This window comes from Lygodium microphyllum, chromosome 4, assembly GCF_053477565.2.
Source record: "Lygodium microphyllum isolate KBCC chromosome 4, Lygodium_microphyllum_v1.1.10, whole genome shotgun sequence".
NCBI classification, from domain to species: Eukaryota; Viridiplantae; Streptophyta; class Polypodiopsida; order Schizaeales; family Lygodiaceae; genus Lygodium; species Lygodium microphyllum.
The window spans coordinates 122,130,626-122,202,714 of record NC_141138.1 but is presented as its reverse complement, the minus strand read 5'-3'; the positions used below and the strand labels follow the sequence as shown (position 1 = coordinate 122,202,714).

General features: G+C 41.1%; 2 protein-coding genes across 2 annotated transcripts; one reads left to right on the top strand and one right to left on the bottom strand.

Moving 5' to 3' along the window:
- The first annotated feature begins 1,464 nt into the window (after nt 1-1,464).
- LOC148037558 (uncharacterized) lies at nt 1,465-2,169 on the top strand. Its single transcript, XM_087677119.1, has one exon. The coding sequence runs from the start codon at nt 1,465-1,467 to the stop codon at nt 2,167-2,169; it is 705 nt and encodes a 234-aa protein (XP_087533245.1).
- Nucleotides 2,170-23,984: 21,815 nt separating this feature from the next.
- On the bottom strand, nt 23,985-71,182 carry RPH1 (resistance to phytophthora 1). Its single transcript, XM_087676504.1, has 4 exons — nt 70,783-71,182; nt 69,967-70,177; nt 24,383-24,552; nt 23,985-24,250 (listed from the first exon to the last, which is right to left on the bottom strand). The coding sequence occupies exons 1-4, from the start codon at nt 71,119-71,121 to the stop codon at nt 24,212-24,214; spliced, it is 759 nt and encodes a 252-aa protein (XP_087532630.1). The 5' UTR covers nt 71,122-71,182; the 3' UTR covers nt 23,985-24,211.
- Nucleotides 71,183-72,089: the final 907 nt, after the last annotated feature.

Sequence of the window (72,089 nt, the reverse complement as noted above, 5' to 3'; positions counted from 1 at the left end):
AGTTCTTCTTCTACTCGTAGACACTGAAGAGAAAGTATTGGTGCACAAGTGTCAGCACCTTCTAGAACCGACACTGAACCACAGGATGAGAAGCAAGAACAGGAGGACTTGTTTATGGCACAACTCCTCAGTATGGTTGGCTCTTTCGAACAACTTGTAAAGAATCCTCGGATGCAAAAAAAATTGAAGTCACATAATGAGGATTCTCAAGCTGAGTTGTCACATCATACCATGGAGCACTCAAAAAGGAAAACTTCTAATGTGTGTGAGCATGTGGAAAAGACACCAAACATGGAGACAGGTCCAGTGCAACAAGAAGCACAAGCGCAGGACCAGGGAGTGAATGGCCAAGGCAGTAATGCACAAGTGGCACAGCAGACTATTCCTTCTCAATTTGCTACCTACCCTGGTTACTTTGATTGTGGGTCTATTTCTCAAGCAATGGCTGAATTACCCACAGGTTATCAGGGATACTTGACTAAAGGGCCACTAGGAATGATGCCTATTGAGGTAGTGAACCCACTTTATGCTAATATTGGTCTACATTGCGATTATCACACTCTACAGAGTCCTTATTTGATGTCTGGAGTACAAAATACAGCCGTTGGTTTTTTTCAGCCTAGTGGACATATGGCAGGTAAGACAAGTGAAATGAATGTTGATAATGCGCATAAGGGACTCCCCTTTTTATAGCCACCTGTCTATGACAACCTGATACCAAAAAGTACAAAGCCTAAAGACTATAAAGAGAGTGATCAAGCAATAAAGTTTGAAATCTACAGTGGTATGCAAGACAAGTTGAAAGCTTTGACATTTATACATCAGCTTGATGCAACTTACACAGAACCGAATTTTACTGAGACTTCTAAGGTGCGGAAGGTTGCAACTTTTTTGAAAGGTAATGCTTTGCAGTGGTGGAACATATTGTTGATGCAAGGATATGCACATGCCACTTGGGTCCATTTTAAACAGTTGTTTGCAACCTCATGGTTAACTAACACGTTTGAAGTAGATGTCATGACTGCATGGCATAAATTGGACGCGGCGAATTGTACGGATTTAGAATAGTACAATTTAAAAATTTTGGGAAGCACTCTTGCCCGTGAGTTCTTACAGGACAGTGCTCCTGTCAGAACAAATTGAAAAGTATTGTTGCGGCTTTGCCCGAAGCCATCAGGGATTATTGTACCAAGACTAGGGTTACAAATATGGTACACTTAATTGAAAATGCTGCTGTGGCAAATGCATTATTGAAAGGAAAAGCTGACAACTTTAAAGGCACTGAAAAGAAGGATTCTTAATTTAAGCAAGATCTTGGCAAGAAGAAGAAGCAATTTCCAGAAAAGACTAGCAGAGCTTGCCGAAAGATCAGAGATTCCACAATGCTTATTTTCTAACCCTAGAGCTCGTACAAACTTTATCCCATCGGCATTGGCAACTAAGCTGGGTATACGTCCCCAGGAAATGGGACCAATTGGACAGGCTGATTTGGCATGCCCAAGATATATTGAACCTGTCACCCCCATTCTTGGCAAACTTTGTATGCATATTCAGAGCTATGTGGACATAGACAAGTTCCATATTATGCCTTTAGAGGGCTGTGACATTTTGTTGGGTATCCCATGGTGCCACAGGAAGCACACCATCTTGGATACTTACAATGGAACGACTACTCTTGTACATAGGGGCAAGACTCATGTGTTAGATGCTTACAATGGAATGACTACTCTTGTACATAGGGGCAAGACTCATGTGTTAGATGCAAAGCTTAAAGGAGAGTCTGTCCCAGTTTTTTCTGCTTCTGCAATTACTTCAGTAATGAAAAATCATATTTTTGCGTACTTGGTTTTTGCAAACCAAGTTAATGAAGTTGACAGTAATGTGTCTATGCTAGATGAAAGTAGAAGGGCTTTCTTGGATAAATTCAGCGACTGTTTCTCAGATTCATTACCAAGAGAGTTACCCCCTGAGAGGCCTGAAGATCATACCATAGATCTTATTCTAGGGACTAGTCTGGCCAATAGGCCACCGTATAGGGTCAGTGCGGCGCAGCAGAAAGAGATTATGACACAGGTTAATGAGCTTTTAGAGAAGGGACTAATTCAGCCCACTAGTTCTCCGTTTTGTTCACCTGTGTTGTTAGTTCAGAAAAAGGACGGCTCTTGGTAAATGTGTATTGACTACAGAGGCTTGAATAAGAACACGATCAAGAATAGGTTTTTGATTTTGAGGATAGATGACATTCTTGATCGATTACAGGAAGCAAGAATGTTTAGCAGGATAGATTTGAAAAGTGGGTACCATCACATCAGAATCAAGCCAGAGGATATCCATAAGACTGCTTTTAGAACGACATTTGGTCTCTATGAATTTTTAGTCATGGCGTTTGGATTAATTTGGTTAATATAGGGAAATGGGTAGTAGTCTTTAACAGTTTGTTAATTTAGTTCTCTAAAGTCTACACAAAGATGGATTTGATTATTATTCTTCTTTATAATCACAACTGGAAAACACCATTCAGTATGCTAAATTGGGAAGATCAAACCCACTTTTTGCAACTCCTAAAGCTCTTCAAACAGCCCGTCCCTTAGTTCAAAAGGCATACGCCTTACTTTTCGACAACCACCAATTCTCCTGCTACGTTTAACAAGATGACGGATAGAATTTTCCACCCTTATCAAAGTTTTGTTGGCACATGTTGGGGGTAAAGGCGCCTCCACCTAGCCACCCGTGTATTACTACACTGATAGTACCCGCTACTGCACACTACATGTGGCGGGTGCCCGTCACAGTCACTTATTGTTTATTCTTTTAGTGACAATTTGAATAAAGGAAGGCCCGGTCACACATTGTGGTTATTGGAGTTCCCACTTTGAGTTTCTCTCTCTCTCTTGCTCTTGCTCTCCATCCGCCATAGCTCTCACCGCCAAGCTTCTTCCTCCTGGGTTCTACTTCCCTTTCAACTGGTATTAGAGCAAAGGCATTAGAGCTTTCCCAGCATTCTCTTCAGCCCGGATTTGAAGAGCTTCAACTCGAGCTTTAATGGCAGCCATGGCACCTTCATTTGCAGGTATGTTTTGATCTCCCACCTCCTCCTCGATCTTCCTGGCCTTCATTTGGCACGTTGAAGGGCTGTATTAGAGCCCCCTGATCATTGCCAAGTGCTCAGTAGCACTGTTGAAGACTCCGCAACCCCCACAAGCAGTAAACGCAGACTACGGCGCATTTTTAGGGGGCTGGGATGATCCACTTCTGGCATTTCCAACTCCTTCCCCGACTTCCCAACATTGTTTGCAAGCTTCCCGATCATCTTTGGACTCCCTGGCATTGGTTCTTGGCTCCTGGTGATCGATACGAGTGCTTCTATCTTCAGCCATTGCTATATACTCAGTCCCAAGACTGTCAAAAACAAGGTAGCACTTGACATTTGATGTTTGATGCTTCTTGGGATTGCCCGTTTGATTCCTATTGATGCCCGGTGATACCAAGATGTTATGGGATGCTATATCTATGCTATAAGACTAATTTGGAGCAGATTTGGGCACCGATTGAGCTTCATTTGATAGTGAATATGTTGTTGTAATACAGTGGGCTAAAGCTCATTTACTTGGTGTATACATTGGTTCTTGGATACGGGGTGCTTACCCGTGATTTGAATTATCATACCGATGTATTTGGAGATTGTCAAATGCTTTTTTTTTTGTTCCGGAATGCTTTTGAGCTTGGATTAGGCTTTGTCTTAGTCGTCATTCACTGGCATTTGGATTGAGTTGCCATGCTTTGAACCAGCTTATGCCATGCTTTGGATTGAGTTGCCATGCTTTGAACCAGCTTATGTCTATTGTCATTGCTTGACATTTAGACCTCTTCCATTTATGCTTTGGTCAGATATGGCTGCCACTTGGTTTGCCCATGAATGATAGCCACTTGAAGCTTCGTTTTTGGATGTATTTGAGCATTTTGGACCTACTGGGCATTACTTTTGGTTGTCAATTAAATGCTACTTGAATGCTTTCAAGCTTATGCTTTACGAGTCTGAGATAGCTTGGGATTTATACTTCCGATGTACCCTACTGGGATTTGGAATGTCTAATGCTATGTACTAGATGTATTTGAGCGTGCTTGCTCTATTTGCATCTAACTTTACTTCCAGTGGGAGCCTCTTGGCATATTCGGATGTACACAGAGTTTTACATACACTTGAGCTTGAGCTTGTGGGACAGTTACATGCATTTTCTCTCTTGAGAGCTTTATGTCTGCAATTAGTCTGTAGTGGGCTGATTTGATACGCCTATTGGGGCAGGCATTTACCATAGGTTTGTCAGTTTTATATGCATCTTGGATGGTTATGCATTGAGCTTCTTACTCTATCAGTTGTGCTTGTGCTTGGTCTCTTCTCTTACCTCGAGACCCATTACATGTATGGCTTCTAGACCTATGAGATATATCTTGCCTGACAGGTTATTGGTTTGATAGTTCTCTTACCCCGAGACCCATTACATGTATGGCTTCTAGACCTATGAGATGTATCTTGCCTGACAGGTTATTGGTTTGATAGTTCTTGGTACCGTCTTCCCCCTTGACACTCACTGTTGGATGTATCTTGGTACCTTGCAGTTGCAGTGACATATGTATCAGTGATTGCTTCACTTTGGGACAGTTTTACATACTGCTGTAATTTATTCCAGCAAGCTAAAATCTACAGATTTCGAGCACTTGTATGAGGGTACTGCTTACTGTTTGATGTTATCTTGGTCATATTTGGTGGACAGGTGGTTCTCTTGGTGATATCCACTCTTTCAACCAGTTTTAGCAATGGTTTTAGTGCATTTTCTACTAATTACAACAACCTGCAATTTTACATTTTTTGCTTTGATTTGGGACAGTATGGCTGGTCATCTAAAAGACACACCTCTCTTTAACATTGAGAAGTTGGATGGTACCAACTATGGGTATTGAAAGTCCCACATATGGCAGGTTTTGGTGTAGAAGTTGCAGATTAAACCATTGTGTTTCAAGGGTGCTAAACCCGAGGATATGGATGCTGATGTTTGGATGGAAGTTGATGAGCTCTGTAAGTCTATCATTATCTTGACACTCTCAGAAGAGGTCCATCATAATGTTGTTGAAGATGAGAATCAGAGTGCATGGGACTTAAGGGAGAAGATTCAGGAGCTTTATACGTAGAAGAGTCCTAGATCGCAGATGTATTGGCTGAAGCAGTTAATGGACCTTCACATGAAGGAGGGGACGTCCCTATCGTCTCATTTCACCCAGTTTTATGCTATCATGAAGAATATGTTATCACAAGGTATTGAGTTCAAAGACAACTTGCACTCGTTTCTGCTTGGCACCTTGCCTGAATCATGGGATGTCTTCCGTACTGCCATATGCACGAACAAGCTTGATGGGCTAAAAATCAAAGACATTGAGAGTGCTTTATTGACTGAGAAAATCAACAGGAAAAACAATGATGCTTCCCGCTCTTCACATGCATTGACCGTTAGAGATGGCAGACATAGCAAGCATGATAATGATCATAAGGGCAAGGACTCTCAGAAGTCTAGTTCAAAGTCATGTGGCCGCAGTAAGTCCTGTGAATGGAAGTCTGATTTTACATGTTATTATTGTGGGAAAGCATGACATATTAGGCCACAGTGCCATAAGATGCGCGATGATAAGCTTAAGAAAAAGGAAAAAGAGAAAGTGCAGGAAAAGTCTTCTGAGCGCAGTATTGTACCTGCAAAGTCCAATGTGAAGATAGAAGAGGTTAATGTCATGCACGCCACTGATTCAGATGAGGATTACACTTATGATGAGGCTATGCATAGGGGTTATTGTCACTCTTGGGAGAGGGCTATGCAGCTTGAGCTTGACTCATTGCATAAGAATCAGACTTGGGATTTGGTTTCCTTGTCTCAGGTAAGAAGGCTTTGCCATGCAAGTGGGTATACAAGCTGAAAAATACCCCTGGACATCCCAAGCCGGCATACAAGGCTCGATTGGTTGCTAAGGGCTTTAAGCAAGAGCATGGTGTTGACTTTGATGAAGTCTTTTCTCATGTGCTCAAGATAACCACCCTACACTTAGTCTTGGCTTTGGTTCCACAGCTTTACTTGGACTTAAACTAGATGGATGTCAAGACAGCTTTTTTACATGGAGACTTGCATGATGAGATTTACATGGAGCAGCCTACGGGCTTTGCAGACCCTGGCAGGGAACACCTAGTGTGCAAGCTAAAGAAGATTCTATATAGCTTAAAGTAGGCACCTAGGGAATGGTACCATAAGTTTAATGCATTCATGCAGTCACAGGGCTATAGCTACAGTGCTATGGATCCTTGCTTGTACACGAAGAAAGTCTGTAACCATTCTTTACTAATTTTGGTACTCTATGTGGATGACATGCTTTTAGCAGGGACAGCTCATAAGGAGCTAGATGCTCTTAAGGCTCAGCTCAAGAAGAGCTTTGAGATGAAAGATCTAGGACAGGTCTCTCATTATGCGCCACAAATCTCAAGGACTACTCTATCTGTCACGGAGGGAGTACATTCATAAAGTCCTTGAGCACTTCCGTATGTAGGATGTTAAGCCTATTGGTTGTCTAATATCTTCTCATGTGAAGGTTTCACAAACTGATTGTCCGCAGACAGATGAGCAAAGGGCCGAGGTGGCCAAGATTCCTTATGCAACAGACGTGGGCAGTCTTATGTATGCCATGATAGCCACCCGTCCAGATATTTCTTTTGAAGTTGGGATTGTGGCATGTGATATGGCTACACCTGGCAAGAAACATTGGGATGTCGTGAAGGGTATCATGAGGTACCTGAAGGGCACAGCAGATATGTATATTTAGTATGGCAGCCAGGATACAGGAGTCGTGGGGTACACTGACTCTGATTATGTAGGGCATGCACATAGTAGGAAGTCCACTTCTGGTTATGTGTTCACTTATGTTGGAGGGGCTATCTTTTGGATGTCGAGGGCGCAGAAGTGTATGGCTCTTTCTAGTACAGAGGCCGAGTATATTGCAACCACAAAGGCTTGCAAGGAGGCTATCTGGTTAGGCCGTTTAATTGCAGACCTTGGTATGACAGATGCTATGCCTACATTGCATTCGAATTCTATGAGTGTCATTCAATTGGCCAAGAATCCGGTTTCCATGCGAAGACAAAACATATTGCGGTGAGGTATCACTTCATTCGCGAGGTCGTTGAGGACAGGTCTGTTGACCTTGTCAAGATTTTGACTAAGCAGAATCCTGTAGACTTGCTCACAAAGAGCCTCACTACAAAGCGCTTTGCCTTCCTCAGAAGATTGATGGGCGTTGGATGAGATGATGTCTTTTTCCTCATCCTATTGAACATGTGTACACATTTTATTGTCTTTTCTTTCCTTTTCTCTCTCACTGGGGTAGATTCGCCTTTAAGTGGGAGATTGTGGGGGTAAAGGTGCCTCCGCCTAGACGCCCGTGTATTACTACACTTTACTACACTGACAGTACCCGCCACTGCACACTGTAGGTGGCGGGCGCCCGTCACACTCATTCATTTTTTATTTTTTGAGTGACAGTTTGAATAATGAAAGGCCCGGCCACACATTGTGGTTGTTGGAGTTCCCACTTTGAGTTTCTCTCTCTCTCTTGCTCTTGCTCTCCATCCGCCATATCTCTCACCACCAAGCTTCTTTCTCCTGGATTCTACTTTCCTTTCAGCACATTCTTTGATTATATGATTATCTTTTCAAAGAATGAAGAGAAGCATAGAAAAGACCTAATTGCAGTCTTTAATGAGCTCAAGCGTAACAGATTGCTCATTAATGGTAAGAAGAGTGAATTCTTTTTGGAAGAGATTCACTTCCTTGGGCACATTAGTTTCTAAAGATGGTGTGAAGATGGATCCTGCAAAGATAGAAGCAATTGTCTCTTGGCCAGACTTGAAAACCATTCATGATGTCTACAATTTTCTTGGCCTATGCTCTTACTGTAGAAGATTTGTAAGACACTTTGTAGAGATTGCTTCTCCTTTATATACACTTGAAGAGAAGTATATCAAATGGCAATGGATTAACAAAGAGAAATCAACATTTAGATGTTTGAAGGGAAAAATGACTACATATCCAATACTTATTTTGCCAGATCTGTCTAAGACATTCGTAGTGCAGTGCGATGCATGTGGAAACAACATTGATGTTGTATTAATGCAGAATGGCCGAGTTGTGGCATACGAGAGTAGAGTACTTTTGTCATTGAAAGAACTTACCAAATTTATGAGAAAGAATTATTGGCTGTAATCCATGCACTCTCTAGTTGGAAGCACTGTTTGCTTGGTGTTGATTTTGTAGTGCAAACATATCATCAAACACTTAGATACTTTCTCACATAGGCTAAATTGTCAGAGCAACACATGCATTGGGAAAATTTCCTATCTATGTTTCATTTTCAAGTAATGCATGTGGAAGATGAGAAGAATGTAGTTACATATGCTTTATCTCACAAACCACAAGTGTCACATGTTTCAATTCCTTATCACCATGAATTGGATGATATGAAAGAGCAGTATTTTGATGACGAAGATTTCTCCGAAATCTATGAACAGTTGATCAGTAGCCAACATCATGATCATTATGTGTTCAAAGAAGGCTTTGTCATGATGCATGGAAGACTATGCGTTACAAAACAATTAAGGCCAAAAGTTTTATTGGAAATTCATGCTCCATCGTATGCAAGGCATCATGGTATTGATACTACAGTCAAAGTGGTAGAGACTTTCTTCTATTGGCCAGCCTTGAGATATAATGTTGATGCATATGTCAGATCTTGCCTTGTATGCCAAAAGGTCAAATTTGATAGACAAAAGGCACCGAGGTTATTGCAACCATTGCCTGTTCCAAAAAGGCCATGGGAAAGTATTGCCATGAATTTCATTTTTGATCTTCCAAGAACTTCGGGGAATGATGGAATCTCGACTATCATTTGCAGATTCAACAAACATGCACATTTCATTCCTGTAAGGAAAAAGATTAAGTCTGAACACATGGTAAATATATTTATGTAAAATATCTTCAAGTACCATGGAATGCCACGATCAATTGTGAGTGATAGAGACCCAAGAATGACTAGCTTGTTTTGGAAAGCATTGTTTGAAAACATGGGCACTACGCTGAAATTTCCATCTTCTTTCCATCCAACAAATTGATGGACAGTCTAAAGAAGCAAAATTGACTATTTTAGATCTACTAAAGTATTATGTTTCAGATCATAAGACTTCTTCAGAACACTACTTGCCATTGGTTGAGTATGCATACAATAATATAGTGCACTCATCTACTGGCAAAGCACCTTTTGAGATTGTGGAAGGTGAAAAGAAATAGCCTCCCATTTTGCAGACAAAAGATAACATTTTTGAAGCAGATCATTATGTAAGAGATTGGGAAGAAGCATATAAAAGGTCAAGTATGCCTTAGAAAAGTCACAAGCTAAACAGAAAAGAGCTGCTGATAGTCATCGTTGGAAGCTCTTGTTGAAAAATGATGATTGGGTCTTATTGTGTTTTGAAAATGCACATTTGAGAAAACAAAAGGGCAAGAAACGTTTGTTTCCAAAGCTGAGTATGCGTTACTATGGCCCTTTTCAAGTTTGAGAAGATCAATGACATAGCATATATGCTCAAATTGCTAGAGAATTGAAAAATTCATAATGCATTCCATGTGAGCCTATTGAGGGCTGTTATTGGTGAAGTTCCAAAAGATATGGTTCAAGAGGAATAGCCTGAAGTAGAGAAATTAGATGAGATTCTAGTTCTTGAGCAGATCCTAGCACATAAGGATAGGAAAGTGAAAGGTAGAGTTATAAGAAGATTTTTGGTGAAGTTCAAGAACTATTCACCAATGGATGCCAAATGGATGGAAGAGGTTGAATTGGCAAATTCGCCTCAGTTATTGCAACCTTACCGAGAAGCTTTCTTACTGAAATCTACAGTGACTTAGAATGATTTTTGAAGCAATGTACATTCTCTATTGTACAGTTGAATACTGCATCTCATTGAATAATGCACAATGTATGGTTTACATTTAGCATTAACATGTGTATCATTGAATGAAATCTCGGTGCTTTGAAGTTGCATTTGTTACACTTCAGTTGAATGAATATAAATGTTGTGACACTAATAGTTCGCGCATACATGTTATCGCCTGTGTTGCATCCGAAAACATGTATATTAGAAAGGCTCCTAGTAATCATAGTTGGATACATGATGTAATCCTCCACCTATGTGAGACTTGAACTTGCAAACACACAAATGGTAGTGGGGAAACTCCTACCATCGCCCCGTGTCATCTCTTAGCAAGTGATACATGCGATGGCACTAATAACAGGGCGAATCTTGTTATCACCATGTATCATCCATTTACATGTGTGGCATGTAATCGAGGTCGCTTGCTTGTTTCAAGAGGGGGGTATGTCACCAGGTGGTAATACTTTTTATAATTGCTTTTATTATTTACTTATATAACTCTTTTATTTTTTCTTTTCTTTTGTTGTTGTTGCTTCTTACCCCTAGAGTTCTCTTGGAATAAGCAAGGATCTTTGCATGGCCAGAAGAGGCAGCCATTGGGACAAATTGGACTAATGGTTTATTTGAGCCTTAGGACTAGTTTCATATTGAATGGGGACTGAAGAATAGAATGCTAGTGGTTTAGGACTGTGTGCTTAGCCACTGGAGATGGTGCAAGACAATGAGCTTGAGCCAAGACAAAAGATGCACATGTGAGAATGCTCATGAAATAAAAGTCACCGTAACTAAGCCACATTACACTTTTTGATGTGGTCACAATGATAAAAGTTGCTCAGAACAACTTAAGAAATGTAGAGGTCACCATCCCTAAAATTTAAGGAGTTACTATTTTTGGACCACCCCAGAATCTTTTCGCATCATTATCTTCGTTTTTGTACAAGGATTAATTCTCTAGTCTGTGCCGAGGTTAAATTTTGCACCGATCATGGAGAATTTTAGACCAAAAGTTTTAAACATGAAAATTGTTACACATATGCCATGTGGCACAAATTCCACAAAGAGAGAGAGAGAGAGAGAGAGAGAGAGAGAGAGAGAGAGAGTATTTAAAAAAACGTAATAGGCATAAGGGGTAAATGGGAGAATGAAGTTTTGAGGAGCTGAGGGCAAATTGCTGCAAGAAAATCAACCATGGAGAGCACGCACTTCTACGTCTCTGACTCAAGTACGGAAGTAGAGCTTGCTCCCTCTGATCAACTCTCTCTCTATTCTCAAAGGAAATGCTTCCATGATGAGAATATACAATTCTGTGTTTTTTGTGAAATTCTGCACATGAATCATTGAGTGTTGGTCACAGAAAATATAGGGCATGCTAGAAAGTAAGAACAGTGAATTCTGAGATATGCACATTGTAATTCTGCACACGAATCATTGAGTTTTGGTCACATGTTGAACAGTAAGAATAGTGAATTTTGCACATGTTGGATAGTAAGAAGAATGTGCTAGACAGTAAGAACAATGAATTCTACACATGCTAGACAGTATTAACAGTAAACTCTAGACATGCTAGACAGTAAGAACAGCGTGCTGGATAGTAAGAACAATGAATTCTGCACATGCTAGATAATAAGAACAGTGAACTCTGGACATGCTGGATAGTAAAACAGTGAATTCTGGACATACTGGACAGTAAGAACAGTGAATTCAGAGATCTGTAGACTACAATTCTGCACAGGAATCATTGAGCATTGGTCACAGAAAATGCTTTCCTAAAAGAAATGTTGATTTGAACATGTTGTATTGTTCTTATGCAACTTGGATTTACTCAGAAGAGATGAAAACCAACTGTTCACAGGTTATGAATTTTGAAACATTATCATTTTTGTAATTTTCCATCTTTTAATTGATAAAGAAATACTGAGAGGAGTCTCGGTCTTCAGGGCCAATCTGGTGTTGAGCAAGGGAGTAAGGTCTCTACTTATGTGTATGTGTGTGTGTGCGTGTGTGTGTATGTGTGTGTGTAAAGACCAAGTGTAAATAAAGAAACTACCGTTTTATGTGAATCATGGACCAGTTGCAGTTTTTTAGTGCTCTTACCACAATATGTAGGAACATACATGTTCATGATTCATTTGACTTGAAAAGTTATCTTAGGCCAGGTTGCTCCATAACCCCTTACATTTGCTCTTAGCTATAACTCTTTGTCAAGAAACGTAAGTTACTGGATGTTAGCCATGGTATTATTATCAAGTACAACAAGTATAATGATTACTCTATTGATAAAGGGGCTACAATGAGCCTAAGATTTGTCTAGTTGGCAAACAAGATCAAATCAACCTCCATAAAAGGAGTAATGTTTAGGAAGCAATGATCTAGCATATTCTCCAATCTATGACAATTCGTCACCAGCTTCTTAACCTTTACTAAATCTACTTGGACATGAATCGAGAAAGTATTTAGAGACTTTTTCTAGAGAAGAGGAGGCTATCATAATAAGAACACTATTGTTTGGAACCAAGTTTCCAAAAGGAAAATAGAGAGCGTCCTAGCTATTGCCATTTTGTGCTCATGACTATGTAATGTAGCTTGAAATGGTAGTAGAATTTAAAATCCTTCCCACCCTAAGCCATTCTTTTGAGAAGCCCGATTGATTCCTTCGCCCATCAAAGCGACAAAAGATAGAGTGCCTTTGCAATATATTTTCAAACCTTCGATATTAGAAATTGAGTCTACATCTACAAATTATAGCCTAATGATTGAAAGGTTCCCCTCAAGTCCATCAATGCTATTATAAAAACTTCCTATAGATTTCATTGGCTCTTAGGCTAAAAGACCCAAGAACTTGGCAAGATATTCAAGGTATTAGGAATCTAAGAATGGTCACATCTTGATGCTACCAAGAATAGGTTCTCCTAACCACTATGATTGGATCTACATGGGCTTCACATATGCACTTTGATAAGCCAAGACTAGTTTTTGTTATTAGTTGTTTAATAATTCACAATTATATTTAGTAATGTAAATATTTATCTTAAAGGAATAACCAACTCAAGGGTCTATTAACTTTGCCAAGCAAAACAACTAAAGAGACTTAGAAAGTTTAATTATAGCTACCTTAAAGATATACATCTTATGTTTACTTTTTTTACACAATATTATGCCTTCTTTTTGCAAAGTAACAAAATCATTAGTAGGGAGCCTTAAGCCCCTATTAAAAACTCTATCATTCTTAATTTGCCAAATCTTCCTAATAGCTACCCCACAAATCAAGCTCCAAAGTTTGGTAATTAATTCGTTATGCCCATCTGTGTTCACTAAAAAGGGCCACCTTCAAGTTAATGTTGCCATCACAACCTACATTATCCTGCCACTTGCCATGTTCGCACCATTGTTTCTTGATTTCTATGTGCTCCCAACAAAGATGAGAGATTGATTCTTAGACCCTCATGCACAAAGCGTAGTATGGTGAGACATTCATGATCCTCAAAAGTTTATCCCAAGTGGGGAGGTGTTTAGCAATGACCATAACAAAATGATGTATTCATGGCAAGGTGTAGAGGACTAGACTTTTGAGTCAATGCTTCTAAGTATTTAGCTTAGTGTATGGAAACATTGCACTCCATCCCTCTAGTGTTTTGATAAATACATTGCTCCTTATTACTTCTAGATCTTTTCAACTCTTACAATTACTCAAGGGTTTCAAGGTAGGGTTGACCCAAAACTACATCCACTTGGAGACACTTTTACATAGCATGTGGGCTGTCTAAAAAAGCTTGTTGTGGGTCACTTTCAAGCAATGAACTTCTTTTCTATTGAGTTTGAACCTAGTAACAACCTCCCCTAAGCAAGAGAAGGTAATTCGCTTCAAGCTCAACAATCACACCCACTATATAACCCCTTCCTGTGCATCTTCGAAAGAGGCCAAGGTCGTCTATAATGGGTACCCAACCATCAATAAAGGCCACTAAGCTAAGCCATATTGACTGGCTTTGAGGTGTGTCAGGTTTGCTATTGACAACTCCTTTACTCTTGCACCTTGACACAACCTATTTCCAAGATTTTAAGAGACTACCAACCACTCTCTACAATGCCAACCTTGATGGTTGATGTCTCAAGGCCTTCTCCTATTGTAGATCTTCTAGATTTGACCCCCCTTCAAACTTAGATAAGCTGATAATGGTCCAACCAACACCACTCCAGCTTCTCTTCTCATTAAAGATCCACATGAATGCTCAAAAGAGTTGATTGGTCTTTTTCCATAAGCACTTAGAGAAGGGAAATGCACTTGTTGCAAAGACTGTAATCAAGGCGAGGATTGCCTTGGCTCCTACTATCATCCTAGCTAAGGAGAAAAGTAGGGTTTTGAATTTCTTGACCTTATGCCTCACCTTGTTGTGTATCCGAGCAAAGCATTGTTTAGAGGTCACTCCCAAGCCTAGGAGACATCCCAAGTAATGGAAAATCTCCCCAACCTTAATCACCTTGTAAACCATCGCATCCAACCATTGAATATCCTCCATGTAACAATTGATTAAAAGCGACTCGATTTTGTTAGCACTATTCTAAAACATTAATAGGGTGGCAAAGTCATTGCATACCTACATCAAAGTCTCAAAACATTGATGATCAACCTCAATGAGGCTAAAATTATCATTGGGGAATATTTATGTCGTGAAGCTCGAGCCATGTGGGAGTGGGAGACTCCCACATGCACCCTACAACCACCTTCTATTCTATTTTTCTACATAGGGGTTCAATGGCAATGGCAAAAAGAAGTGGGGCAAGAGGACAACCCAATTGTATTGATCTCTTGAGCTCAAAGATTGAGGTGAAAATAACATTTATGTAGAGACAAGATGTGGCATTTTTGGAAAGGGTTGAGACCATAGAGCAAAAATTAACACCAAATCTAAGCAGTTTGATGACAACTTTGATGAAATTCCAACTTAATGGTTGAAAGCTTTGTCAAAATCCATATTGACTAAGGAAATTTCACCACTCGAAGCAATAGTGAGGTTAATAGCCAAGCTAAGGGTTAAGAATATCATCATGGATTTTCCAGTCATTCACAAAGTCATATTATCTTACACACAAGATTTGGGGCAAGATAAACTTGATGTGCAGTACCAAAGTTTTGGCCATTACTTTGTGGGATACATTAGTGAGGTTAATAGCCAAGCCAAGGTTTAAGAGTATCATCATGGGTTTTCCAATCATTCGAAGGAATAGTGAGGTTAATAGCCAAGCTAAGGTTTAAGAGTATCATCATGGATTTTCCAATCACCACTCGAAGCAATAGTGAGGTTAATAGCTAAGCTAAGGTTTAAGAGTATCATCATGGATTTTCCAATCATTCACAAAGTCATATTGTCCTGCACACAAGAATTGGGGCAAGATAAACTTGATGTGTAGTGCCAAAATTTTGGCCATTACTTTGTAGGATACATTAAGCATAGTTAAGGGCCTCAAATCAATTGTAGGCCTCCTCAGCACACGCTTGGATATCATCTTGACCAACCCCTCATTTACAATAGTAGGGATTATGCTCCATTGGAAGCACGTGTTGATGAAACAACAAAGATGCTCTCCACATAACTTCCAAAACTCCTAGAAGAACTTAATAAGCAATCCATCAAGACTAAGAGAAATATTTTTCTTCGTATTAAAAACTACAAATTCAATCTCTTCAACAAATAAGGTGTGTCTAGGGAGAGTCTCCATTTAGTCAAAGAACTGTGCTCTAAAGATCTCAACTCTCCACATCCTCCCTTAGGTAGCCTTAGGCATTTTCCACTCAAAAGAATAGTTTCCCATTGTCTCTTAGAGCTCAATGAGTTAAAGTAGAACTCATTATGATTGTCAACCATTAGGTTCCAATAGCTCTTGATTGTACCTTGAGACCTTTAAAATTATATACCTCCTAAATCCAAAGGTAATCTTATACTTTCAAGAGGAGCCACCAAAGATAATTGTCAACAAGTTCATAATGAAGATTAGCAAGAATAACAACTCTGAACTCCCCAACACTTGCTAACATTCTTCTACTGCCAACAAATGGGCCCTTGCCATTTTCTTTTGATGGTTCATTTACTATATGAATAATATACGAACATCTCTCAACAGGATCACTGTGCCATCTAGTAGCCTTTAACCAAGTTTTTCAATCTTGTCGATAAACCCTTCTTCAAGGAAAGTAGCGTTCACCCAAAAAGGTGGCGAGCCAACTTTGTAGCACTCCCAAAGGTGAAGACCATGGGAAGATGGTCGAATTCAATGATGCCCTAGATACATTGAAGCAAATGCCCAAAGCCACATACCAATTGTCTTATGTGACATCTCTAATCTAGCCTTGCTCCCTCCATGTCTACTCATGATGTTGATTGTGCCACGTGTACCCACACATGCATGAGTCTACTAGCCCCAAAGAAGTATGGAGCACTCCATGCTTAGTCATAAGACCATTCTAAAAAACACGTTCATCACAAATCATACCTACTTGCCCATGTGATCTATCCCCCACTTTAGTTATCATTTTCCAATCCCTAAATAATAAAGTTCCCAAGGATCCGCTAATATTCCAAAAGCCACCACTTTCTACTCTCATAGCAAATGCATTTTGGACGCTACTTCAAACAACTCAACCTGCACAACAATCATCCGGTCTTCTTCATAATTTCACAAAAATGAGGCTTGAGGTTATCCCAAACAGTCACATGATATAACCCCTACCCCTATGTCATGAGGACATGTATTTTTGAAACCTCACTTAACATCTGGATTAATTTTAAATCACATGGCTAAGTAAACGTTGCACACGTGAGGTGTTACTAGGTTTAAAGTAAATTTAGACGCCTAGGACTCTAGGAAATCACAAGATATCAAAGGCAAAAGTTACTATAAGTTATACAACATAGATACTTGGTGGTATTTGGTGCCAATTGTTGGCCAAGGTCATCCATTTGGCCATAAATGTCAGTGGTGACACTGGAGAAGTAGCGTTTAATGGTACCTAACGCAAATCTGATGGTCAAAGATGGCACATAAACACTCGAAAATGGAAGTTGCCTAGTGAATTTAATTATTGGCCAATCATATTATTTTTCAGGACACCAAAAAATGCTAAAAATTAATATTTAACTATAAAAAATGCTAGAAAACCCATTTAGGAAGGCTGCTACTTGTCAAAAATGCCCATGCAAGACTGAAAAGAGTCTTTAGAGATTGGAGAGATGCATTTTTATAAATTCAATCTGCAAGAGAGAGGGAGGAGAGGTTGCTGGTCTAATTTGCAGCCATTGGAGGACCTTATGAGACAGCCAAGGGTAAGAGAAAAACAATCAACAGGCTGACAGCATCTACAAGCTATTGAGATGGGGTAACAGTAGTAAATGACTGATTTTCTTCAGTTCTTTGCATCTACAAGCTGTTGTGGCAAGGCAGCAACTGCATTTGACTAATTTTCAATCATTCTTCGTAACAAAACTTTAAATTTTCTCTCTCTACAGCTTTCTCTCTTATCTTCCAACCATTTCGCAGCCTTGCTCCAAAGATTTCAGCATTTGGACCCTTGGAGGCAGAGAAATTGCAAATTTCTTTATTATAAACCCTAATTTACAACAAAAATTAGGGTTTAGCAGAGTGCAAAAAATTGGAAGCCCCAAGACTTGGATTCAACAAGGCTAAATGTAAATTTCACCTGAATTCGGGTGGAGGACTAGCCAACCATTGAATTTGGGGCATTTTCATTGTCTATGAAGTGGGTGAAGACCAATTAAGTACTCGAATCAAGGGGCAAAATAGATTTGGACAGCAAAGGGAGTTGAAAAACCAAAAGGGATTCTCTCTTTTCTTCAATAAAGCTAAAGAAATACCGAAAGGGACGCCAATTTTGGGGCCAATCGAGTACGCATTGTCTAAGATCAGTAGGTAAATTTGTATTTTCAGATTTGCATTTATTATTTGTTGTTGTAATTAAGTTGTAATCATGGATTTACCACCCTATTCGAGAAGGAAGGTTGGTTACATGGTTCCATTGTCGAGATACCGTCAAATCCTTTGAATTAGTGGGCCCATGGTACTTGATTGCAACTTAAGACTATTGCATTATTGTTGAAATTGTTCTCAACAGTGAATTACAGCAAGCATGTCTTCACATGGTGGTTCGGGATCAAGTGGAGAGGATGCATCACTCCCTGGTCAATCGTGTGGTGAATGAGAAAATACAATGACTAATGTTGGGCATGGTTCTCAACATGGATAGCATGCTAAAAATGTGGGAAATGACCCAAACGTTGGTACTTCAATGCATAAAGAGGTTGATGACCGACAAGGGACTTAAGAATTTAATGATAACTTCAAGGTTTGAATGCGTATAACAACAAATATTTTTATTGAATTGACAAAGGATCCCCATTTTACTCGATTCTTGAATGCCCTAAAGAAGAACAACAAAGGCAAAGAGAAAAAGACACCTACAACTTCAAGACAGCCACAAGAACCGAAGGAAATGCCTAAGCCTTCTTAGAAGAGCCCAAAATGCTTGATGAGCACAAATAACTGGTATCCGTGGGGCAACAAGTGCAAATGCATGGCCAACTTGGTAGTGCCAATCCATGGGAACACATGCAACAAGGCAATTATGCACATGCAAGCATGGGATAGCAAGAAAACTTTGATGGTGCTACCATTTTTCATGCTTTGATTGGACAAGCACCGCATACGGGAATGTATGCCACAAATCCCTATGGTATGCAACACCCAATGCATGGCTCACAACATCCAATGTATCCGGTTAATGCAAGTGGCATGTCTAATCCCATGTATGGCAGCATAAGCATGATGCTTGATGCACAAAGCAAACCATATGGATATGTATTGGCACCCCCAGGGACTGTTGGAGCACAAGGATTTGGTGTTGGTCATGTCAGTGCTTCAAATAGTGCTAGTTTTTATGCAAATACAGCCAATGCACCCTTTTTGCAACATCCCATTTATGATCATTTGACTCCCATAGGTCCGCCGAAGGACTATGATGAAGGTGACAAAAGTGTGAAGTTTGAGCCTTTCAGAGGTGCACAAGATAGGCTGAACGTACTTGTTTTTATTCAGTAATTTGATGCAACCTATTCTAGAGGCAACTTCACAGAGGCATCTAAGATACACAAGGCAACCACATTTTTTTACAAGAAATGCATTGCAGTGGTGGTCTACACTTCTTATTCAAGGGAAGTTACCTACCACTTGGATCCAGTTCAAGCAAATGCCTGCTTTAAATTGGTTGACAAGTACCTTTCGATCAGTATAATAAGAAGTTTTGGGATGCATTGTTGCTAGTTACTTCTTATCGCACAATCGCCCTCCATGAGCAGGTGAAGAAGTATATTTGTTGTTTGCCAAAGGAATCAAGGATTTTTGCATTAAGTCCACTATTTCCAACGTGTCTCAGCTTATAGAAATTGCTACTACAACCAACACATTGTCGCGTGAAAGGATGCAAGATTCCATGATGACGATGCCAAGTCACATGTCAAAGAGGCAAAGGCTGAGAAAAAGAGTAAATCTGAAAATAAAGCTGAAAATCAAGGCAGATCTAAAAAATAGGGTTGGAAAGAGGAACAGATCGCAGAGAAAGAGTAGGAAAAGTGATGCACTGTCACGTAAACCTCAATTGTCGACTGTCATTATGGTTTATCACACTGAATTGGATGCCATGAAAGAGCAATATATTGCTAATTCAAACTTTACTAATGTTTATGATCAGCTTTGCAATGGCCAAAGGCATGGACACTGTGTAAGAGAAGGATTTCTAATGATGTATAAATGATTGTGTGTCACAAAGCAATTAAGGCCTAGTGTTATCACTGAAAGTCATGATCCTCCGTATGTAGGACACAGAGGTATTGATACCATAGTCAAGGCAGTGGAGCATTTCTTTTATTAGCTAACTTTGAGGTATGATGTAGAACAATTTGTTAAGACATGCATCGTATGCCAAAAGGTAAAGCATGATAGACAAAAGATGTCGGGTTTCTTGCAGGTCTTGCATGTTCCAAATAGGCCTTGGCAGGGCATTACAATGGACTTTATTTTTTAGCTTCCTAAGATACCTACAGGGAATGATAGGATATGGACTATCATTTGCAGGTTTAGCAAACAAGACCATTTCATTCCGATGAGAAAGAAAATAAAGACTAATCATATGGCACGATTGTTTTTACAGCACATCTTTAAGTATCATGGTATGCCGGAGTCGATCATTAGTGATCGAAACCCCTGGATGACCTGTTTATTTTGGAAGGGTTTATTTGAGAATATGGATACCACACTTAAATTCTTATCATCGTTCCATCCGCAAACTGATGGTTAGTCTGAGGAAGCAAATTCCGCACTGTTAGATCTTTTAAGGTGATATGTTTCAAACCACAAGACATAGTGGGAGCAGTATTTGCGCTTGGTTGAGTTTGCTTACAACACGGTACATAGTTCTACAAGCAAAACTCAATTTGAGGTGGTTGAGGGTGGCAAGAAGGTAGCACCTATTCTGCAAAATAAGGATAAGATCTTTGAGGCTCATTGTTATGTGGAAAACTTGGATGTAGCATATGCAAAGATAAACTATGCACTTTTGAGATCACAAGAAAAGCAAAAGAGAGCAGTTAATCGCCACAAACGTGCTTTGCAATTTGCAAAGGATGATTATGTATTGTTGTGTTTTGAAAAGGCAAGGTTGAAAAAGATAAAAGAAAGAGAAAGATTGTATCCAAAGTTGAATATGAGATACTATGGGCCCCTTCCAAGTGTTGGAGAAGATCAATGACGTGGCATATCGATTGAAATTGCCTTCACATTGGCAGATACACAATGCCTTTCATGTCAGTTTGTTAAGGCCTTTTCATGGTGATGTGCCGAAGGATATGTCTGCTGAAATTCAATCTAAGGTTGAGGACCTAGATGAGATTTTGATATCTGAGCAGATTTTGGCACATAAAGAAATGCTATGGTTTGGTTTTGCCAAATGAGTTGAGCTCATGAGAAATACACGGCACATGATAATCTAACAATGTTTTTGAGATTCTTTGTGAGTCTTATGATATGTTATGTTGGCTTGTAATTTTCAACATATGTTGTAAATATGAAATGGTTAAACAGCAGTGCGCAATGTTGTATTGACTATGATGCCCTATGAAAAATTTCAATGTAGTACTTTGCTTTTGATACATTTAGCAATGCAATCGAGGACGATTGCAAGGATTTCAAGGGAGGAGGGCTATCACAAGTACATATATTTTTGAAATCTCACTTAATATGTTGATTAATTTTTAATCACATGGTTAAGTAAACGTTGCACACGTGAGATGTAACTAGGATTAGAGTAAATTTAAAAGCCCGTGACTCCAAAAAATCACGAGATGTCAAAGAAAAATGTTGCTATAAGTTATGTCGCATATGTACTTGGTAGTATTTGGTGTCAATTGTTGGTATAGATCATCCATTTGGCCATAAGCGTCAGTTGGTGATACTAAAGAAGTGGCGTTTAATTGTATCTAATGTCAATCTGATGGTCAAAGAGATGGTGCAGACATACTCGAAAATAAAAGTTACCTAGCAAATTTAAGTATTGGCTAGTCAAATTACTTTTTAGGACACCAAAATAATTATTAGATTAATTTTTAATATTTTAAAGACTGAAAGTTAATATTTAATTATGAAAAAATCTAAAAAAACCATTTGAAAAGGCTGTCACTTGTCAACAAGGGGATGAAAAGACATTTTTATAAATTCAGCCAACAAGAGAGGAAGGAGAGACTACTAGTCTGATTTGCAACCATTTGAGGATCTTCTAAGGCAACCAAGGACAAGAGAAAACCAATCAACAATAACTGACAACATCTACAAGCTGTTGAGATGAGGCAACAGTAGTAAATGACTAATTTTCTTTAGTTATTTACATCTACAAGCTATTGTGATAGGGCAACATCTGCATTTGACTAATTTTCAATCATTCTTCGCGACAAAACTCTGAATTTCTCTCTATAATCATTTCGCAGCCTTTCTTCAAAGATCTCAGCATTTGGACCATTGAAGGCTGAGAAATTGCAAATTTCTCTGCTATAAATTCTAATTTACAACAAAAATTAGAATTTAGAAATAGCCTTGAAAAGCCTGCCAAAAATTGAAAGCTCTAAGACTTAGATTCAACAAGACTGAAGGTAAATTTTAGCTAAATTCAAGTGGAAAACTAGCCAACCATTGAATTTGGGACATATACATCGTCTATGAAGTGGGTGAAGACCAATTAAGTGCCCGAATCAAGGGGCAAAATAGATTGAAGACTTGCTGGTCACTTTGAACAAGGGGATTTAAAATACCGAAAGGAGCGTCAATTTTGGAACCAATCAGATATGCATAATCCAAGATCAGTATGTAAATTTATATTTTCAAATTTACATTTATTGTTTGATACTATAATTAAGTTGTAATCAAGGATTTACCACCCTATCCGAGGAGGAAGATTGATTACACCTAATCTCAACCCCTTCAAAAAACTTTTAAGTCAAATAAACAATCACAATCCCACTGGTTCTCTTGTACCTTAACTTATTGTTCACCAATGATATCAGTGTTCTCTCTTTTCAAGATACAAAAACTTGCATATTCCTTGAAGGAACAAAGACCCTAGATATTCCAAGCATGTATTCTTACCTTCGAAGATTATATATGATACTCATCAATGAGGTTATCAACTTGCATGGCTCCACAAATATTCCAATCAACCAATGATTTCCCAACAAGCTTCTTGCAATATATCTTTAGCTTGCTTTGTTTGTTGACCACCTTAGTTTTCCCTTTGTCAAATGGATTGTTCTCCTCCCTTAAGTGCCATGGGAAGAGGCCTCCTCTCGTCGTTGCTTACACATCAACTATCCTTTAGCCTTGCAAACTCTAGTAGAGCCGTCCACATCCTTCTTAGCCCCAACCTTGTTATGGGATTCACATTGTTGATGCACACATTTGAACAATCGACTTCAATTTCTTAGGCCCATTAATTTGCGTGCCCTACTTCCCTACATACACCTTTGCCTAGAACCTCTACACACGTAGCATGAATCACAAAACCTCATTATAGAGCTCAATGTCATTTGCATCAAGAACCTCCAAAACTTTGGGGGGGTCTTGGCAATAGCCCAAAGAATCCATGCTTGTTTTTTATATTGTGATGGTACAGGCTATACACATGGAAGGATGTCCCTCATCATTGGCCAATGTGCAGATGGTACAAAACGAACATTTAATAGAGCTGATTAACGTGATAAGACTACTAAACAGCAACCTACCTTAGGTAGTAAAGGAAGATTCACCAAGCTTTGAAGCACAATTTGGGAAGCCATTGTCTATGCTATCTGGGGGCTACGAAACAGATTGGTTATTGGTTCTCTCCCACTTTGCGTGGTTCATCATGCTGACAGATTTGAGGCTGGCAATTTAAGTGATTCTAAGGCTATATAAAGCTATTTCTTCTCCAATCTAAGATGTAATGCTTCTACAAATTAATGTGACTCTAAAGAGAATGTTCTAATAATATAATAGCATTGCCAACAAAGGGCCAGATGATTCACTGGTTACCCATATGTACATGTGTTCACAGTAACCAATGATAATAAGAGTGAAGTGATATTCAAGCAATGAATTATGGTTTACATTTACTAGATTATAATACACTTGAATTGATTGTGTAAACGAATGAAGATACAATAGTTGAGTGTTCTGCATTCCACGTAACCTTGCAATCTGAACTGTAGATCACCGTCTCTTTGCTTGCCATTGATTATCGGAGTGCCTAAAGTGTTATTATCATGCTTAACTAAATCATGTGCATTAGCCTGTTGAGTGATACGTTGGCCTGTTCAGCATGCATGTATAGGGAGTCATTCAAGTTTAAACAGTGCTCACTGAACATTTCTGAAAAAATGGCATGCACAAAGAAATAGAAAATTTGACACAAACTCAAGAGTCCCAAACTAGCATCATGCAGTACAGATATCAAAGCACATCTGCACAGAAGCTGTTCTGTGATGTCAAATTATAGAAAAGAGGAAAGTATAGGCAAGAACTAATTAATGACACTGTATAATGTACAAAGAGATGAATAATGGGTTATAAAAACTCATAAATATCAGGCAAAAAGCCTGATATCAACATATGCTATTCATCCACCTCTTTAGCAGCTGCTAACCAGTCAAGCTGCATGAGCACAAATAAGTTAGAGAGAGAGAGAGAGAGAGAGAGAGAGAGTGTGTGTGTGTGTGTGTGTGTGTGTGCATGCATGCCCACACCCGTGTGTGTGTGTTGTTTGCAATACAATAGATATGTTACCTTCCATGCATACATGATGAAAAAGGCCACAACATCTGCAGCCCAAACAGCAGCAAAAGACTTCCAAAAGATTGGTAGAAGCACATTGATAAGGGGAATGCCGACAAAAAGGTAATTAAGAGCATCTTTCTCTTTATTGGAGCAGTCTCGAGCTCGTAGAGAAGGAATGGCTGCCATATGCAATAGAATAATGAGGAAAGAATCAAGCACATCAGACGGAACAAGATATCTTTTAAAGTTTTCAGAAACTTCCTTAGCACCACCACCAATGAGTCATGAGTGGAGGATGAGAACAAGAGAACATAAGAGAAGTGAGAATTGAGAACTGAACACTTTCACAAACCTCCTCAAAAATGGGCTCAACAAGTTAAGCTTGTTGACCAGCCATGTCAAGCATGTCTAAGTAGTTGCCTGAATGGAACCCACAAAATAAGAGCCAGAGTGCTACCACATGCTTATCAGGAATCATCTTATGCCCTCCATTATTTCTCATTCAGCAGATGAGCCAGCATGCGGACAGCATCAGTTCTGTATAATACTATGTCACAAATCAGGCTTTATGTTCATAGCTTGGATACACATTGACTGTCTCAAGTGGCGCCCAGACTCCTCAGGTGCATTTAATATAGGAGCCTTGATACTTAGGTGCATTTTATATTTGAGTTTTGGGGATGTTTAATGAGTGGAAAAAGGGTGATTGATGTTATTTAACCCTATGTTGTTTAACACATTTGTCCTACCATGTGAAATAAATACCAATAAATATGAATAATGTCTTTTTGGGGCTGTTGATGGAGACTAAATTTATTTATTTTTTTGCAACTAAAATGTGACTGATTATATTACTCAAAAAAACTGATTACAATGGGGTGCTCATGCTCGACAGACTAGCTGGAGCTGATGCAAAGTCACAACTACATCCTGTATACAAGCCTCTCAAGGCGGTCTGGGGAAAAGAAGCCATTTTTGGGGGCAAAGGGGAAGGAGGGGGGGGGGGGGGGGGGGGGGGGGTTTTGATATATCACCAAATGGGGCTGCTTGCCTGCATCATGAAAAACAGGTCCTGGCAGCCCCAAGTGCGCATCAAATGACAATGGAGCTCCTAACTCACCCTGCACCTAGGGCTACTTGCTTGCATCATGAAGAACAGGTCCTGGCCGCCCCAAGTGTGCATAAAATGACAACGGAGCTCCTGACTCGCCTTGCACCTAGTCCCATCGGCCGCACAGGGAGTGAGCACCATGCCCATACCCAAATTTGGATCCACAATGCACAGTTTCCACGTGCATAGTGGGCACTCTGGGATTAATTCCCCAATTTACTCCACTCCTCCACCCTACCCACATTTCCCATCCTACAGCACTATCATTCCTATTCCTGAGGCCAAGAATGCCTTTTCGAATAAGACTTATTTTAACAAGTCAAAATTCACCACTTGGTCAAACTTCATGCAACAAGTGTTTGAATCTCGAGGACTTCAAAACCTCATCATTGGTCTAGAGTCATGCCAAATCCTCGATTAGATCACCATAAGCATGTCCATTAATGAAGAGTTCACAATGTCATAGCCAATGTTGAATTAATGCAAGGGTTACTTCCTAAGTTCCATTCTCGATCACAGCATTTTCCCCTTGCATCTGAGCATTGGAGTCATCTCATTGACCGCTATGTGGCCCATGATCGCACTCCACCTATCAATCTCAACTTTGAGCTTTAGATGTTTTCCATTAAGAAAGGAGATAATCTAAAAGCTAGGTTGGCCAAATATCAGTGGTTACTCACTAAGTTTGCCACTACTGACTCCCCAAAGTTAGATGACAATCAAGTTATATTATTTTTGAATAAGCTGCTTGGAAAATACTTCCATTTCATTCAGCACATTATCTCATTGCCCTAATTTCCATCCTTCTATGAGTTTGAGTCTCAGTTCATGCATTATCTGAGGCTGCACGATCAAGTCCACAAGAAGTCCTCCATATACTCTTATTCAAACAGGGGCCTAGCTGCCTCTTCTTCACATAGAAAAACTAGAGGTGGCAAGAACTCACAAGATGCCAAGGCAAGTCAAAATAAGGGTGACCCCCTTTCTCCGACAGAACCAAAGAAAAAAAACCCATCTAGCAACAACTTCCCAAGGAAAATAGATTTTGCATACGCTGGTAGAGATCGGGCCATGTGGACGAGGAGTGTCGTACGAAAGCCAAAGGTCTTCCTCCTAAGAAACCTCCACAAACCGCTATGACTATCTCCACTCCTGCTAAACAGTCCAATGAAGCTATGCCTCCTACTGCTGCCCCATTTGCTTCATCTACCCCAATAGTTGTTTGATATGTCACACACGAACAACCTCAATAGCCTATATCTTTCAATACCCCTAAAAGATTAGCAGATTGGTCTACTAGCTCCCCACCCATTACACTCTTTGCATCCATTCCTATAAGTCATCCTCTACACCTTCATCTAGAACCACTTATCCACCTTGTCAAGCGTTTCATTGGTAGAGACCTGTTGATGGGCATATGCGATGGTGACTCCATCTTCAATCTTTCCTTCTTTAGTCTTCCATTGCATGCTCACACATACACTCTCATTACATTGTTCTTTCATTTAGCTTTACTTTTATGTTTTATTTTGCTTTTGAGCATCTCGCTACTGACCTCTATTTTGCAGACTCTTATCTCTTGCAAGGTTTTCTATTTCAATATAGCACTAACATGCAAGTTTGCACCAGTTCTTCCTAAGCTAGAGATATGGGATACACACCATTCCTTTTATGGTTTTATCATCCTAGGTGATTTGCTCTTCTACCAACATGAAGGCTTCCTCTCCCAAGGTGGAATTTGCAACATCTCTCTTTATGCCATCATGGCAATGACTTCTATCTTGCTCTTCTAGTTGGGGGTGCTTCATCCTCATCTTCATCTTAATCATTATGGTTCTCAACACCACATGAAGACCGACATTATGCTCCTCTTTCTCCTTCGACATCAACATCCAAGGTCGAGAGGGACTTCCTTTCATGGTATTTTACAAGATTCGACATTTGTCTTCGACATCGACCTCTCAACCCCCCCCCTGGGTCCTATAATACCTTCTCCTTTGAATTGCATGATTTCATTATCTTTGTAAAGGGCGATTAGACAAGTGAACAACTTTCCCACGAGATACATTGCCCAAGTGGCACTTACTGCATGCACATTCTCATTATGTAATACACTCCTCTATGCATCTCATTGTGCAAAGCACACCTACGCAGATCCTAAGCTATCTCCACATGTGATTCCTCACCGCCTTACCACCACCTTACTCCATCACCCTTTCCTCGTAATCATTACCTTTGAGCGGTTGGGTTTGCTCATTGTTTTATGATGTATTAGATCTAACCATTTCTTTTGATTCTCTCTATGGGGCATAATTATTTGAAAGGCCGCAAACCATATCAACCAAAAAAAAAAAACATTGTGGTTCCATCCGTCTTTGCAAGACTTGGTAAGCTGCTAGGCAGCCAACACCACTCTTTGTCCGATACACTATCCTCTCTAGGGTGACTACTTGGACTCCCTTGATAAGATAACCATCACCTCTATAGTTTTGGTAGGCCGCTGGGCAGCCAATGTATACCTTTTGTCCAATGCCCCAACTACTTTGAGATGGGATACCTTGGGGTAAAAATGGGCTTGAGCCTTTCTTCTAGTCCCTTCTTAGTTCTAGTTTTGGGCCTAAAAGAGTATGTTGGGCTAAAAATTCATTACCCAATGATTAGCTCTTTAAAATAGCCCCAAAACAGCAAATTACCAAAAGTTTCATTAAACAAAAAGCGGTTCTAGAGAGTTTGTGTTCCACATGCAAAACCCTAATTTGGGAGGATCCTTCCACATTTACGAATAAACAGGATACCCACCATTAAGCCCTATCCTTGTCTTGCGAATTTCAACTACCATCAGTCTCTCTTCCACTAGCTCTCCAACTCCAGTGATTATTGCTACATGGCCTACAGTTGTCACCCAACCTCTTACTGTTGCCAATGATTAACTTTCATCATCTTTATCAAGTGTTATTTTTATGTTTTTAGCATTTTTTTTCATTAACATCTACTCCAACTAGTGATTATTACACTCAGGATCCGTCTCTGATAGACAACACACATCAACATCTCTCTCAATCCACTCCCATGAGAGCCACCGGCTATTGGATAGCTTTGTCTTCAGCATTCTATCACCATAATGAGAAATGAACTTATGAACTTAATGATTTAATTAAACTTCATGAAGATTTTTAATTAACATGAACTTTAATTCTGGTACCCCTAGCTCTTGGCATGGTGACCATTGCACCAACAATGAAGAATTTGACACTAGAGCATGTAGTAGAAAAGTGTGTGGACTATGTGGTACATAGCTAGGACTAAAGGAACAAGGTATAACATGAAACTTTCATTAAATTAAAAGTTTGCACTTAAAATTGAGTTACATTGGAAGTTTTGCCCAATAAGCAACTCGCTTAGGACACTTAAGTTATTAAGCAAGCCCTGCGCTAAAGTTTTGCCCAATGAGCATCTCACATATTATTAATTATTAAGTCATTAATTACCCTTAATCAAAAATATAATATAATTAAGAAGCAATCGATTACTCATTTGAAAGCTTATCTTGGATATTTCGGTCTTTTTTTCTCTCATTTGAAAAAACCCAAGTTTGGAGACAACCACTATTCTCTTTCTTGCTACAAAAAATTACAAATTTCAACCATAGAATGAGCTTATAGCATAGATGTGTGTGGAAAATAACCCATTTTTCTCCACTTGGTATGGGGATTTCCTTGGATAGCCTCATAACTTCATATTTAACAAGATAAACTGTTGTTTTTTAGCTAAATATCAAAAAAAACAGGTTATGATGACACTATGGACTGAGATCCTCTCTTCTTCAAGATCTCAAGCCTTAAACCCCCCCGTTTGTGAGAGAAACAACATGGAACTACATAGAGAGAGAGAAAGAGAGAGAGAGTCGAGATTCGATACTGGGTTTCTCTGTCTTCGTTGAGAGTGTGTGTTATACAGGAGAACTATCTCAATAAATGCTCTACAAAATTGAATTCAAATGTTTATTGTATTAGGGTTTGGTAGATTGAAGTGTTCATTCGTAGTTTTGAATACTCTACCGCTGGTTAAAGAGCCACAATGAAGGTGTCAAGGCCACGGAAAGTTTTCATCGATGGCGTTCCATGAATTATTGTTGTACACCTGTGAATCAATTATATCAAGAGAAATCACTGAAATACAACCATTTGTAACCAATTTCGTGTATATTTGAGTCATCTAAAGAAATACCAAAAGGGGCGACAAGTTTTAGAGCCAACAAGTGTCAATGTGTGGTGCACGAGCACTCTAGCTGCAATTGTGTGTGGAGTTTCTTGCTGAATTTAATGTGAAGCTGAAAAAGTGTTTGCTAAAATGTGGTTTATTGCCCTTTGGACTTCCAAAGGCCGGTTTCATGGTTCCATTGCCGAGACATCACCAACTTTCTCAAGGAGGTGAGCTTGTGGTCGTCTCAAGAAGCAAACACATGCATTTTGGCTTGCTATCATTCAGTTACAACAAGGTTTATACTCGCTGAAAACAATGTACAGCAAGGGACAAATGGGAAAAGATGTCACACAACACTAGTAGTAGGAGTCAGAAACAGGAATCCCCTCTTGAAAGACACTCAACACATGGTTTTGAGTCTCCAAATGCTGAAAATGCTTTAGGACAACAAGCAATAAATGTGATCAATGAGCATGGAGCTCAATCACATGTAATTCCGCAAGTCCAAGGTGCTCATGAAGCAAATGCAATGTTTAGCAAGTGTTGTAATGAACTTGCAACAGTTAATTCAACAATCTCAATTTGTTGAATTTATGCACTTAATTCCTAATGTTAAAGGGAAAAAAGTTGCTTCGCATTCTAAATAGCCAAGTGAGGCTCATGGGCAAACTTTTCAGCCAAATATATTGCATGTGCCGGCACCTATAATGCCAAATGTGCAAGGAACTCCAGTTCAGCAACATGATCATCCATTAGGAAATAACGTACACCATATTCCTCGTGGACAGCAAATAATTTTTCCACCATCTATGCATCTAGGTTATTTTGGGGGTGGATTGGTGTTTCATGCTATGAATGCCATTGCACCCACCTATGTTGGCATGCAAAATGCAACTGGTTTTCAACCACCTATGTAAGGTGTTTAGGGGAACTATCATGGGGAAATGCAGCCCCAAATGCACACTAGCATGTATGGTAAATATTGGTATGCAGCCAAGTATGCAAACTCCAATGTTTGGTCAATTGGGAGCCACTATTGGGCACATGTCAAATGCAAAAGCAGCAATGGCATCACCGGGACCACCGTTTTTGCGGCCACCCGTGTATGATAACTTGACACCTTTGGGTAAAGTTAAAGACTACAAAGAAGGCGGGACAACAATCAGATTTGAAACATTTAATGGTATGTAGGATAGATTGAAGGCTTTGACCTTCATTCAACAATTTGATGCAGCCTACTTTGAGGGCAGTTTTCCAAGCCTTCAAAAGTGCGTAAGGCAACCACTTTCTTTTAAAAGAAATGCACTTCAATGATAGACAACCCTTTTGATGCAAGGCAAGGCACCTGCAACTTGGGTGCCATTCAAACAAGTTTTCTCTTCTCAATAGCTCGCAAACACTTTTGAAACGGATGTGACAACAACTTGGTACAAATTGCACACAATTCATTGTGCTGATTTGGAAGAGTATACAAACAAATTCTAAGCAGCGTTGTTGTTAGTTAGCTCTTTTCGTGATTCATAATGCCTAAGCAAATAGAGACCTACTATTGTGGTCTACCCAAAGAAATCCCTAAATATTGCACCAAGACAAAAGTGACCAGCGTGGCACAATTGACTGAAAATGTAAATACAGCTTAAGCATTGATGAAGAGACATGTCATAGGATTTAAGGGCAACAAAGATGCTTCAAAGCACAATGTTGAAAATAAGAGCAACAAGACTGAATTTTTGGGCAACAAGTTTATATCCTTAAAAAAGGATCAACATGTTGAAAATTAGTCAAAGTCGTTTTTTCAAAAAGACAGACAAGGCAAAAGGTCATTTGCTAGTGCAAAGAAAGCTGCTAAAAGAAAGGCATTGTATGACACAAACAAATGCTATGTTTGTGAACAAGAAGGGCATTTAGCACGTGAATGCCCAAAACTCAAGTCTAAAAACCATGCAAATAACAATAAGGATCAAAAAGGCAAGAAGCATAAAACTTCTATTGAATTGGTATCCGATCTTGTTGGTGAGCAACCCAACATGGATGCTTCAAAGCTATGCCATGCATGGGGCAATGTGAGGGATCAGCATGCGCTAGTTTTCTTTGATGCAGGAGATCGTGCCAACTTCATTTCCCCAAAATTGGCGGTCAAGTTGGGCATTAGAGATGACGAAATGAGTCCCATGGGTGAGGCTAGTTTGGCTTGTCCTGATCATGCAGAGTCAATCATCCCTATCATTAAAAAACTCCGAATTCATTTGCAATCATATGTGGATAGTGAGGATTTTCACACTATGCCATTCCAAGGCTGATTGATGTATATAATAGGACAATTGCTCTCACTCATAAAGGAAGGCAACATGTTATTGATGTAAAGTTGAAGGAATAGTCTACTCCTCGTCTACTTCTACAATTTCTTCAATAATGAAAAATCATATTTTCGCGTACTAAGTTTTTGCAAAAGATGTAGCACAAATGATGCTAAGTCTAATGTTTCAAAGCTGAATAATGAGCGGATAGAATTCTTAAAAGAATTCCAAAATTATTTTTCTCCCACCCTACTTGGAGAATTACCACTGGGAAGGCCAGAGGATCATTCTATTGATCTTGTGCCTACTACTACGCCTCCAAACACGCCACCCTATAGAGTGAGTGCCTTTGCTCACCTATACTCCTTGCGCAGAAAAAGCATGGTTCATAGCAAATGTGTATTGATTACTGCACAAAAACACCATTACAAATAGATTCCCTATACCAAGGATTGATGATAACCTTGATCGGCTAGAAAGAAGTGCAATCTTTAGCATAATAGACCTTAAAAAGTGGGTATCATCAAATACGTATAAGGCCAAAAGATGTGCAAAAGACAACCTTTAGGACCACTTTTGGATTATATGAGTTCTTGGTCTTGACCACTTTTGGATTATATGAGTTCTTGGTCTTGCCATTTGGGCTTACAAGTACACTTGTGACGTTTAATCGCACAACGGAACGATTTTTTCCACCCTACAAATCTTTCATTGACACATTCTTTGATGACATCATAGCCTTTTCAAAGAATGAGACGGAACATCGGATGCATTTGATTGTGTTGTTTAAGGAACTTAGAAAACACAAGCTGGTTATTAATGCAAAAAAGAGTGAATTCTTCCATGTTAGAGATTCACTTCTTGGGCATATTGTCTCAAAAGATGGTGTTAGAACATATCCTGCAACAGTGAAAGCAATACGCAACTAGCCTCAATTGAGAAACTTGCATGATGTACACAACATTTTGGGGTTGTGTTCTTACTATAGAAGGTTCATACTGTGAGAGTGCGCAGCGAAAGAAGAACACGAACACAGAGGAGAGGAGAGAGGAAGCAGAGAATGAAGGAAGAAAGTCTGCACTGACTGAGATGAATGCTGAATACACTGGAACGGACAGAACAGTCCCTGCACGCAGCCCGGAGCGTCAGTGAGGGAACCAGGACAGACTGGAAGCAGAGGCAGCACCAATGCCGGAGACGGAGACGGAGGGAGCAGTGCTGTACCTGCAGAGCATGAATACTGGACTGACTGGGGGGGGCTGCTATAAATAGCCCCCAGCCAGAAAACTGGCCGACCAGCTAAACTGGCCGACCTGGCCAGATCTGGCCGACTATGGCCAGATCTGGTCCGACTGACCAGAACTGGTCCGACTGCCCAAAATAATGGGCAGTCACCCCAAAAACAGCCCAGATCTGGGCTGTAAAATGCCCAAGGCTGCATGCTGACTAAAGCAGCCTAAAAACACACTGACAGAGCTCCTCTGTCTCCTGTCAGACTCTGACAGGAGCTCACAACCAGGAGATGACAGACTGAGACTGAATAAGAGCAGGCTAACACCCCCTCTCAACTCCTGGGAGAGTCTGAAGACCCAAGAACCGCATGTGATGAAGCAGAGAAGCCTGAGGCAACGGCTTCGTAAAGAGATCAGCTGCATTGGCTGCCGTAGGACAATAGACCACCACCAGCTCCGAATCCACGATCCGCTCTCGAACATAGTGATACTGAACCTCAATGTGCTTCGTACGAGCATGAAACACCGGGTTCTTGGCCAGAGCAAGAGCACTCTGGTTATCCACGCGCAGCTCCATAGGTCCGGTCTGGGAAAAGCCAATCTCCGCGAGTAAGCGACGGAGCCAAACGGCCTCCATAGCGGTCGAACATAGGGCCCGATACTCAGCCTCTGTAGAAGAAAGAGCCACAGTAGGCTGCTTCTTGCTGCTCCAAGAGACAGCACCAGATCCAAGGGTGAAAGCATAACCTGTAGTGGATCGTCGCGAATCCACATCACCTGCCCAATCAGAATCACTCCATCCAGAAAGGGTAATCCCATCTCCATACATGATCCCAAAGGATCAAGTCCCCTGCAAATAGCGAAGAACCCGCAAGGCCGCCTGCCAGTGATCCTGGGTAGGAGTCTGCATAAAGGAAGACAATAAAGCCACCACAAAGGAGATATCCGGCCGTGTGTGAAGCAGCCAGATAAGAGAGCCGACAAGGCACCTGTAACGGGTGGGATCGGTAAGAGGAACTCCAGTTGTCAAAAGCTTGGACTCAGGGTCCATAGGGCATGAGATAGGCCGACAATCAGCCATATCAAACTCCGAAAGAAGCTCGGAGATGTACCTGTGCTGCGAGATAAAAATGCCCTGTGCCATCTGATAGATCTCCAGACCTAGAAAGAAGTGAAGGATCAGGAGTTTGACATGAAGGATCCCTAGATCCGTCATGTCAAACTCCTGCTGTAGAATGGACCGTGTATGCTCCACCTGCTGAGTATCACTCCCTGTAATGATAAGATCATCCACATACAAGATGAGGAACACCGAAAGAGAATCCACAACCCGTAAGTAGAGGTTGGGATCATAAGCGGAGCGCGCAAAGCCACTCTGTAGAAAGAAGCAGTCAATCCGCTGGTACCAAGCACGAGGAGCCTGCTTTAGGCCATAAAGAGCCTTCCGCAGCCTGTAGACATGATCCTCCTTCCCCTGCACAAGAAAACCAGGAGGCTGTGAAACATAAATCTCCTCCTCAAGAACGCCATTCAGAAAAGCAGACTTGACGTCCATCTGATAGACAGGCCAACGGTGATGAGCAACAAGAGCCAAAAGCACTCGGATGGTGGACATCCTAGCTGTAGGAGCAAAAGTCTCAAAGTAATCCAACCCTGCACGCTGGGCAAAACCCTTGGCAACAAGCCTAGCTTTATGCTTGTCCAAGGAGCCATCTGCAAGATATTTGGTCTTAAAGACCCATTTCACACCAATCACCTTCCGTTTCGCGGGACGCGGTACAAGCTCCCACGTATGGTTTCGCTCGATGGAGTCGAGCTCGGCCTGCATAGCCTGTCTCCAAATATCATGTGCAAGAGCCTCCTCCACAGTGGAAGGCTCGGAATCCTGAAGAATCTGTGACATAAGAGCATAGTTCACACATAGTGAACTGTCCCGCTGGGCCTGTAAACGTACTGATCGACGTGGACCTGAAGAAGAAGCAGGAAAGTGAGTAACACCTGAATCCTGCATGAGCCGGCGATACCATAAAGGAATCCTGAGAGACTCCTGTGAGGGAGACTGGGGGGTCTCCGAAACCTGTAAAGCACCCAAATCGGAGAGGGACTCCCCCTCACCGAGTGAAGGTAAATCCTCCGCATCTGAAGAAGGCTGTATATCCCGTGAAGATCCCGAAGTGGCGGTAGAAGAGCTCGTAGAAGACGAAGGCACATCCACCAAAGGGGAAAGGGAAGCCGAAGGAGGAGGAATATGGGGGGTGCTAAGGGTGATCCTGGAAGGAAGTGAAGGGAGAGAAGGTGGGGGGGGGGGGGTCCGTCGAAGATAAAGAAACATCTGAAATAGAACCATCAATCGGATCCTCAGAGGCCGAAGCCTCATCAAAGATCACATCCCTGCTCACCTCAACCTGCCGAGTCGTCGGGTCGTAGAGCCAATATCCCTTCGTGGTCGTACTATAACCAACGAAGATAAACTTTCTCGACTTAGAGTCGAACTTCGTCTTCCTCTTTTTCTTGTCCACATGGACAAAAGCATCGCACCCAAAGATGAGAAAATGGGACACGGAAGGCTTCTTTCCAAAGAAAGCCTCATATGGAGTCATGTCCTGTAACGCCGAAGTCGGAGAGCGGTTGCGTATATGCACCGCTGTAGCCACCGCCTCACCCCAAAGGAAATGAGGAAGACTCCTATGCTCCAGCATAGATCGGGCCATCTCAATCATGGTCCGATTCGCACGCTCCACCACACCATTCTCTGATGGTGTGTTCGTATGGGAATACTCCACCCGAATACCATGATCCCTGCAAAACTGAGAGAAAAGGTGAGAAGTGAACTCTCCACCGTGATCAGCTCGAACACCACGGACCTTGGAAGTTGTTTGGGTCTCCACAAACACCTGCCACTCACAGAAACGGGAGTACGCCTCGCTCTTGTACTCCAAGAAATAAGGCCACACATAACGACTAAAGTCGTCCACAATCAGCATCAAATACTTGGCCTTCCCAAGGGAGGCCGTGCCCATAGGTCCGCAAAGGTCGGTATGAACCAACTCAAGCGGAGAAGTAGCCCTCCTAGAAGCAACCTGCGGGTGAGGCTGCCGGTGCTGCTTGCCCCTCAAGCAGCTAGGGCACAAAGTGTGAAGAGGAGGGAAATCAGGAAGTCCCTCCACCATCTTCCTCTTAGAAGCCCGGCGAATAGAATCAAGGTTCAAATGACCATACCGAGCATGCCAGAGCAGCCCAAGCTCATGGGAAGCCCGCGCAGCCAAGGCTGTGAGCGTATAAAGCCCACCCTCCTGTGTACCTGTCCAAAGAGCATCACCTGTAGAAGCATCCTCCACTGTGACTGCATCCTGAGTAAAAATGACTCGGGTACCTAACTGAGTAAGACCATGCACAGATAATAGGTTAAAACCCAAATCAGGCACATAGAGAACTTTGGCGGAGGAAGACCGCCTGTCAGAAAACATAGGTAAAGTCCCCACTCCATGAACAGGAACTGTAGAATTGTCACCAATGGTGACTGTACCCCCTCTGGAACGAAGATCCTGAAGCCAATCCTGACGGAAGGTCATATGTGAAGATGCTCCACTGTCGATGAGCCAAGGCTTCTCCTGTGTGGTAGAAGCTAGGGCAGTGTCTTCCTCAACAAAGAGATGCACAAACGCAGATTCTGTTGTGGCTGGGGCTGCCTTCGAGTCCTTCTCCTTAGGCTTAAAATGGGGATACTTCTGCCAACACTTCTCCTCGGGATGAGTGCCCTTCCCACAATGGGGACACTTGGGCTTCTTCTCCTTCGCATCCTTCTTATCTTCCTCCTTCTTGTCCTTGGACTTCTCCTTCTTTTGTTTCTTCTTCTTGCCACCACCTGTGGCAGCCGTAAATGCCTTGGTGGAGCCACTGGCTCCCACCTCTTTGAGTCGCTCGTCATGCTCCAAGACAAGCGGGGAAAGCTCCTTCCATAGGAGAGTCTCACGGGTTCTCGTAGTGATGAGGCTGGTGTAGAAGACATCATAATGGGGTGATGGCAGCTGAGTCAACAGAATCATCGCCATATCCTCAGACGATATCAAACGACCAAGAGAGGCTAGCTCGCCTCGCATATCCTCCATCTTCGTGATGTGCTCCTTCATGGAAGAAGAACCATCAAGACTGAGCATCCGCAACTTCTTTTCCAGGGAAATCTTGTGGGCAAATGTCTTGTGCTGATACAAAGACGCAAGCTTTGTCCATACTTCCGCCGCGGTCTTTAACCTGTGAACATGTACAAGAACAGAATCATGGAGACTCATAAAAAGAAAGGAACGGGCTCGTGAGTTGAGCCTATCCCATAAGGCTGCACGGTCCATAGAGGTGCCATCGGACGAATCCACGGGGGGTCGGTCGATGGGCGAAGAAACAAGCTCCCACAGATCAAAGGTATCAAGGATGCAAGCCACCTTGCATGACCATAGGGAATAGTTGGAACCATCCAATTTGTCTTCCTTCGGAAAGGAAGGGAGAATCGGCACCTGGATAGAGGGAATCAAGGAAGGCATCCGCACAGTTGATGCAGTCTTCACTGAAGAAACCTTCGCAGTAGATGGAACCCTCTGAGATGCATGGACTGAAGAGGGACGAGTGCGAGGAGGGTCTTCCCGATGTCGAACTTCACGATAGTCCCGCCTCCGCTCAGAGGAATGATGAGAAAGAAGCTCATCCTCTGAGTCTTCAAAGCCTGAAAACTGGTAAGACATCTTCCAATCTGCAAAATACCAAAGAAAGTTGTGCCGCTGACGAAATAGGACCAACAATGTGGTCACCAACCACCAAGACGCAGGCAGAGAGTGCCTACGAACACCTGGATCTGCAAAACGCAAATAGATCTGATGTCGAACACCAGAATCGAGACCACCAGCACCGGGAACCAGCCCAGACAGAGGTCGCCTGCAGGAAAGGAGCAGCCGGGGGTAGAAGCGACCTGCAAAACAGCAAAACGCAAGCTGTAGGAGGGTCGCCCTGCAGCAGAAGAGGTCGCCTGGCAGCAAACGCAGGGTTGCTGCGTCACTGGATGACGTGGCAGCCCCTGTGTACAGCAAACGCAGGCTGTACAGCCTTCTGATGCAGTCGCCTGGCTCGGATGGACCTGTTGGCAGCCGCCTGAAGGAATCGCCTGGCTGTTGTGGAACTGTGGGCAGCAACAGTAAGGTATTTCTCTCGTCCTCCATGCTCTCAATCAGGCGATGATACCATGTGAGAGTGCGCAGCGAAAGAAGAACACGAACACAGAGGAGAGGAGAGAGGAAGCAGAGAATGAAGGAAGAAAGTCTGCACTGACTGAGATGAATGCTGAATACACTGGAATGGACAGAACAGTCCCTGCACGCAGCCCGGAGCGTCAGTGAGGGAACCAGGACAGACTGGAAGCAGAGGCAGCACCAATGCCGGAGACGGAGACGGAGGGAGCAGTGCTGTACCTGCAGAGCATGAATACTGGACTGACTGGGGGGGGGCTGCTATAAATAGCCCCCAGCCAGAAAACTGGCCGACCAGCTAAACTGGCCGACCTGGCCAGATCTGGCCGACTATGGCCAGATCTGGTCCGACTGACCAGAACTGGTCCGACTGCCCAAAATAATGGGCAGTCACCCCAAAAACAGCCCAGATCTGGGCTGTAAAATGCCCAAGGCTGCATGCTGACTAAAGCAGCCTAAAAACACACTGACAGAGCTCCTCTGTCTCCTGTCAGACTCTGACAGGAGCTCACAACCAGGAGATGACAGACTGAGACTGAATAAGAGCAGGCTAACACATACGCTGTTGAAATTGCTTCACCCCTTCATGCATTGCAAAAGAAGGGAGTTCCATTTACATGGGCTGAGGAGGAAATTGCAGCACTCAATAAGCTGAAAGAAAAGCTTACTTTGGATACAATGTTGATCTTGCCAAATCTTCGAAAACCTTTCGTTGTTCAATGTGATGCATGTGAGAACAGCATTGGTGCAGTTCTAAAGCAAAAAGGCCATGTTGTGGCATATGAGAGTAGAATTTTACAAGGTGCTGAGAAAAATTTGCAAGTTTATGAAAAAGAGTTTCTTGCTGTAATTCATGCTCTTTCCACTTGGAAACACTATTTGCTAGGGGCTAATTTTGTTATACAAACAGATCTTTAACCTTTGTAATATGAAGTTTTTAGATGATAGATGTATAGTTCATGATCTCTCTTGTAGTGATATGATTATTGCATCTAGTTCACTACCTCATGGGTTGTTTGTAAGCTCAATAACTATAAAAAATGTGTGAAAGACAGCATGTGCTATTTCTATTCAAATGCAAAACTTTTGCACGTGTGTTTTGGTCATTTGAATTTTGCTAGTTTGTCATGTTTGCAAAAATTTGATATGGTGCCTTCATTGCTTACTCGAGGCACATGGAAAACCTATTTGTAAAGGCTATGGTTCAATGAGACATGTCTGCAAAATTTAACTTGCACATGGTGATGCTTGTGGTCCAATGCAACAATATCTTTCCGAGAAACAAAAGCATATGCAATGGGTAAACTTTTTATCCATTTAAGTGAGCTGCTTACTAGGCGAAACTTTCAATGTAACTTAATTCTAAGGTGCAAACTTTCAATTTAATGAAAGTTTCATATTGCATCTTGTTCCTTTAGACTTGGCCATATACCACATGGCCTGCACACTTTTCCACCGCATGTCCCAGTGTCAAATTCTTTATTGTTAGTGCAATGGTTACCATGCCAAGAGCTAGAGGTATGCAAATTAAAGTTCGTTTTAATTAAAAATCTTTGTGAAGTTTAATTAAGTCATTAAGTTTATAAGTTAATTCTCATTCTAGTGATATATTCCCCTCTTGAAACATCGCAAGCAACCTTGATTGCATACAGTTAAGCTTTAACATGGTATACTAAATAATCAATACATGCTTTCTTGCAACCAAGCTCATTGCCATTACTACATGTATTGTCAATGTATAGTTGTTTATATATGTTTCCAAGTAACCAAGCATATTGTTATTACTCCATGTACTACCAATGTATAATTATCCATATATGTTTCAATGTAACCAAGCATGTTGCTATTACCCCATGTTCTGGCAATCTATATATTTTTTAAAAAGATGATAGTTATTGCACTAGTATACAACCAATTAGAACTATACAAATCCATAACCCTTATGTGCAAAATATCTGCTCAGGAATCAATATCTCATCAAGTTTCTCAATCTCTAGCTGCATCTCATTATTGATATCGTTAGGCATGGAAAGGCCTAAGTAGACACATGAAAAGCATTGTGAATCTTTCAATAATCAGGTAGCCTCAACCTGTAAGCCACCTTATTGTTCCTTTGCAACACTTGGACATGTCCATAATATCTCATACTGTGTTTATGAAAAAGACGGTCTTTACCCTTTATTTTCTTTAATCTGGCCTTTTCAAAGCATAACAAGACCTAATCACCCTTTGCAAATGCCAAAGCTTTGCGGTGATGATTAACTGCTTTCTTTTGTTTTGCTTGAGTTTGTTGGAGAGCTAGTTTTACTTTAGCATAAGCTTCATTCAAACTCTTGACATACTTGTTGGCCTCAAATATCTTACCTTTTGTATGCAAAATGGGTAGGACTTTCTTGCCTCCTTCCACAATCTCAAACTGTGTCTTTTGAGCGGAATTGTTCACTGTGTTGTTATAAGCATATTTCACAAGAGGTAAAAATTGTTCCCATTTCGTTTTATGCTCAGACACATAGCATTTCAAAAGATCGAAAACAACAAAATTTTCTTCTTCACATGTCCCATTTGTCTATGGATGAAAAGAATATGAGAACTTTAGGGTGGTACACATTCTCAAAAATGCCTCTCCAAAAGAGACTCATCATTGTGTGCACAAAGTGATCTACATCACGTCTCAAGGTTGACCAATAAAAGAAAGTTTCAGCTGCTTTCATTGTAGCATCAATGCCACGATGCCCTGCATACGAAGGTGCATGACTTTCAACCATAACCTTTATCCTTAATTGCTTTGAAATACATAATCAACCATGTATTATAAGAAAGCTCTCTCTAAGAGTATAGTGCTCATGGTGCTGACCATCTAATAACAGATTATAGATTCTATCAAAGTCTTCATCCTTTGGATGTTAATTGCTTTGAAACACATAATCAACCAAGGATTATAAGAAAGCTCTCTCTAAGAGTATATTGCTCATGGTGCTGACCATTTGATACATATTTTAGATTCTATCAAAGTCGTCATGCTCTAGATATTGTATCTTCATCTTATCTACATCATGATGATGCTATAGACACTGTTGAAACGGCGACTTCCTAGACAATGCATCAGCCATAACATTCTTTTTACCCTCCATGTGCACTATCTAAAAGTGAACCTTAATAAAAAATGTGATATGATTAAGGAGCAACGCGTTACTCATTTACAAAGCTTATCTTGGCTATTTAGGGCTTTCTCTCTCTCATTTGCAAAAACCCAAGTTTAAAGACAGCTGCTCTTCTGTTTCTTGCTACAAAAAATTACGGATTTCAACCATGGAATGAGCTTACAGCATAGATGAAGTGTGGAAAGCAACCCATTTTTCTCCTCTTGACATTGGGATTCCATTGGGCAACCTTGTAGCTCCATGTATAGCAAGGTATACTAGTGTTTTTGAGCTAAATATCTGAAAAACAAGTTATGACAGCATTATCAACTGAAATCCTTTCTTCTTCTTCTTTCAAATCTCAAGCTTAGACCACTTTCTGGGCGATTTTGTCGAAAAGAAAATAATATTCTCATAATTTCATCATGAGAAACTCCCTTTGTTTATGAGAGGAACAACATGAGACTGTATGGGGACTATGCACGAGAATTAACTCAACAAATGCTCCACAAAATTGGATTCAAATGCTTGCTGTCATTTTTAGGATTTGATAAGAAGTGTTCATTCGCGATTTTGAACATTCTACAGCTGGTTGAAGGGTAACAATGAAGGTCTCGAGGCCATTGTCCACCCATGGATCAGTTATGTCACGAGAAATCGTTGAGATCATAGTTACTTGGAATGAAAAATGAAAATAAGAACGAGACCCCCTGGAACGAGAGGAACATCCAAGATCAAGAAATGGGAACAGAGGAAACATCATATGTCTTAGATGTCCCAAATATGCCCTGCATGCCCCAAATTGCCCCAATAGTCCCGCAATGCTACAAATCACCCAAATTGTCTTAAATGCCCCAAATTACTCTTAACGTCCCAAAAATGCCACAAATTTCTAAATATCCCAAATGTCCCTCTAATTGCCCCAATACCCCTCAATGCTCCAAATTGCCCCAATTATCCCAATTTTCCTTGAAATTAGACAATATAAATGGATAATTGCCTTGAAATTGAGAATAGGCTGAAATTTGATTGTGATTTGCAAGAGTTGATAATGCATCAAATTTGAACTTTGCAAGGACTCGTGATATTAGGCAATGGAGATCGTTGAACATTTTGTAGAAGGAGTGTTAACACAAGCAAAAAGAAAAAAACTAGAAAAAAAAGTCAATGGCTTGGAATGGTCATTTCAAACAGGGAATAACAAGGGGAACAGCAAGGAACGGTAGGGAACGGTAAGGAAATGGCCTTGGGAACGGTAGGGTACATTTCCTAGCCATTCCACCTCCTTGGAGGGTTTGGAACGCGTTAGGCTGTTTCTAGGTCAAAACGGCCGTTCCCTGTTCTATGGCTGAAATACAGGCATTTGTAACCAATTTTAAGCATGTTTCAATAATCTTAAGAAATACCGGAAGGGGCGCCAAGCTTTGGGGCCAACAAGGGTCAATGTTTAAAGTGCTTCTAGTTATGTGTGGAGTTTTCTTGCTGAATTTACTGTTAAGCTAAATTAGCTGTTTGCTAAAATGTAATTTACTGCCCTTTGGGCTTACAAAGGCCTGTTTCACATTCTCTATATTTTCTCATTTCATTTACAGCATTGATTCATTCATTTTAAAGAGTTCTCTTTCTTCTCTATTTGTGCTTGTGTTCGTGTTTTTGCACTTTGTGTTTTGCGTTTAGGGTTTGAGTTTTGCACGTCACTGTCTGAGTCTATGTTTTAGTCGTGGTCATACATTCTGTGTTCCCTCAGCACAAACCCTATATATTCACAAACTGAAACCGAATGTAATGATGAGCTGAGTCAAGCAGCCATTGCATGAATGATGAAGTACATCTATGACAACACCAGTATGAGAAGCACCTGATGAAGACTGAAAACAACGATGATGGTGAAAGCTGGCTGATTTTGGAGGCACTGATGTGGCTGCCTGACATATTAGCAAGGGAGGAAGAATTTGGCCAACCTGCTGCCCAAGAGCACCGAGCTGCTGCTGCCCACAGAATCTGGCCAACTGGCTGCTGTAAATACCATCAAACATATCAGATATGGCTAATCTGTAGGCTGCCAATCCTGACCAGCTGCCACGTCGCATAGAGCCTCAAAATTGATGATGATGGAATTGCAGTAAGTAACAGCATCTGATGAATGCACAGATTGACACAATGTAAAAGCTCTTATTGTCTCTGACAGAGCTTGCAACCAAGAGAAGACTGCAGAAATAGATGGACTGCTAACATAACAGTCACAATGCCCAGAGCTAGGGGCACAACACTAAGCATTTTTCAATTGAAAATCTTAGATGAAGTTCATCAAAATGTTAAAAGTTGTTTCAAATCCACATTATGGTTACAAAGGGCTTCACGATATAGACAACAATTGCACTAAGAAGGGCTCCTAGAGAGGAGGAAGACATTGAGACAACACCTACTGACTAGAGGCAGTACGGCTAGTGACATGAGGGCAGCAAGTGGTAGCTCTATAGGGCATTGTTGGAAGGTGAAACACTCTCCTTCCCAATCCCTTACTCTCCTTCTCTTGTTCTTCACTTCTATTGACAGTTGCTTATCCTTCACTTGCCTCTTCTTCATCTGCTCAATTAAGCTTTTCCTCTACTCCAAAAAGCCAAGCACATGGTACATGAAACAGTCTTTCCTCGACAGCGGCAGTCACAGCATTGCATAAATTTAAGCCCACCAATCATTCTTTCTAGCTGCATTGGAAGGCAGGCTCATTTCCTAGAAGCAATACTTTAGGTGGTTACAAGAGCAAAGTCCAGATTAGAGACATGAATTCTTCTCTTCCACATGTTTTACAACACTCTTGTATGTCCCTCTTTGAAGCTCCAAAGAGCTTTTGCCTCCTAACTTTTCATCTTGTCTTTTTGCTTATTCTGCATCATGTCTTCCTATTCAGAACGCCCTCTTTCACTCTCCTCTAGATACATTTATTCCTAGCCTCATTTACAGTGCACAAGTTGCCCATCTTATCTATGGGCACTTTATCGCATATTCCCATGGATAGTTTAGCATTGATTATTGTTTTCTTTGCTCTGCCCCTAAAGCTCCATCATGAACCTTTGCCTTGACAACTAAAACATGGGAATGGAAAGCACCCCTGAATTTTGTACTATTGATTAAATGAAAGCTTGATCCTTCAGCTACAATTGGACAAAACTCAACCTCCTCTTGAACTAATGTTATGCTACGAAGATTGTTGATCATGCATCTTCACCCTAACCCACACTTGAACTTGAATATTCTCCTAGACCTTGACATGCCTCGTCACCTTAGCCTAACAAGGCAAGCCTTCGCAGATCTAAGAATTCCAAACTCTTTTCAACCCTCCAAAAACCACACTATCACAACCTAAACCTAAAGTTGGGTGTCTCTTGTCTTTGATCGACACTCATCATCAAAATAGCCAGCCTTTTGACAATGTTGACAATACCTAATTTCTTAGGTACATTCTGCCACCCAGGTTTGACAGCAAACTGGGTATTCCCTTGTCATTTACTTGATTGGTTTTGATTTTTTATTTTCATTTTGGTTTTGTGCCTTCTTGGCTTGCCCTTGCTGCCCCCCCACGAGGTGGTGACAAGCCTCTAAGGAGGGCATACTATGGAACCGATCGAACAACTGAGCATAATGCAATAGCTGACACTCAAACTCATAGAACGTGGGCATAGTGGGCTGTTAAAATGACTTGTTGTATGAAGTTGAAATATTCCTTAGGAAGCTTATTATGGAACAATGTGACCTAGTCACCAAGGGATTTAGGACCCCTTGTGGTGGAGAACTTAGCGAGTATTAAGCAATCAACAATATTGAACCAACTTGACCTTAAGGTCATCCGAGTCTATGATCCTAAATTCTTGGAGCTCATGGTTGAGATTTATATGACAGGTCCTATCCCAGGCTGCATAGAGATCAATCAAGTATTTTGAACACTTCGATGCAAGGTCAAAATATTGTAGTTGTGAATGCAACTCTGGGACTAATCCATGCATCAACTCAACGATGGCGAATGAAACCAGCCTCCCTTCTCGGATAGGGTGGTAAATAACCCGATTTAACACTAATTACAGCAATCATAGAATTCACATAAACTGAACTGCACACTTTACCATACAATCTTGGACATTGGACAGCCTATTGGCCCCAAGACCGGTGCCCCTTGAGGTATTTCTTTAACTTTTATTGCAAATGAATGGAGTACAATTGAGATCCTCTCACCTCCTCTACTAATCCAAGTATCTCTTGCTGCCAAAATTGACCAACAAGCCTCCAAACCAATTTATCCCTTGGTTTACTTGGGAATTAGCCTTCACACTACTCCTTCAAAGACAAACTCAGCTTCCAAATCTGATATTGGCTAGCTGGCCTCTTGAATCTCCCTGAAATTCCTCAATTTTAGTTGCTAGAATTCAAGTCCTAGGCCCTCAATTTTGAGCACACATCCCAAGGTGGTTGTCAAAACCCTACTTTTTGCTATAAACTAGGGTTTACAATAGGGATTGACTAAAATCTCTTCCTCCGATGGCTCAAACCGCTAGAAAATACTGAGATAACTTGAGAGACAGCTAGAGGATGAGAGAGAATGCTATAGAGAGAAATTTTAGAGTTTCATCGCAAGAAACACTAAAAAACAGCCATGGAAGCTGTCACTGCAACTTAGGACCACCAAAAAGACTGTTGCCCCCTCCTGTATGCTATCATCTGCACCAGAAGGACCTTGGGCTGCTATCACCTACTTCTTGAGAGCTTCAAACTACTGTCACAAGTTATAGGACTGATCCATGGTGGCTGCAAATTACATGACCAGCCTCTCCTTGCTCTCTAATAGCTTTCTTCTCTTTCACAATGGCTAGAATAGACTCCACCATCCCCTAAAAACGTTTTTTCCACTTGTATGGGCAAGTTTTACCGAGTGGCAACCTTCTAATCTCTTTTTCAAGCTTTATTCAGTTTATTAAATTAATTTTTAAAATATTAATTTTAAAAATTAATTTAATAATTAATCTAGTGTTCTCAAAATTTATTCCACTAGCCAATAATTAAATTAGCTAGGCTAATTTGTCTTTCAAGTATCCTTAAGCAATTATTGACCCTTAGACTGGCATTAATTAATTAATTATTGCCTAGTCTCTAATATCACCACTAACATTAGTGGCCAATAAATTGGTGTAGGCACAAATATGACACTAGCTATCACCTAGTATCAGTTAGACATAACTTATTACAACTTTTTCCTTTGGCACCCACTACATTCTCAGGGTCCTTGGCCTATTACCATGAAATAACTACCATGTGTATCACGTATTAAACAACCTTGCACATTTGATTAATATCTTATCAAATGTTATCCACAAGATTAAAGCATCTCAAAACTTCATGTCCCTGTAACAACAGAGGGATTTCTAGCCTTCCATTGTTAGCCTTCCAACAATGAACCTCGTATCCAACAAGGTGAGGATCTAGTTGGGTTCCATCCCATGTACAATGTCCAACAAGTTCTGTGAGTCTAGGATATGTCTCATCAAATTTGACCAAGTAATATAGTTAGACCCATTACAACGAGTTTTATCACAAAACGTGTGCTTGGTTGACGAGGAGGAAGGACTATGAGGTGTCAAATAAGAAGGGTAAGGTGGATAGTAAGGAGAATGAGATGGGTAGTCAAGAATAGGCTATGATGATAGTCTAAAGGATGCCACTAAAGAAGACACTAGGACTCAATAGATGTGCCCAATTGTAGGTTGAGATCTAACTTTGTTCCAACTGATCCACACTCACAAAAGCTTGGAAACATATCCCACGCGTGAAGCCCAAAAGTGTAAAAGATGGAGGTTGAGTCTCTTGCAGTGGTGCTATTACGACCTTGGATATCTGGATGGATACTAGTAGCATTTGTCACACTAGCCATGAAGTGACTTAGCCCAAATGCACTAAAGCCACTTCAAGGTTAGGACAGTCGAGTCCTATTTATAGGACTCAAGGCTCTATTGTGCACATTCATTGTATAATCACCACTCTTGGACTCTCGGCCCATTTGGCTAACACATCCATACACTGAGATAATGTGGACTAGTGATATGGAACACCAACCCTTAGGATGTGTTATGTCTCGTGTGCAAGTTAGATCCTTGAGGGACGTTTCATTGGTATCAAAGTGTCACCCTATAACTTGTAATTGAACGAGAGATCCGATGTTGTGCACAAAACCACTTTTTCTCACGAAACCGTGATGGTTCATACCTAACAGTGGTTCTAGGAGTCTGGAGAGCTACCACTCCATTATATAGCAAACCATCATTAGAAGTTGAAACCTTGTAGCCCTCATAAGCATCAAAATTTTGATTGACAATCATTTTTATCAATTTAATTTTAATGTTAATGTAACATTAAATGTTATCCCATCGAACCGTTTATCTCGAGTACCTGGTCAAGTGGAAAATTTGCCCCAAGGTGCAAAGACTACTTGGGAGTCGGTACATTCATTGGAGAGATGTTTTTCTCACTTCGTCCCTAAGAATATAGCTAAGGACAGCAATCATTCAAAAGGAGGAAAAGTGTTACGTCTCTCAATAGCCGGATAGGCACTAGTAGCATTGGCCACAATGGTCATGAAGTGACTTAGTACGAACGTACTAAGGGCAAGGGCACTTTGAGATTAGGGCAACCGAGTCCTATTAAAGAACTCAAGACTCTATTGTGCAAATTCATTGTGTGATCATCACTCTTGGACTCTTGACCATTCGGCCAATACATCTATACATCAGGACAATGTGGGCTAGCGATATGGGACACCAACCCTTGGAATGTGTCATGTTTCATGTGTAAGTTGGATGCTTGGGAGACATTTTAGGTGCATTTGCACCACCCAAAAAAGAAAATATCCTTACGGATGTGTCTATGTTTAACAAACCCCCTGATATAATGTGAGATATCACTGGTGGTGTATGTATAGAAAAGGTAAAGATGAATGGTAATGAAGCAAAAGAAGTGGATGGGATGGGTGATAAATTAAATTGATGTGATGATGATGGGTTAGTGAGTTCATTAAAATGATTTTCTAAATCCTTTCTTTGAAATTGAAATGTGTATAAAGATGGAAATGAAGAATGAGATGTTTTACCTACTTCAAATTGACCTTGAGAAACTTGAAGGAAAAATAAGAGAAAGAAAACTTACACAAGGGTTTTTTCATATAAGTGCCTCTTCTTGTATTTACATTCTAATAATGGTCTGATTAAGAATAAATAGACATACATAGCATAGAAGTGAATGGAGAGGTAGAAAATGAAGACATGTAGTCCGTGTAAAACTAGCCTTTCTCCTTAAAGAGAGTGGTCAATTACCTGATTAAGGACTAATTACAGCAAGCATAAAACCTATATAAACTAAAAAACACACTTTATCACCTTAACCTTGGACAATGGACAACCTTTTGGCCCCAAAACTGGTGCCCCTTTCATATTTCTTTAACTTTTATTGCAAATGGACAGAGTAAAACTAAGATCCTTCAACCTCCTCTGCTAATCCAAGTGTCATTTGCTATCAAAACTAACCAGTAAGCCTCCAAACTAATTTGCCCCTTGGTTTACTCAAGGATTGGCCTTCACCCAACTCCTTGAAAGATAAATTCAACCCAAAAATTTATATTGGCTGGCTAGCCTCTTGAATCTCCTTGAAATTCCTTAATTTCAACTATTGGAATTCAAGTCCTAAGACCTCAATTCTGAGCACACATCCCAAGGTGGCTGTCAAACCCTAACTTTTGTTGTAAATTAGGATTTACAATAAATATTTTTCCAATATCTCCACCTGTGATGACTCAATGGCAAGATTTTGATAAGATAACTTAAGAGATGGCTAGGGAATGAGAAAGAATGCTGTAGAGAGAGAAATTTCAAAGTTTTATCATGAGAAATGTTGAAAAACTATCGTTGCCCTGCTCAAATAGCCATGAAAGCTATTACCTACAGCTTAGGACCACCAAAAAGACTAATGCCCCCTCTTGTATACTGTCAATGGCACTAGAAGGACCTCGAGTTGCTAGCATCTACTCCTAGAGGGCTCCTAAATTGATGTTGCTTGCTATAGGACTGATCCCTAATGGCTGCAAATCACATCAACATCTCCTTGCTCTCTAACAGGCTCCTTCTTACTCACGATGGTTAAAATAGACTTCCACCAGCTTCCAAAAATGTTTTTCCCACTTGCATGGACAAGTTTTGTAAAGTGACAGCCTTCTAATCCCATTTTTCAGTATTATCCAACCTATTGAATTAATTTTCAGAATACTAATTCTGAAAATTAAATTACTAATTATTCTATTGCTCAAAAAAGTACTTTCACCAACCAATAATTAAATTAGCTAGGCCAATTTGTCTTCTAAGTATCCTTGAGCAATTATTAGCCCTTAAATTGGTATTAATTAGTTAATTAATGTCTAGTCTCTAATGTCAGCATTGACATTAATGGCCAATAAATTTATCTAGGCCAAAATCTGACACCAAGTACTATCAAGTACCTGTCAAACATAACTTACTACTACTCTTGCCTTTGGCATCAACTAATATCTCGAGGTCTTAGGTCCCATACTATGAAATAATTAACTAACTTACACTTGATATGTGCAAGTCACATTTGCACATTTGATTAACTTTTAATCGAATGCTAAGCAAAGCAATAAAATTTCATGTCCTCGTGATAGACCACCCCCTTGAAATCCTTGTAATCATCCTCGATTGCATTGCAATGTGCCAAACCATCCATTGCCACAACGGAAATACATGTTGGCATCATAGTCAAGCAACGTGTACACCTATTGCATAACCAAGCTCATGCTCTCTACATGACTAAAATTCCAATCACTTAAACCAATTACAATCCACACACATGAATCATAACCACTATCAGAATCATAAGAGATGCATCCACACACCAAAATCCAACATTGTTTCGACCACCAAGACATTCTAATACATAAACAACACCTCATAGCAATGATGTACGACATGATAGTCATGTAAAGCATATATCAGTTGCAAACCATATATAACTTATGCAATTGTACTTCTTTTCCATTATCTGCAAGTGTACACTGCATACCGTTCATGTATCCCATGCATGCCTTGAAAATGCACATCACATCAAAAGGTACATTCCATGTATTCCATACGTGTCAACAACCTTGCAAATGTATTGTTTGAGAGCCTAGGTGCAAACCATACACATATGCATACTAAAGTGATTAGTCCACTGAATAGTAATCCCAATAACAAAAATACTATCAACATACAATACCCTTGATGCAAACCAAGTACATCCGCGATCCACTACATAACTGAGTTGTCCATCACTAGGGAAGTGGAGGTGCAACATTTCCCTTGGACATCAGGCAATACTCTGGAAATTCTATGCTCTATTGAACCTAAAAAAGCTCGATCTAGAAACGGCTATAACTAAAGCACATCAAGATAAAGTGTATCACTAAGGATGATCTACCACGTCACCCTTTTCCATCCAGTTGCATTCTTTCATAGACAAAACAATGTTGAAGCTTTACCAAGAAGCGCATGGAAACTTTACCTCTAGCTTTACTTGCCACAAAACTTCCACTAGGTTCTGGGCCTTTTTTCCCTTAAGCATTGTGATCCTTTATACTTTCACTTTGTTGCAATTCCAACTTAACTAATATGCAACATTGCATCCAATTAACTAGGCCCTCATGTGTACCTAACATGCTAGAAGCACCATATGCATTAAAAAACATTCTTATTTGCATACTTTGGACCATTGCAATGTGAGTCTGCATGGAAATTTGCATACTACAACCTAAACCAAGATACACTTTTCCATATATTTTATGTATCACTAGTTATACTTTTCCTCATGACCAGAATTGTACAAAGCATTTGCATGACCAGCATTAATACCATGAGTCCCAAACACAATGGGCTACATATATGCATTGTCAAACTTGACACTTTCTGCCCTAGCATCATGCCAACATTGCTATATATGGGGTTATACATATTATCATCCATACCTGGACAGGATACATTAGGCCTTGCACACCATGCATTGGTTGTTGTATACCATAAGGAGTTGTATCATACATCCTCGTATGCAGTCACTGATACACCATAGTATGGAAACTAGTGCGACCACCAAAGTACCTTGGCTGCCCTATCATTACATGCATGCCCTTATGTCCAAAAAGCATTGAATCAACACTTCCAAGTTCGCCCTACATATGCAGCTATCGCATCATTTGCTAATGCTCACTACCCACATTTGGAGCATCACACAGTTGTATTGGCTCTTCCTTCAATGCATCTTGCTGTCCCAAAGCTCTTAAAGACAATTTCCTCTTCTTGCCTTTGTTGCCCTCCTTTAAAGGATTCAAAAAGCGCATCAATTGAGAATCATTTGCCAATTGCATAAGCATTTCAACTAATGTCCTTAGCTGATCTTTAAACTGGCCATGAAATTCCTCTTCCTCTTGCTAGTCATCATCTTCAAGAGACCTAGAATGATCCACGTTTGGTCTAAACCAACATTATCAGCTTGCTATTCATATTGTATTGCCTTGTCCAAGATCAAGCATTGCATTTTCTCCAACACTTTGTGAATTTTCGGATTGAGAGGCATTATCACTACTTGATCCCATCTCACTATCTAGAGACATCCTTGCTATAAATGCTCAATTGAGCACAATTTCAACACTACAACAAAGTTTCTGATCTTCAATCAAGTGTCTCGAGCCCACCAATTCAAGGAAATTGATGGTATCCCAACAATGGAACCATGAAACTAGTCTTCTCCTCGAAGAGGGTGGTAAATGACATGATTAAGCACTAATTACAGCAAGCATAAAATTCACATAAACAAAAGAGTATACTTTACCACCTTAATCTTGGACAATAGACAACCTAATTAAGCTCCAATTATAACAAGGATAAATTTCACATAAATTAAAAAGCACACTTTACCACCTTAATCTTGGACAATGGACAATTTGTTGGCCCCAAAACTCGCGCCCCTTGTGGTATTTCTTTAACTTGTATTACAAATGTATGGAATACAACTAAGATCCTCTAACCTCCTCCACTAATCCAAGTGTCATTTGCTGTCAAAACTAACATACAAGCCTCCAAACCAATTTGCCCCTTAGTTTGCTTGGGGATTAGCCTTTACAATGCTCCTTGAAAGACAAATCTAATCCCAAAGTTGATATTGGCTGGTTGGCCTCTTGAATCTCCCTAAAATTTCTCAATTTCAGCTTTTGGAATTTAAGTCCTTCTCAATTCTGAGCATGCATCCCGAGATGGCTATCAAACCTTAATTTTTGCTGTAAACTAGGGTTTACAATAGGAATATGTTCAATATCTCCACTTGTAATGACTAAATGATGGGATTCCACTAAGATAACTTGAGAGATGGCTAGGAAATGAAAGAGAATGTTGTAGAGAGAAAAATTTCAAAGTTTAATTGTGAGAAATACTGAAAAACCGTCACTACCTTGCTCAAATAGCCATGGAAGGTGTCATCTCCAGCTTAGGACCACTAAAAAGAGTATTACTCCTTCTTCTATGCCATCACCTACACCAAAGAACCTTGGGTTGCTATCATCTACTCTTGGAGAGCTCCAAACTAGTATTGCTTGCTATAGGACTGATCCTTGGTAGCTGCAAATTACATCAACATCTCCTTGCTCTCTAACAGCCACCTCTCTCACAATGGCTAGAATAGACTTCCACCAACCCACAAAAACGTTTATCCCACTTGCATGCGCAAGACTTACAAGTGACAGCCTTTTAATCTCATTTTTCGACGTTATCCAACTTATTAAATTAATTTTTAAAATATTAATTCTAAAAATTAAATTAATAATTATTCTAGAGCTTAGAAAATTAAGTTTACCAATCAATAATTAAATTAACTAGGTCAATTTGTCTTCTAAGAATCCATGAGCAATTATTAGCCCTTAGACCGGTATTAATTAATTAATTAATGCCCAATCTCTAATGTCACCACTTACATTAGTTGCCAATAACTTACTCCCATGTCTCTAGGACTAGGGCACCTATGAGCTGGAGAGGGTGCCGTGCATTGATGGATCTCAAAACGCAGCAAACTCCAAGGATGACTGGCAGCAGCAAATGCAACGGTGTGAGGCTGAACAAATGTCAAACAAACAATCAAACAAAGGAAAACAGTCGGACACTAGATACTACAAAACGTAGTTGTGCGAATGATGTGGCACGCTATACAACCACGCTGGACAATAAATGCACTAATAGGAGATGACATCTATACCAGCAGGAGCAAATCTGGGTCAAACGCGAGCTAGTACATGATTTGCAGCAGTAAATGCAGCCAGCTGACTGATGTAGATAGGCTGAGAACAATCACCAACATATAGAGGGGACTGGAGATCAAGCGCCAGGTGTAGATCAGTAGTGGACAACAGCTCAAATTGAGATATCCTCCGCGAATGGGGTGGGGACAACAAAGACACGTGCTAGCAATCTACAAAACAAGATTAAGGCTGAGTGGTGGGCAGCCCATCTATTTATAGATGGCTGGATCCTCCCAAATTAGAGTTTGTCTTATGGGACATAGACAATTTCTAGGAGCACATTTCTTTTTTAATGAAACTTTGGTTAATTTGTGTTTTGGGGCTATAATAAAATGCATTTTTTAGCTCAACATTCGGGCACAAATTGGGCCGAGAACACTTGCATGCAGGCCAATCAAATTGTGGATGAGCAATTCCTTTCAGAACTATTGTAATTCCTTGAATTTCAGCAGCTTCTGTGATCACAAACTCCCAATTTGTGGGTGTGCTTTCCAAGATGGCTAGTATACCCTAAATTCAGCAGAAATTAGGATTTATAACAGCAAATTCAATGTCATCCTCTTCAATTCTGCTAGAAGAGAAAGAAGATCTGCCGAGGGGAGAGAAACTTGTCACTCTGACATAGAAAGTACCCCAAACAGCAGTCACATGCTGATCAGGAGGCTATCAGGTCGCCTATTGATTTGCAACGCAAGGATGCTGTGGCCTACCCCAAATAGTTGTTGCCTTCAGTCTGGCAATGCCTAGATGCAGTCGCCTGCTTCCAAGTGATCTTTTCATGGGTGCCAATGCCATTGAACAGCTTCCTCCTAGCTGAAAACAGCCTGCACAGCAGTCATTTGCAGTAAAACTGCCCTCTCCCAGTCTCAGTCAGTCCCCCAATCAGCCCAAACAAGCTAGCACAATAGGTGTTCTCTCCTTCTAACAAGTGGCAGCCTTTCCAATGCAAGACGCAACCTCTAGACAGAATTTTCAACAATCCAAAAATTTGGGGAAATTAAAAATCCTCTTGTCCTGCCCAAAAATTGGTCACTACCCATCCACAATCTAATGTGCTAAGCCCTTTGAACTTGAAATTCTTTTTAAATTTCATCAACCATAGTCCAATCATTAAATCTTTAATTTTCTCAAGCCCAAATGATGCCACAAATCATTTCTAAGGGCCCATTTAATGCCTAGAACCAAGATAGTCACAAGACATCCACTAGTACCTCTCCAACATAACTCATAACAACTTTTATCAATGCCCCCCACTGCCCAACTTGGGTCATTGACTGTCATTGTCCCAAAATAACTTACACTTCACATGTGCACAACTTACTTACGCCAAAGCATTGAAGTAAAAATGCACATCCTTGTGGCACAATCAATTGCTACAATATGCTTCTTGAGTTATTTCCATCAGATCAAAACTTCAGAATGAAATTTCAGACTTAACAATTTTGAGCTCACAATTTGTATCCATGAAAATGAAATTTGAAACATGAAACATCTTGTTCACCGCAACCATGCCTTGAAACTGCTGTAAACTGTTCTTGAATTTCTTCATCACCAGAACTTCTACGAATTATCCTCAATACACCATGTTGATGGAACAAGGCAAGATCCCCAAGTGTTTATGGCATGAATGCACAAAACCACAAAAGCATACAAACCATAAATAAAACGGCAAGTTAAAATAGCCATGAAAGAGAGAGAGCCATCTCTTCATTCGTCCATTTCTTGAACAAGAAAGCCACAATACAATACTTCTCTCGCTCCAACTTCCTTCACAAGATTGCATGTCCATAACTTCCAAAAAAGTAGAAAAGAGAATTCCATACGATGTAACTCTTCACATCTTAAGCTAAGTGTGAACAATACTCTAGTCTAATAAATGTAACTGCATATGCTAGGCCACAAAGTAAAGGGTGCTAGTTAGCTACGTGTGCTAAGGGACTCTTCACAAATGAAAGTATACAGTGGATGCCACATGCACCCCACTTGAGACACAAAACACCTATGTGAGTGGGGGTTTGAATGCCTTGCCTAAAACTTTTGTCAAACAAGATACATGTGTACAAAGGTCAAAGTATGAAAGAATGTAATAATGGCATCCACTATCATCCACGTCAACTATCAATGAAGACAAGTGGGAACCACCAGCCTAGGATCTATGACCCAATAAGTAGGCAGTCCAAACACACACAAGTTACAAGTCATGCATGTTCATTTGCTTGTCAAGGCTGTCAGAAGCAGTGCAGCATAGACAAGTGCTGAAATAAACTACTGAACACAAGACAAAAAAAGAAAGAAAACAGAAGAACACTGCAAAGGAAGAGAACTCAAAGATGTGCTCCGGAAATGGAATCCATATACCAAACATGAGAATGCCGCATACAACAATGAGGCTCTGGCTCTTAGGCACATGCACTGGCTCCTCTCTCTGACAAGAAGACCACCTGAAAAATGATGATAATTGAATGGGAGGAGGAGGAGCCACAGAATAAATAGGCATAAAATAGGCCCAAAATAGTAGCTGGTCCGTTACCATTTAATGTTGATCAACTAGCATAAAATGCCATAAATGCCACACAAAACCCACTAAAATAATGCCTAAATAAAAGGCGATGTGCCCAGTCTTGATAGGCATGCACACACTCACACATGAGCTAACAAACCTACTAACACCCTCTCTCAGATCATGGGTGATCTGATACAATACAATGATACAATGATAAAGGCTAATCATAGTCCATACAACATAGAACCACCAAAGTAAACCCATGGATACCCAAGCAGTGGGTGATCAAACTACCACCTGTCAAAATGACTTAGTGACCAGAGAGATAGTAGGGTTTGCAAGGGAAAGCACAGTGTGTACAGCAAACACTGAGAGAGAAAAGAAACACAGAAGATGATGAAAGATGAATCATGCTGATTAAGTAAATTTGATACAAGGGTGCCGTAGCACAAAGGAAGCCCTGGAGTGTAGGAAGATTGCCGAAGAAGCCTCTGAGTCTGCAAATGCAAGATGGGGGGGTGTCGCCTGGAGCAAGGAGACTGTCGTCAAAGAGTGAGGAGCATCTGATTTGCAAATGCAAAGATGAAGAGTGGTACCTATGAACAGGGAACAGCCAATGAAGCCTCTCTCTGCAAATGCAAGCCTGATGAGATGGCGCCAGTAGTTGTTGGAGTGGCATCAGAAGGATGGGAAGCAGCCAAGAACCAAACGCAAGGTGCAACTGCCTCTAATGAAGGTGACGACTGCTGGAGAGAGACACCAGATGGTGAGGAACCTCCCTAGCAGCCAAACACAAGAAGATGGAGCCGCCAAAAGGGTGGAGGATGAGGCCAGATAGGGTGGATGCTGACACTAAGAGAGTATGGACTCCAAATGAAAGGTGTAGGAGCACAAAAGATGTTGTTGCCAACAATGGAAGATGGACGCCAGCTGAAGAGGGACACACTACTACCATAAACACAGCCAACTGGAGATGAAGGCTGGCACCACGAGAGTGTAGAAATGGTGGTAGAGAGGAGAAAGAGAGTGAAACCAGCCTTCCTTCTTGGAATGGGTGGTGATAACCTGATTTAAGAGTTAATTACAGCAATAAATAAATGCTCATAAAATGAAATACACACTTTACCATAACATTCTTGGACAGTAGACACCCTGTTGGCCCTAAAATTGGTGCCCCTTGCGGTATTTCTTTAGCTTTCATTCAATTGGAAGGAGTACAACTTGAGATTCTTCAATCTCCTCCTGCTAACCAATTGCTCTTGCTATCATAAATGACCAGCAAGCCTTTTGGGTCATTTGCCCCTTGATCCACCCAAGACTTCTTCTCCAATTTGACCCTTGGCTGGCCAAATGCTGCCCCAAATCGATTTGAGATGGGTTGGCTCCTGAAATCCCTTGATAATCTTCAATTATCAGCTGCTGATTTCAGTCCCTTGAGCCTTCAATCTTTGGCACGGATCCCAAGGTGGCTGCTGAACCCTAATTTCTGCTGTAAATTAGGATTTACTGCAGAAATTACAGATCAGCCCACCAAAAGTGGCTGAAATCTCCTCCAAATGGCTGAGAATTGCTAAGAATGGATGAGCATAGGTTGAAGGAGATGAGAGAATACTGTAGAGAGAGAGAAAATTTTGAGATTTGTCGCGAAAAACTAATCAAAATCAGCTGCTGCCCTGTTGTACCAGCCCCAAACGGATGCACCAACAACAATAGGAGCATCAGAGACTGTGATCTTCAAGAGAAAGTGCATCAACAGTAATTGCCAGCTTCCCAAGGTCAAGAATATGCAATCTCCGTCACCAAAACGGTCTTCAATGGCTGGGAATTGGCCCCAAAAGCTGGCAGCAACAGTCCAACACCTCTTCCCAACAGCTCCCAAAATGAAAAAATGAGATTTCCCTCTCCCTTCAGCCCTATTTAGCCTTTCCCCCACTTGCATGGGAAAGTTTTGCCAAGTGACCGCTTTCTTAATCCATTTTCAGCAATTTCCAGCCATTTAATTAATTTTTAGAATTAATTAATTCTGAAAATTAATTCAAGCCTTAATCCATGCCCAGAAATTTGACCTTGCCCATCCAAAAATAAATTGGCTAGGCCATTTGCAACCCAAAGTGGTCCCATGCATTAATTGACCCTTAGACAAGCATTCATCCATTAATTAATGCCTAGTCCCTAGTGTCACCACTGACACTTAATGGCCAATTAATGGTCCCAGGGGCAAACTAACACCAAAATTCACCTAAAATCTAAAAAGTGTAACTTGTTACAACTTTTGCCTTTGACACCCATCTTTTTCACAGGGTCCTTTGGCCTTCAACTGTGAAAAACAAGCTTGCACCTCACATGTGCAACACATGTGCATCTTTTAATTGCACATTTGATTAATCCTTTAATCAAATGTCAATTAAACATAAGCAAAGCATCAAAATTTCACGTCCTCGTGACAGAGAGTGTCAAAAGACTAACGAAGAGAGAGTGGGAGTGACGGACTGAAGGATCAATCGTAAGGAGTGAATGAGAGTGGCCTATAAATAGGCACAGTCAGTCTAGGGTGGTGCCCCTTTTTGGGGCTAGAAGCCCTAAACGCAAAACGCAGAAATGCAAAAACGCAAATTGCAGGTAAAGGGTTTCTCAACACCCCCTCTCAAGCCCAAAAAGGGGAACAAGAGAAAAGTGAGGTGGAGATGCAATGCTACATACTAAAGAATGTTCATGCCACAGGTGCCACTTGGACAGTGTCCCTCGTGGGAAATTTGTTCACTTGCCCAATTGCCCTAGTACAAAGATGATGAAATCATGCAATGCATAGGAGGAATGTCGGACTTTGTGTGGTGCCGAGAACCATAAGGATATGCCCATACTCGATCTTAGAAGGTGGCTCCATGCTGACCAAGGGATGAAGAAGACCCACCCTAAAATCTAAAAATACCACATGAAAGGAGACCTTTGAAGATAAGCAAGAGACAAGATGAGCTGTAGAACCCGAACCTCAACCTCGCGAGAGAAGCCACTAGCTACGTGGCTCCATGCGGGAAGGAATACGAAGGCTTAGTCACCAAGTTGTTGCTAAAGATCCAAGGGCCCCAATCTAAGGAGATCCTCTAGATCCTAGGTATGAGTAGAGAAAATGATTGCTCAAAGGAGAGCCACTCCTCGAAAGTGAAAGGTAGTGGTGTGTGAAGAACCTCATGGCACATAGGGTCCCTCTCTAAATCGGAAGGAGTAGAAGTAGGAGCTCCCTTTGAAGCTGAAGAACTGAAAGTCCCCTCTAAGGGCGAAGTAAGAAAATCCCCCTTTGAATCCCAGTCTAAGAGAGAAAGGGAATCCAACCACTCATCTCACAAACTGTGAGGCATCAAATGATGAAGGAAGTGCTGCCGGTCGTGCTAAAGAAGGTATCTAGGGCTCGAAAGAAGAAGCCGGAAAGCACCAAGAAGTGGCCTCTCGAGCCTAAGGGAAAGAGGATGGAGAAGAAGGAGACTCAAGATGAACCAAGGGTGGGGAATAGTCGAAGACTATCAAGAGAGTGGACTGTGGAGGAGATATGGGCCATGGAAGCCACTGTACCCGGAAGTGGATGGGGGAAACCTCCATGCAATGGGATGGTCTCCAGGAGGACTTATCGCCTCGTAAGGTCTTAGAGCCTCCGTGTACTCCAAAGGACTTAGTATGCGTCGGTTATGGCTTATTGCCTTGAGCATAATACTCCAATAGCCGATGCAAAACAATCTCTGTGGCCCACAAAGGAGAGGTGGCACAAGGAGTGGCTGGTAGAAGACGCATATACTCCGAGGAGTGGGGAGTGGGGAGCAAAGGTCGATATCGACAATCATCAATTGAATGACCACTCGTGCTGCAATAGTAGCACCCAATAGAAGGGCAATCTGTCAGTGGAGACGCCATGGTACTGGTGTGGCAAACTGGAGAAGGAAGGGTAGGAGAGAGAAAAACAATATCTCCCAATGCACAGCGGAAATGATAGAGAAATCAAATGTTGATGCCGAACCCGCCACCAATCTTTGTCTTTTGTGATGAGGAGGATCTTTGTTTCCATAGATGGGTGGTAAATCCCTGATTACAACTTAATTACAGCAGCAAACAATAAATGCAAATTTGAAAATACAAATTTACCTACTGATCTTGGACAATGCACACCCAATTGGCCCCAAATTTGGTGCCCCTTTTGGTATTTTTTTAGCTTTATTAAAGAAAAAGTTGATTTACAATGGGATTCTCCCGATTTCCTTTGCAATCCCAACCCCCCTTGCTTTTCACAGTGACCAGCAAGTCTTCAATCTGATTTGCCCCTTGACTCGAGCAATTGATTAGCCTTCACTCACTTCATGGACGATGAAAATGCCCCAAATTCAATGGCTAGCAAGTCCTCCACCTGAATTTAGCTGAAAATCACCTTCAGCCCTGAAAATTCCAAGTCTTGGAGCTTCCAATTTTTGGCACACTTCCCAAGGCTGCTGCTATACCCTAATTTCTGCTGTAAATTAGGGTTTACAGCATCTCCAAGGGTCCAAATGCTGAAATTTTCGGAGCAAGGCCGTGAAATGGCTGGGAGATGAGAGAGAAAGCTGCAAAGAGAGAAAATTCAGAATTTCTTCGCGAAGAACTAAAGAAAATCTATCATTAACTGCTGCTGCCCTATCTCATGCAAAGAACTAAAGAAAATCAGTCATTTACTGTTGTTGCCCTGTCTCAACAGCTTGTAGATGTTGTACCTACTGTTGATTGGTCTTCTCCAACCCCTAGCTACCTCAGAAGGTCCTCCAATGGCTACAAATCAGACCAGCAACATCTCCTTCCTCTCTCTTACAGGCTGAATACACTAAAAATGGCTCTCCAACCTCTAAAGACGTTTTTCAATCTTACATGGGCACTTTTGACAAGTGGCAACCTTTCCAAATGGTTTTTCCAACATTATCCATAATTAAAAATTATTTTTCAGTCTTCAAATACTGAAAATTAATCTAATAATTATTTTGGTGCTCAAAAAAATAATTTGACTAGCCAATAATTAAATTCGCTAGACAACTTCCATTCTTGAGTGTCTCTGCGCCATCTTTGGCCATCAAATTGGCATTAGGTACCATTAAACGCCACATCTCTAGTGTCACCAAAACTGACATTTATGGCCAAATGAATAACATAGACCAACAATTGGCACCAGATACGACCAAGTACATGTGCGGCATAACTTATAACAACTTTTGTCTTTGACATCCCGTGATTTCCTCAAGTCCTGGGCTCATAAATTTACTATAACCCTAGTTACACCTCACATGTGCAACATTTATTTAACCATGTGATTAAAAATTAATCCACATGTTAAGTGAGGTTTCAAAAATGCATATCCTTATGAGACTCTGAGCACCTCCAACTCTGATACCATGTCAAAATGACTTAGTGACCAGAGAGAGAGTAGGGTTTGCAAGGAAAAACATAGTGTGTATGGCAAATACTGAGAGAAAAGAAACACAGAAGTTGATGAAAGATGAATCATGTTGATGAAATAAATCTGATACAAGGGTGTCGTATCACAAAGGAAGCCTTGGAGTGCAAGAAGACTGTCGAAAAAGCCTCTGAGTCTACGAACGCAGAATGAGGAGGTGTCACCTGGAGTAGGGAGATTGCCGTCGAAGAGTGAGAAGCCCCTGAATCTACAAACACAGGGACGAAGAGTGATACCTACAAGCAAGGAGACAACCGATGAAGCCTCTGTCTGCAAATGCAAGCCTGATGAGGTGACGCCAACTACTGAAGTGACATCAGAAGGGTGGGAAGCAGCCAGGAACCAAACGCAAGGTGCAACTGCCTCTAATGAAGGTGACGCTTGCTAGAGAGACGCCATATGGTGAGGAACCTCCCTGGCAACCAAACACAAGAAGATGGAGCCACTAGAAGGGTGGAGGATGACGCCAAATAGGGTGGATGCTTACGCCAAGAGAGTATGGACTCCAAACGAAAGGTGTAGAAGCACAGAAGATGCTGTCACCAACAATGGAGGATAGACGCTAGCTGAAGAGGAGCACATTGCCACCATAAACGTAACCAACTCGAGATGAAGGCTGGTGCCAGGAGTGTGGAGATGGTGGTAGGAGAGGAGAGAGAGAGATGATGGAAGAGAGTGTGTAAGAAGACTAACGAAGAGAGAGTGGGAGTAACGCACTGAAGGATCAGCCATAAGGAATGAATGAGTGGCCTATAAATAGGCATAGCCAATCTAGGGTGGCGTCCCTTTTTGGGACCACAAACCCTAAATGCAAACCCTAAACGCAAAAATGCAAGTGAAGGATGAAGGGTTTCTCAATACCACCAAGGTGCCTCAAAGAAAACCTAATGTCGATGTCAATTGTACCAACGCCTAAAAATGAAGAAGAGTCATAGCAGATCTATGTGTCCATCAATAATGTCTCACAATAGCATACAAGACTATCTTGTCAAAAATGCCTCGGAACATATGTGACCATGAAGTCCCCGCCTTTGGCCAAGACTGCTAAAGTGTCCCCTTATGTGAGATCAGATTAGGAGCCAATCCTGCTATCTATCAAATAACAGTCAATCACAAATTTGGATGTCAATCCCACTCTAGGATTTGAACCTACCAAACTTTGGTCGATACGCGAGGTGCATCCTTCCCAGTCCTCTCATACTAGGGAAAGGTCCTCTCAATGCTCACGCCTATCCATCCATACAAGGGATGGAAAGGCGGAGTGGGGAATGTTCTCTGCTTGCTGGAAGGAACACCTTTCTTTTTCTTTTCCAAAGCCCATACTTAGATTAGAGTATTATAACATGCTTTAAGTATTGCCAGATACAAGAAATCTCAAAATCCGAATACTTTTATTAATTATCTAACACAATTATTATAGAGAACCCACCTGGCCTATCGACCCATTATATATTTTTCCAATAGTCATTTTAGAAACATTTGCATATACATCCCTCTCAGGAACCTATACACCTATATATCTATATAGATGAGGCTCCGCTGCCCCATCTCACCACCCCCTCACACTCCTCTCCGGCATTGGAGAGTCGTGAGGGATAACCGCATCACCTGGACTAGAAAGCAACAAAGGAAAGGGCAATCAAGCCCTTCGCTCGATTTGAAGAAGTGGATCCTTGCTGCACCATGGACTTCCCCTTGGCCGAAGGATCGGAGTCAAAGCCTAAGGAAGAGGATGACTTGTCAAACGGGTCCGCATCCCTCTTCTTCTTCTTCTCCTTCTTCTATGGGAGCTATTAACTCCTTGCAGTCCTGCAAGTGTCCCTTCTTACTAAAGTGATAACACTGAGCCTTCGACTTCTTCCTGTCACCTCTCTCTAAACTTGTAAAGGCCCCACTGGAACCTCCATAATGAGATGAAAGCCTCCCTATAAACGCAAAGATACATCATTCTCAAGCAGCATGGAGAACGTGTAAAGCTCATAGGTGTAGAGGATGTCTGCGTCCCCAAAGCATTGGTCACTCCATCAAACTCCAAGGGAAGCTTGTAAAGTACCGTTCCCACTAGATGTGCCTCTACAAGGGCTAACTACGTGTGTCGAAGTTGGTCCTATACCTGTGTAACATAGAGCAAAAATGACTGAATGGTGTCCCTCGGCTCAAACTTCACCTACTGAAGCTGTCCATAAAGAGTCACAGCATACATGGGAAAACATGCCTCCTATAACATTTGAAGCTTCAACTATATTTTTGGTGACATAGTTACAAGAACGAGACCTCTCAGAATGAGGGAACGACCAAAGTTAGGGAATGGGAACAGAGGGAATGGTGTGTGTGTGTGTGCGCGCACACACACATACAGAATCAACACTCAGAATCTAGAGATATAAAGAATTGAAACACAAAAATGACTTTAGACATTTGATCAGAAAATCGTTGACTAGCCATATCGCATGTACGCATAATTATAAATTGATCTATTAATATCCTTTTTCAATATCAACCATAATTCATAAAATTAGAGACATAATAATCAAGTTTCAACAATAATAAAGATTCAAAACATTGTAATCAGCAATGGATTGTCACATTGTAATCAACAATCTTGCATAAGTCCAACAAGTATGCATTGCAAAGCCACAAAATATGCATTAAACTTTAAAGTCTAAAGATCCAAGTTACAAGAGCTCCTAGTTCCAAGTCAATACTCTAAAGTTCCGAGAGACTAGTCACTAAGTGCTCTCATTCATGGAAGATGGCTCCACTATGCCTAAATGCTCATCCTGCCGAACAACATCCTAGCCATTACCATCACCATCACCATCATCGTCGTCATCTTTTTCCCAATGTACAAAAGAATCAGCCTTTGAAACTGATGTACAAGCTAGCAAGCGAAGATTGGAGCTCACATAAACTAGATCATTTGTCTTCATTGCACCAAGACAATTTCTCTTCTTTGAGTGAATATGATTGAATGAGCTCCATAGTTGTTCTAAACAAGAAAAGCTAATTGTTTGGCTAAGAATACGAATAATCAAACTCTGCAACTTTGGAGTTTCTGCCCCGTAGCCTTCCCACCATAAAGCAGCCCCTATATTTATCCTATCCTCTAGGATCAAGCCTTGCAAGCAATGTGTTCAAAGCCTTGACCACCCCAAAGTCTCTTTCTTGTATCTTCCCTTAAAACTCAAGATCAAACACATATGCTGCAACATGCATAGGAGAGTCATACTCATTCCATCTGCTGATGCATAACTCCTTGATCTGCTCATACATGTCTGCATTTGGTTCCAAACTCTCCAACTTCTCAATCATCCAATCCATACCTTCATGGATCTTCCCAATGCATGGATCCATACCATCTGCAAGCCTTGACATATGCATGATAGGGTCAACCATTTGGTTGGTGCAATTCACCTCATCCCAAAAATCTCTATCAAAGACATATGGATTGCATAACATAGCAATAGTAGTGGCAACCCCAATTCAATTTTCATACTCATCACTAGCAAATAGCTCCCTAATTGCACCTTTGTACAATCAACCAAGCATAAGAAAGCTCTATGCAAATCATGTTTCTAAGTATTTGAGAAATTCTTTGTCACTTCTCTTGGGAAACTCAACATGCAAGTGCTAATGATTACATATAAATGTGATAATCTTGTTGTCTTTCACAACAAGAGATGCAATCCATGGCAAGTCCCCAATATCCTTCAACAAGTTATTCAAACAATGTGCCATGCATGGACTAAAGGTGATATGTGGGATACATTGCCATTAAAATGTTTCCCGCTGCCCTACTTATAGGTTCACCATCTGCCACAAATTGCACTACATTTTCTACCCCAACAACTTGCATTGCCTCGCACCACTTAGATGCCAATACATCTGCACTCTTTCCAGTCTTTGAAGCATCATGACTACCAATGAAGTATACATCCCCATGAGAACATGCGACAACACTATGAATGGACCTATGGCATGTGTCACTCCATCCATTTGCTATCAATGTCACTCCATTTCTAGCCCATTGATTTCGAATATTTGTTGTTGCAATCTCTATGGCTGCTTTCTCCTTTTGAAGCAATGTAGTCCTAATAGTTTCTGATGAAGGGGGCTTATATGTGGATCCATACTCTGCAATCTTTGTCGACATATTTGAAAAATAAGGTGACCTAGCTGATTTGAATGCAATATAGTCATGGTAGAAAAAGCGTGCCACTATTGCATCAATTTTCTCCTTTTTCTTTGGTTCCCATGAAGTGTACAATGAACTGTCTTACACCACAACCTACTGCCACTCATGGCCCACAAGAAGGCAACATAGCCACTAATCCTGGTGGCCTTCTACATGAAGCACCATGCCTTGCTGGCCTTGGAGTCCATGTTGTTGGATTCAATGCTATGTTTGGCATCCTCCTAGCATGTGAATTCCCCATAGAAGTGGCTGTGCGGTCAACTAACTTCCATCTTTTCTCAATTGATACATTAGTGCAAAAACACACACTCTTTCCTCTCCTCGTGTAGAAGATGGGCTCTCGCTTTATCAACCCCACTAGTGCGAGCATAAGAGCAAAGTTTGCATTTCCAAGGGTGAGCCCCTCCACCTCTCAATGGCACCCCTGCATCTACCTTATACCACCATGACCAAATAGTGCTTCAACTTCGTCCAGTTGTTTGACGAAGTACCAGTTGAGGATGATAAAGATCCCATAGATGTCAATGCTGCCATCTATATAAAAGTGACAAATAATCAGTAAAGTTTAATGAAATTGTAGAAATTTGCAGCCCAAATTTCAACATGCATGTGTTTGCTAAAAATGCCCAAACTTTGGTACTGCTTCAGTCTTCCTTTTACTGAAAATTCCCTAAATTAGGGTATTCCAACCTCCATTCCTTGGCTGAAAATGCCCCAAATTTGGGGCGTTCCAACCTACATTCCCTTGCTGAATATGCTCCCAAATTTGGGGCATGGAGCAATGACTGATTCCAAATCCCCCAAATTTAGGAGGTCTTTCAAATCCCAAGAACCAAATGCCCCAAATTTAGGGACATCACAACCAAATTGGGGCCCCAATCCTTGTTGAGAAAGCCCCAATTTTGGGGCAACAATTGATCCAAAATGCCCCAAATTTGGGGGAGATTGCAGCCTAAATCATAGATGCTTTAAATTGTGGCAAATACCTGCTGAATCACCCCTAAATTGGGTCAAAGACTGATCTGAAATGCCCCAAATTTGAGGGAAATTTCAAATCCCTAATGCCCCAAATTTGGGGGCAATTCAAGCCTCAATTGTAAACACTTTAAATTTGGGACAATCAAGAACTTTCGGATAATTGGGGTGATTTGGAGCAATCATCCAATTTGTGACATTGGGAGTGATTGGGGGCAATCAATAAGGGGACATTTCAAGTCCCAAATTGCAATTTACACAAATTTCTTAACATTTAAATAAAATTGAAAGCGGTGTGCACGCTTAGTAGACACCTTGCTATTTAGAAAAGTTGAAATTGATTGTTGATGATGCACCAAGTCACAAGTGAACCTTCCACTCCACACCAGCTCGTGACAACCCATAGGGCTTGGCAATGAGATGTGGGGAAGTGAGTGTGCACGAGAGTCCACCCAAGGGGGGGGAAGAGAGAGAGACAGAGAGTCTGAACAATGAGAGAGAGAGAGGTGAGCAGCCTGCAAGCGATGGTCAATGTGGACAGACGATGGGCAGGAGATCGCACGACAGATGATGGGCGGACAACAAGCGGGAGATCGCGGGCAAGAGACCGACGCAAGCAAGAGATTGGAGCGAACTCAAACGACAAGGAAAAGGTATGTTTTAACTTTTTTATTTACAAATATATATACCACACTAGAAGGGCCGTTCCAAACAAGGAACGGCCAAGGAACGAGATGGAACAGATTGGAGAGGGTAAGGGAACGAGCTGGAACGTTCCGCCAACGTTTCATGAGTTTAGTCCTCCCGAAACGCGTTAATGCATTCCTAAGCGCCGAAACAGATGTTCCTTATCTCTATGTTTGGTGATATTCCATAAGAGATAACTATTAGTAGAACTTCTTTAGAAATACACTGAAGCAATGCAAAATACAAACGTGCATCATCCAAATCTCATGTAAGCACAAATTCCTCATAGTTATCCTCATCAAAATCTTCAGAAAGAGAAAAGCAACGCTAAAGCAGAGGAATAGCTCCGCGTACAATGTACCAAATCTGCTTCTACACAAATGAAGTGTTCATCACAGCACTCCATGTAAGATAGTCAAGTCCATGTATCTTATCATCTATATAGAAGTGCGTGAAGGAGCCATTGGGAGAGGAGAAGAAGAGAAGATAAGGATAGAGGGTATAGGGAGAGGGAATACAACCAAACCAACAGCAAAGACTTCACAAAATGAGAGTTCACATGCAATCTAACCAAAAATCTGATCAAAAACAAAGGCCAATTGGTACAATATGATGAAAAACCAGTCAAAAACTGCCAAAAACAGTAAAAATGGGCTGAACAAACAGTCATCCAGCTATGGTTAAGGGCAAAAAATGAAAAAACGCAAGCTGATGGAGCATTTGATGCAACTAATTAACAATCACAGGCTGGAATCCAATTGCAGACTGAAAATGCAGGTTGCTGGTCTAAAAACGCAGGTAGCAATGGACCTCTAACAGGCTGAAAATGATCAGCAACAGGTCACCTAATCAGCTAAAGGGAAGGACCTGTAATCAGCAGAGAAATCGCAGGAGGAACCTAGATTCTACAATCTGATACCATATCAAAAGTGGTGCAGCAATGGAAGCATAGACAGTAAAAATGGGCTGAACAAACAGTCATCCAGCTATGGTTAAGGGCAAAAAATGAAAAAAACGCAAGCTGATGGAGCATTTAATGCAACTAATTAACAATCGCAGGCTGGAATCCAATTGCAGACTGAAAATGCAGGTTGCTGGTCTAAAAACGCGGGTACCAATGGACCTCTAACAGGCTGAAAATGATCAGCAACAGGTCACCTAATCAGCTAAAGGGAAGGACCTGTAATCAGCAGAGAAATCGCAGGAGGAACCTAGATTCTACAATCTGATACCATGTCAAAAGTGGTGCAGCAATGGAAGCATAGACAGGTGCTGAAATTTAGAGTGCAACATGATGGTCAGTATTATGTGCTGCAAAATTTTTGTGCAGCAGAGACCTTTAGTGGCTGTGTTTTCAATCTAGATTGTCATTCTTATGTGTCAACAGTGCTTGGGAGTTTCATCCTGCTGCTGATTACCTGACAGAGCTGTATTTTCTGCAATTTTTCTCATGCTTGGCCTATGTCTGAACCCTGGCATTTTGCATCATTGCCAGCTCCTGTATGAGTTCGGCCTTAAGGGGTGGTGTCCTGAACAGGCCTGCATTTTCACACTATTTTGTGCACCATTGCATGGATATTTGTTGTAAAATGGTTTGTCACCTGTTATACCTGTAGGCAGTGTAGGGTCATGATCAATTATGGAGCAATTTCAGCCTTGGAACTCAGTTTTCAGATGAATGTTCCTGCAGTCTGCCTCAGTTTGACAAGCTACTCCACGGTGCCAGGTTGCAGTCTAATGAAGCAGATGCTCCTTGTGCACCTCATACAGTATTGGATTCTTATCAAGGTTCTTCATTTCAGTTCTCAATTGTTCTTCCAAAGTTGGTGTGCAGCTATGCATTTCAAGTTGCCTGTTAGACCTGATCACCCACCAGGTCTCACAGGGAACCACTGCAGGTGGGTGTAACCAAAGCAAGTAAATGCTTACCCAAGAAATCATTCGGAATGCAAACTTGTTGACCTCCGTGCAAGGAACTTGGGGACATGTACACAAACTTGCGGACAAATACACAAGGAACTTGGACCAAATTGCACAAAAAAGCAATTTACAAACTTGCAATTACTTTGATGTCCAAATTCACAGGATAATATATGCAGGATCATTACTTTTCGCCTAAACTTTTTATCAGTAGTAATGTAATACCAAACATATGTCATACTGAACATTGAGTTAATGATGTGATACTTACTGAACATCCAGACAGACCACATTCCCATAAGCCTCCATATGTCCGGTTCATTGGATGGAAGAACCAAATTGAATGACAATAAACCTCCAACTGCCATGGAAAGATACCCTTGAACTTCAAAAACGGTGTAAAGAGCTGTTCCAGGTACAGCAGGGTTCTTCGTCTTAGTTGACGCACGAGGAGCAAATGTGGCAGCTGTTTTCCGAACAACCTGACACACCAACACGGTTCTTCAGCTAGAAATAGCGTATGTCTATTAAATTCCAACACATGCCACATCAAATTTCAAAAGTACTCGCAACTCATGATGTGAAACAGGAAACACCAGTGTCATGCTGCATGAATACAAAGGCAGAATGCTAGTGAGGTGCTCTGAATGATAACTTTCACAAGAAGTTTTGGACAAATTCGCACTATAATTCCCACAATGTGAATGAGCTGGCAGCTCCTTGCCCCCAACTGTGCTTAGCTAGGTGTGCGGTGCCTCCCAAGCAGAAGCTCATGATGTTAAACACTATAGGGAAAAACAAGGGAAAACAGCCCCTGTTCCGATATGAGAAAATGCCAAAAACTTATCGTGTTTTCACTCAACTCGTCACTGGATGCCAGTAAAACTCAAGTGTATGACGCATATGCCAGCTTTGGGTCAGGATGGATGCAGATAATCCCTTGAGGGAAAGCCAGCAATCCTCGTCTTCCACTCAGACAACTAGAAAGATTGAAGATGGAAAAAATTGAATAATTGTTTTAATAAAGCCTGAATTCCAATCGAAAACTCTCCTCTAAACGTTTGAACCACGAAGGGAGATAACTGACCTTGGTGATATCCTTATCTAAGCTGATGTCTGCCGTTTCGCCAGCTTCCTTTTCTTCGCCCTCCTCCTTCGGTTGTTTGGCTTCGTCGCTTTGCACGGTTTCCGAGCCCGTTTGGGAGCTTGACTTGACCGTCCATTGGCGGGAAGCAGAGGAACCAGAGCCCCCTCTGTAAGGCCTGAAGTCGGCGACCAGTATTCTACAACACGATGTCGACGCCGAGGAACGAGAAGAAGAAGAAGACGACGACGACGACGAAGAAGGAGAAGAAACTGCAGAACGAGAAAAAGCGGAGGCGAGGGCATTCGAGGAGCATCTCAGAAGACTCCCCTCCATGGCCATCGCCCTTGCCACCGCGCTGCCTCAGAAGGCCGTGGTGGTGGTGAGAGTGGCATAATAAGTGTATTTTCCCCTCAAAATCCATATTGTTTTTTTATAATAATGCGGTAGCTTTGTATTTCAAAAGTAATAAAAAATATTACGGCAATGCAGCATGCCTAAGCCAAAGTTAGTTTCTTCAAAAAAAAAAAAACCCCTATAGATCCAATAACAAGACTTTAGGCGGGGCTGGTATGACTACAAGGTCTACAAGGTCATATTTCAGAGTGATGATGAGCTAAGAGCTACTTGGGGTTAGAGATCTTTCGAAGACTACATCGTTCCTCTTAGCCCATATTAGCTTAAGAGTGAACCACATTAGTCAAGCTAATCAATTTCCAACTAGCGGAGTCAAATATCCCCTTGTCTCCAAAGAAGACCACTGTGAATCCAAAGGAAGACTTAAGGTTGGCTCCATCTAATCACTTCTTGAGTGCTCTCCAAAGAGGGGAGATGTGCATGCACTCCCAAAATAAGTGCTTATCTAGCTCTTGGGCATTCCTTTCTCCATTTTTGAGTGAGGTTCACTAAGATTGCAGGGTTGAAACACTTGAAGTCTTCCACACTAGAGCATTCAGGAAGAAGTTTACTTACTAGGCTTTTGAGAGTGCTTACAAGCAAGAGCGGCATACCCACCACTAAAGTTGGCCAATCATCCTGTGTTGATTGGATTGCTTCACATAGGTGTCATGCAACTTATCCATCCAAGTGGACCCTAGTTCACAATAGTTCTAGGGGTAGCCATTTATTGGCAATTAGGTCCCAAAGATCACCAAAACTCTTACTCTTGCAAGATGTAAAACTCTCACAAGTGTAGGATTTTGGTGGTTCGATGTGCCGGGGGGAATAAGGGTATGGGCTTTGTAGCTATACCATGGCATTGGAGCCAAAAACACCTATATAGTGAATAGTAGTGACTCTGAGCCATGCTT

Bases quoted from the DNA above. Each gene is read 5' to 3' on its own strand.
- LOC148037558 (XM_087677119.1), top strand. From the start codon at position 1,465: ATGGGACCAATTGGACAGGCTGATTTGGCATGCCCAAGATATATTGAA.
- RPH1 (XM_087676504.1), bottom strand. From the start codon at position 71,121: ATGGCCATGGAGGGGAGTCTTCTGAGATGCTCCTCGAATGCCCTCGCC. The intron at 70,178-70,782 runs GTCAGTTATCTC...TTGGTGTGTCAG, and splicing joins TAGATAAGGATATCACCAAG to GTTGTTCGGAAAACAGCTGC. The intron at 24,251-24,382 runs GTAACATATCTA...GTGCTCATGCAG, and splicing joins TCATCATGTATGCATGGAAG to CTTGACTGGTTAGCAGCTGC.